Source organism: Camellia sinensis, chromosome 10, assembly GCF_055761805.1.
Source record: "Camellia sinensis isolate YWXY chromosome 10, ASM5576180v1, whole genome shotgun sequence".
In the NCBI taxonomy this organism is placed as follows: Eukaryota; Viridiplantae; Streptophyta; class Magnoliopsida; order Ericales; family Theaceae; genus Camellia; species Camellia sinensis.
In genome coordinates, this window is record NC_138970.1 from 4,328,053 (window position 1) to 4,400,141 (window position 72,089).

Below are 72,089 nucleotides of genomic sequence, written 5' to 3' on the forward strand. Positions count from 1 at the left end.
CTTACTTGACATAAGTTTAAGGTTCAAATCTCATCTGTGGGGATATATTTCTTGGGTACCAACACGTGGCATGACGATGCCGACGTATTTGGCCGAGGTACCACGTGTCATGGAAATTACGCCGAGGTGATCTCGGAGTTGCCGAGGTTTTCTCCAAAGATATCGGAATCCGAGATAAGCAGATAAGGGACAAGAGTCCTAGGACAAAGAGGGACTTAGCCAAGATAAGGATAAAGCTCTTAGGGAGTTTATCTTTATCTCTTGAGAAATCCTAAGTAATCACTAAATTGAAGTCTATAGAAGTCATGCTTCTAGTAGGACTTGGATTGAGTTAACTATAAAAGAGAGGCACTCCCATGGGTCTAAGGTACGTAGTTTTATACTCAAGCATATGAGTTTAGCACTTGATTATCTTTGAGAGATATACTGACTTGATCGTCGGAGTGCCCCCGGGTGGAGGAGCCACCGCCGGAGCCCTTTCTTTCTGTTATAGGTTACTGGAGCCATCTATTCTGCCGGTGTTCTCTAGCTGATTACTAGGCGGGCAGTGTGGTAAGAAAATTGCTCACACAATTTGGCGCCGTCTGTGGGAATCTTAGAAGAATAGATGGCCAGTGACGGACAAGGGGAAAACATTGGGGGCGAAACTCCTGCTGGGAGTGGTAGACCAATCAACCTTGACGTTGAAGGAGACAACCACAGTACAGAGAATCATGACCGGGGCCACGGAGAAAAAGACGTCGGCCAGGAGGACGACGCTACAAAAAGGACAAACCAAAGAAAGTACTACAACGAAGATGACCTTCAGGTCTGAAGGGATAGGTGCTTACGAAGAGATGAGGAAGTAAAAGACTTGGCGAACAAGCTGGCCGACCTACAGTCAGTGGTCAACTTCATGATGCAAAACAATGTTATGCAGCCACCGTATCCGCTGCAAGATACACCGATACCAGCAATTAATACCCAGAAGGGAGGAAGAAAAGCAATCCCCGAAGCCCCTCAGCACACCAGGAGTGCAAGCCACTCTCACCGACATTCCGGGGAAGTCAAACGAGAGGAACCAAGGCAAGAAGAGTCCCGAAGGGCACATCGCATGAAGGATCCAGGGCCCAAAGAACATCGGCATGTTCCAGGGCAAGCGCTCTGCTTTGACACAACCCATGGAGAAAGATCGAAACGTGCCCACTACGAGGCCGAAAGTAGTGTGCCGAAAAGATTGAAGTCTAGAGATAGCCAAGCTCCAGGTAGGAGTAAAGAAGACTTGAGGGACTACTTCAAAAGGAGGCAGCAGAATGTTGAAACCGAGGTGACTTCTAAAGTTAAACCGAGAACGCCATTCTCGGTGGAACTGGATAAATTTGAAGCACCAAAAAGATTCAGCATGCCGAGGTTCCAAATTTATGATGGTAAGTCAGACCCCAACTTTCATGTTGGACTATACCTGAATTCAATGGCATTATACAGTGGGAACGAGCCATTGCTCTGCAAAGTATTTCCATCATCCTTTGGGGAAATTGCATCCGATTGGTTCCATAAGCTGCCAAAGGGAAGCGTAAAGACATGGGAAGGCCTGGCCGAGATGTTTGTAGCCAGGTTTGTGACGAACAAGCTACAGCCCTTAAGGGTCGACGCCCTGATGGCTTTAAGAATCACCAAGGAAGAAGGCCTTAGGGCCTACGCGAAGAGATACAATGAGGTATTCAATCGAATATCCGAATGCAACCAAGAAGTGGCGGTCGTATCTTTCAAGAACGGCCTGAAAGATGACTGCCCACTACGGAAGTCTTTGGCAAAAACACTGCCAAAAAGCATGGAAGAGCTCATGGCAAGAATTGAGAAATATGCCAGAGCCGAGGAAGACACATCAGGAAACAAAGATATAAAGCAGGAGAAAGCAAACGGCTCGCCGAAGCGAAGCCAAGGTAACAGCGGACCACCCAAACAAGAAACAGAATTAAAGGGCAAACAGGCAGTGACAACGGTGTTCCGAATCCCCATCCATAAAGTCCTGGATCAAATACGAAACCAACCCTATTTCAGACCTCCAGCAAGAGCACCAGGGGAATTCATGAGAAGAAACATGGGTAGGCGTTGTGCTTACCACAATGAAGAAGGGCACCCAACCCAGGGTTGCAGAGCCCTAAAAGCACACTTAGAAGAGTTGGTCAGACAAGGTCATCTGAGGGACCTTGTTGATGAGGCCAGAACCAGAGAAGAACAGGCAAGATTGCCTCAAGCACCAGCAGCTACACCACCTCCAGCACAGCAACCACAGGCAGGAGGACCAAGGGTGGTTAATGTGATCCACTCAAGGGTCAACGAGAACGAAGTCAGAGGAGAAACCCAGAGGGTAAGGCATTTACAACATGTCTACCAAATCGGGGAAAAAAGACCTCGGCCTGAAGAAAGCCAAGGACCAATGATAACCTTCACTGAAGCCGACCTAGAGATGGTCCAGCATCCGCATAATGATGCCTTGGTAGTTCCCTCCAGGTTGGGGAATGCCAAGTAAAACTCATCCTAATAGATCAAGGCAGCTCTTGTGACATAATGTATATCAGATGTTATAAGGAGCTAGGCCTTCATCCTGACGACCTGGAAGAATCCAACAACCCTATGGTCGGCTTCAATGGAACGCCGACATGGCCACTGGGCGCAACAAGCGTGGAAGTACAAGCCGGTACTAAGAAGATCAAAACAGAATTTATGGTAATTAACACACCCTCACCATATAACATCATCTTGGGAAGACCATGGTTGCATGCAATGGGGGCAGTTCCCTCAACATTACATCAACTACTACGGTTCCCCACAGAGCATGGAATTGAAGAAATCAGAGGAGATCAACTGCAAGCAAAAAGTTGTTCCATGGCAGCAACAAAGTTCACTTGCAACATTCGAGAGCCAAAAGAGGCAGAGATTGAAGACGAGGACATAGAGGTCCTAGATGATGTCGGCAAGGAGCCAACCGAAAAAAGTGAAGAGACACTAAAGAAAATCCTAGTCCAGGAGGGCAATGAGGAACGTTTCTTTCTTCTCAGTTCAGGTTTAGCCGAAGAAGAAGAAAAAGAACTGGAAGATTTTTTGAGAGCCAACATTGAAGTGTTCGCCTGGACACCTTATGAAATGCCTGGCATTGACCCCGAGGTCACTTGCCACAGACTGAATGTCAACAGGTCGGCCAAACCTGTGATTCAACAAGCCAGAAGACCGACGTTGATGCACGTCAAAGCAGTAGAAGAAGAAGTAGACAAACTTCTGGAGGCCAGGGCCATCCGCGAAGTTCACTATCCGACATGGTTGTCCAACACAGTAGTAGTGAAAAAGAAGAACGGTAAATGGAGAGTCTATGTAGACTTTACCAGCCTCAACAAAGCCTGCCCAAAGACAGCTTTCCTCTGCCCAAGATTGACCAGTTAGTAGATGCAACTTCAGGGCACGAAAGGATGAGTTTTTTGGATGCATACAGGGGATACCACCAGATTGCCATGTACCCTCCAGACAAGGAGAAGACTGCGCTCATCACCCCTAAAGACTTGTACCGTTACAAGGTAATGCCTTTTGGGCTGAAAAACGCAGGAGCAACTTACCAAAGGTTAGTAACAAAAATGTTCAAGCACCTAATTGGCAAAACGGTAGAAGTCTACATCGATGACATGGTCGTGAAGACCAAAGAATCTAAGGGACATCTTGCCGACCTAAAAGAGATTTTTGATATATTCAAAACATACCGGCTCCGACTCAACGCATCAAAATGTGCGTTTGGAGTTGGATCAGGTAAGTTTCTAGGATATCTGGTAACGAGAAAGGGCATAGAGGCCAGCCCAGACCAAATCAAGGCCATCCTAGAGCTGCAGAGCCCGACGTCGGCGAAACAGGTTCAGATGCTTATTGGAAGGGCCGCAGCCCTAAACAGATTCATCAGCAGAAGCTCAGATAAATGCAGACCCTTCTTCAACTTAGTGAAAACAGCCACAAACTTTCTGTGGACAGAAGAATGCGAAACCGCTCTAGCCGACCTAAAGAAGTACTTGTCCACAACTCCGGTTCTTTCCAATCCAGAACCAGGGGAAGAGCTGTTTTTGTACTTGGCTGTTTCAGAACACGGAGTCAGTGCAGTACTCATCCGAGAAGAAAAATGGGAGCAAAAAGCGGTTTATTATGTAAGTAAAACCTTGGCCAGTGCAGAAACAAGGTATCTGCCGCTAGAAAAATTAATGCTGGCCTTAGTAATGGCTTCAAAGAAGTTAAACCATTATTTTCAGGCACACAAGATTGTGGTCCTAACAGAGCACCCACTGAAGTCCTTGTTACAACAAGGAGACTTAACAGGAAGGATAGCAAGATGGGCAGTGGCCCTGGGCCAATATGACCTGGAGTTCAGGCCGAGAATAGCAATAAAAGGCCAAGTTTTGGCCGACTTTGTGGCAGAATTCACCCCAGAAACCATGGAACATCGGGCTCCGTTGAGCTGAGATGAGCAGCATCCAAAAAGCAAGGAGAAGCCCAGCCAAAGGCAAAAGAACAAAGGAAAGAAAAACTCAGACCCTGCAGCATCTACATCAGCGATTCATTCAGACTTTTCGTCGATGGAAGTTCAAACCGTCAAGGAGCAGGGGCAGGAGTACTGCTGATATCTCCTGATGGAGAAATAATAGAACAGTCCATCCGTTTGGGGTTCAAGGCCTCAAATAATGAAGCGGAGTACGAAGCATTAATTGCAGGGCTAAAACTGGCAGCAGCAGCAGCAGAAGCAGATGGGGTAATAGTTTTTTGTGATTCACAACTTATTGTTAACCAGTCAACAGGTGAATTCACAGCTAGGGACGAAAGGATGTCAGGATATGCAAAAGAGGTCATTAGATTAGCAACTCTATTTCAGAACTGCCGACTACTCCATGTTAGCCGAGATGACAACACCCACGCCGACGCGTTGGCTGGCAAGTTCAATTCAGACTGGAAAAACAAGAACAATTATGATCGACTACATGTCGGGCCCGAGCATAGGACCAGAGAGCACAAAGCAGCAAGCAATGTGTGTGGACATGGGGCCAAACTGGATGGATGCAATTATCGCATTCCTGAAAGAAGGAAAATTGCCAGAAGATCGTAAGGAAGCACACAAAATCAGATTGAAATCTGCAAGATTCTGTCTGACAGAAGATGGACATCTTTACAGAAGATCCTTCACTGGACCCCTTTTAAGGTGCGTACACCCTTTGCAGGTCGAAGATTTTCTCTATGAAATCCATGAAGGAATTTGTGGAAGCCACGCTGGGGGCAAATCATTAGCCCACAGGGCCATTACCCAGGAGTATTGGTGGCCCTACATGCAAAAGAATGCTGAAGCCTACGTGAAGAAGTGTGAACAATGCCAAAGGTTTGCACCTTTGATATATCAGCCAGCTGCTGACCTGAACCCAGTATCCAGCCCCTGGCCGTTCGCCCAATGGGGCATAGATCTGATTGGGCAACTTCCCCAGGCAACTGGGCAAAGAAAATACTTGCTGGTAGCAACAGACTACTTTACAAAGTGGATAGAGGCAGAACCTCTCGCCAAAATCCGAGATGTAGACGTCAAGAACTTTATATGGAGAAACATCATCACCAGATTTGGCATTCCAAGAGCAATCGTTGCCGACAACGGAACACAGTTTGACAGCAAACTCATCAAGAACTTCTGTGCCAAATTCAAGATCAAGAACTACTTTTCAACACCAAGCTTTCCCCAAAGTAATGGTCAAGCAGAAGCATCCAACAAAATAATTTTGGATGGAATAAAGAAGAGGCTACAGGCAGCAAAAAGAAAGTGGGTAGACGAGTTGCCCAACGTGTTTTGGGCAGCCGAGAAGATCAACAGGGGAATCTCCCTTTGCCATGGCTTATGGCACAGAAGCTGTCATCCCATTGGAGATTGGCATCCCAGGGATCAGAACCCAGGGAGTGGAGAATGGCACTAACGACATAGTCTTAGCCCGAGATCTGGACCTCTTGAAAGAACGAAGAGAAAAGGTTGCAATTCAGCTAGTAATATACCAGCAACAGCTTGCTAGAACTTACAACAAAAGGGTCAATCCAAGAGATTTTCAAGTCGGCGACCTAGTTTTGAGAAAAGTCGTCGGCAACAAAAAAGATCCCAGAGAAGGCAAGCTTGGCCCAAACTGGGAAGGACCCTCCAGAATTACTTCAGTATTAAGTAATGGAGCTTATCGGCTTGAGGACAATGAGGGCAAAGCATTGCCCAGACCTTGGAATACTTGTAATTTGAAATTTTTTTATCATTAGATGTGTATCATTTTTTGGCCGATATCATCAATAAAGTCTTTTCAAAAATTCTTTCAAACACATATGACTGATAAAATTACAAACTGATGTTTTCTGGAGACATGAATAATGAGAACCCAAGTAGAACTCAGGTTCACATTGGGGGCAGAAAGAAGAAGAATGCGTTTACCACTTGTTGAAATTTGTAGCAATTTACAAGTTGGTTAAACCAAGATAATGTTTAAAAATTAGACCGAGATGATGCTTAACCGAAGTTAAGCTGAGATAATTCCTTGTCTTCACTTGTTAAAATTTGTAGCAATTTACAAGTTGGAGTCAAGCTGATTCCTTGCCTTCACTTGTTGAAATTTGTAGCAATTTACAAGTTGAAGTCAGGCTGATTCCTTAATTCACTTGTTGAAATTTGTAGCAATTTACAAGTTGGAATTAAGCTGATTCCTTGTCTTCACTTGTTGAAATTTGTAGCAATTTACAAGTTGGAGTCAAGCTGATTCCTTGCCTTCACTTGTTGAAATTTGTAGCAATTTACAAGTTGAAGTCAGGCTGATTCCTTAATTCACTTGTTGAAATTTGTAGCAATTTACAAGTTGGAATTAAGCTGATTCCTTGTCTTCACTTGTTGAAATTTGTAGCAATTTACAAGTTGGAGTCAAGCTGATTCCTTGTCTTCACTTGTTAAAATTTGTAGCAATTTACAAGTTGGAGTCAAGCTGATTCCTTATCTTCACTTGTTGAAATTTGTAGCAATTTACAAGTCGAAGTTAAGCCGAGATTACTGCTTCTCTTCACTTGTTGAAATTTGCAGCAATTTACAAGACGAAGTAAAGACGAGGTTATAGTTTGCACACTTATAGCAATCTACATGATGATCCAAACAAAGAAGATGCTTAACACTTGTTGAAATCTATACCAATTTACAAGATAATGTTAAGCCGACATGTGATCATCTGTTTAAATTTGCAGCAATTTACAGATTGAGGTAAAAGCTTAGTATATTGTTTAAACACTTGTTGAAATTCGTAGCAATTTACAAGTAGGTTAAACCGAAATTACTGTTTACGTACTTGTTGAAACTTAAGAGGAAACTTACAGTAAACATTGAATTATATATGTTAAACACTTGTTGGAATTTTTTTTCAAAAGTTTTTCAGGACTGAATCTTGCCGAAATAAAGTTTGATGTTATTATACCCGAGGTATGTAACCCCGAGGAGATTGCACAAAGGTAGCAAAATGCAGAAGCAAATCAAAAAGACATTAAAGGATTGAGGCATCCATAAGAAAAATTGTTCAGAAAAAGGCACATCGGCCATACAAAGAAACCTATATTGCCAAACAAACAAAAAAGTACAAAAAAAAAAAAAAAAAAAAACATGGAAGTTATGATTCTTCTACCTCAGAAGCAATTTGGGTCTGAACCTCGGCAGATTCCTGTGGAACTACTTCAGCGGCCTTCTCTGCTGCCAGCTCGGCATCAATCTCTACAAGCGTTTTGTCAAGACTTCCTTCAGCTAATAGGAGGTCGGACGATAATACCCCTGTAACCGCTTCCTTAGGCGCCTCCCCGACCTCATCAACCTCTTCATCCAAAGTTAAGTCCAGGATGGGCTCAATTCGAGAAGGAGACTTGACCCCAGCATCACCCTTGGGTTTCTTCATCAAGGCCTCAGCATCCTGATCATCTTCACCCTCTGGCTCCGACCCAGATTCTTCTTCGGCTTGGCTTGGTGGAAATGGGAGAGGAATAGCGTCAACATTTCGGAAAGGCGAGTCAGCAGGGAGGTCAAGTCTTTTTAGCAGAGACATCCAACCAAGGGAAAATGCCCTGTTGCATGCTTCCCTGACTTGAAGCTTGTACTCCTCAACGACGTCGGCCATGCCCTGCGCATAAGCCTTTTCATCAGCTTCTTTGATTTCAGCCTTTTTCGTGGCCAAGGCCTCCTGAAGCTCTTTCTCGGCTTGGGTGGCCTTGTCCTCGGCTTCATTTTTCTGCGCTTCGGCAACTTTCTTTATAGCTTCAGCAGCCTCGGCCTTTTCTTCGGCCAAAGTTTGGGCTTTAGTGGCAGCCTCGGCCTGGTCTTCCAATTTCTTCATTTTTGCTTGAAGACCCTTGTTGATCTTCTGGAGTGCGGAATACTCCTTCCGCAAGTCAGTTAACTTCTCCCTGTTCTCAAAAGATTGCATGGAAAAGGAGTGGGCATGCTGAACAGCCTGAAAGAACACAAAAGCAAGAAGTTATTACAGAAAGTTTTATAAACAAATAAGGAAAAGACAGGTCACCAAGTGAAGACACTTACTTGAACACAGTGTTGAAGCATGAAAGCATAATTTTCATACTCACTCATTCCAGCATTCTTTTCCAGATCACCTGGAAGAAGAAGAGCTGTACTAAGGGCAACGCCGACATTAATGTCGTCGGCACTGTCAGTAGCCATGACCGGCTTGTCCTCCAGGGTAATCTCGGGCGTCCAAGGGACGTTTGGCACCTTGGATTTTGAAGTCGTTGCAGAGGAGGACCTCGGCTTCTTTGATTGGGTAGACTCGGAGGGCTGGGTCTCGGCAGACCTTTTCACAGGAGCAGAAGAAGTCTTCGTACTCTCAGCTAGTTTTGAGATAGGCAAACTATCTTCAGCCTCAATAGCCTTGGCCTTAGGCTGGGCCTTCTTGATTCTTTTCGGCTTCAGTGGGGCCATTGATTGGGATGGTACAGCATCAGCATCAGTCGGAAGGTTAGCAAGGAGATTTTGGGCAATTGGCTTTGCACGACCCATTTCGGCAGTTTTGACAAGGCGTCGCCGGCGTTTTCTTTCTGGTATTGGGATCAAGAATGGGGCCGAAGTGGATGGTTGATTGATAGGGTCAGAAGTGGACTCTTGATCTGTTCGGGATGTAGAAGCGGTTATAGTTGTAGCAGTAGGTGGAGAAAGGCTCTTTTTCTTTTTCTTTGGGACGTCGGGCAATGTGGATTTGTATATCGGGATAAAATTTAGTAGCAAGGGAGCCTTGCGCTTGTGGATTGGAAGGTCAAGGAGCTTCTTTAAATCTTTTCCTGGGAAGAACGATTGGCGAAAGTTTTTTGGTGGTTGATGAAGATCTGCAGGACAAGCAAACAGTCATTAGAAACAGACAAGGTTTTGAGGACTTGGAAGAAAATAACTAAGTATTGGCACTGGGCTCTTACCCTTGCCCTCTTTAACTATTCGAGGAAGAGGGTAGAGGTGAACATCTTCGTCTGGGCCAAATTCCTAATTTCCCGAAGCAATGACAAAGTCATCCCCGGCTCTCTTGTTGGAATCCGGGAGGTCGGCTACAATTTTGAACTCGGTAGACCTCGGTTTGAGGTAGTAGACATAACCTCTTTCCTTCAGGTTAAGGGGGCACATGGTATAACGAAATTGGATATCGGCAAGGGTGATCCTAATGTTCTCTTGCCTAGCTAGGGCTATGATACCATTAATCACTCGATAAGAGTTGATGGTAAGTTGCATAGGGTTCAACCTATAGAAGTGGAGAACCTCGCGAAAGAGGGGATTGAGTGGAAGCCGGAGTCCACATTCAGTAAAGGCTACGATAGGAAAGGGCATCGTATGATCTGTGGGCATGATGGAATCATCATCCCCAGCAAGCCTAAGGTGAACATCGGCTGGGATAGAGAACTCCTACCTAAAGTATTCAAGTTTTGTTGGGGAATTTACTCGATGTCTCCATATACCCATAACGTCGGCCTAAGTTCAGAAATCTGTGTTTCAGAAAATAGGTGTTTCAAAAGGGTTGCTAGAACCTCGGATTCAAAACCTGGGAAAGGGCTGGTAAAGTTTGTTTCAGTTTTTCCTAAAAGATTGAAGGTTCTACAGACAAATCCCAAACCTAAAATTATAAAGATGAAGATCGGGGGAACAGATCTGGTAAAAAAAATAAAAAAAACAGAGAACAAAAGCGAAATTTTAGAGACAAGAACAGGGATGGGCTATCAAGAACACGAAGAATACAAAGGGTTAAGGGCCAAGAACAATAGTGAAACAGTGCAAGTGTTCATAAAATCATGAAATAAAACGCATTCAGGTGAAAGATTCACGAATAACACTTAAACAGAATAACAATGGCAAGAAACTTCAGAAACAATCAAGAATTAGAAAAAGAGGGTAAGGGGGCCAGTTGCTTACCGGATAAACTGAAGCCGAAGCAATATTCGCCGAGACCAGACGACAGTTGTAACAGTAGCGAAAGCTTCACGGAAATGGAAGAGTAAGGATGATCACAGAATTTGGGACTTAGAACAATGGTGGATTCGAAGAATGCTAGAGCTTTTAGAGAGAGAGAAAACAAGAAATCAGAATGCAAAAAGTGAAGAAAAGAAAAGGGAAAGAAAAGGTTTGTAAAAAACTTAAAACGGCGGCAAAACAGGGCATTTATTGCGCCTGGAGCACCGGATACGTCAGATGGCGCAGGCGAATAAAAGACAGCTTATTGGCGCGTCACAGACACGGGCCAATAAAGACAAAACACGTGAAAGGAACAGTTAGATGTGCATGATAGCTCATACGCGTGATAGAGTACATTTGAATTCTTATTCTAAGAAGAGAACACATCGGCTTGAAAATAAATTATTTCGGCCAAACAGTTTTTGAGCCACTATGCAGAAAGAAATATCGATGTAGGTTCCATCACCTCAGGATGCCGAGGTAATAGAACCTAGGGGGCAGTTGTGGGGATATATTTCTTAGGTACCAACACGTGGCATGACGATGCCGACGTATTTGGCCGAGGTACCACGTGTCATGGAAATTACGCCGAGGTGATCTCGGAGTTGCCGAGGTTTTCTCCGAAGATATCGGAATCCGAGATAAGCAGATAAAGGACAAAAGTCCTAGGACAAAGAGGGGACTTAGCCAAGATAAGGATAAATCTCTTAGGGAATTTATCTTTATCTCTTGAGAAATCCTAAGTAATCACTAAATTGAAGTCTATAGAAGTCATGCTTCTAGTAGGACTTGGATTGAGTTAACTATAAAAGAGAGACACCCCCATGGGTCTAAGGTACGTAGTTTTATACTCAAGCTTGTGAGTTTAGCACTTGATTATCTTTGAGAGATATACTGACTTGATCGTCGGAGTGCCCCCGGGTGGAGGAGCCACCGCCGGAGCCGTTTCTTTCTGTTACAGGTTACTGGAGCCATCTATTCTGCCGGTGTTCTCCAGCTGATTACTAGGCGGGCAGTGTGGTAAGAAAATTACTCACACATCTATCTAATCTATTTTTTTTTATTTCAAATAAAAAAGTAAACACGTGACAGCATAAGAAACAAAGGTTTTAAGACACCATAAAAGGTGCCCACTTTATAATTGTATGTATAGATAGATAGATAGTTAATCCCCATTATTCCGTAAAGACTAAACTTTGCCATAATTTATGCAAAGGGTCAACCTCAAGTTTAGTATGCCCAGCACTAACTAAACCAGTGATTCGCTATTATAAATAGATGGATATATACATATATACATGTGATGAAATGTCAATGATAACAAAATCATCATCAAACAAACCCTAGCAATAAAGGATGCGAAACCCATAAATATATAAAAAATAAAAAAAAAATACTCAATTTTGAAACACGATTAATGGATCGCAACAGCAAAAAGAAGAAAAAAGAGAAGATATGAACGATTCGAGGGATACCCATTGACTGATTTGTGCATTGCGCTGCTGAAATTTGACAAACTAGAAGCGATCGATGCGAAGAAGCCCACCAGGTTGTTTCTTGTACTATTATAAAGTGAGCATCTCTTATTGTGTCTTGAAGTTTTTATTTTTTATGTTGCCACGTGTCTATTTTTTTATTTGAAATAAAAAAAAAATTAGATTAGATAGATGAGAGGAGGAGAGGGGACTTGAACTTTAGACTTATGTCAAATGAATAAGACTCTTACCACTTAACTAACACACAAAATATGATAAATATTTTATTTTATTTCTATTTATTTGAATTGCACACGCATCGCGTGTGGCAGCCGCTAGTATATATATATGTGCACACGTGTTTTTGTCTTACAAATTGCAGTTGTAAAAAGGAGACTTTGTGAAGATCTGAAAAAGAAATGCAATCAAACTCTAGATTGAAGGTTAAGGGGGGTTAATTGTTGAGGAGATTGAAATGAGATGGCAGAGGAAGAATTGGGAGTAAACATGGAGTGTAATCGTCAAATGGAAGCCATCAAACCCAAATCTCGTATTGTTTCTCTTAAGATAGAGAGAGAGAGAGAGTCGTCATGAGAGAGAAAGTTGTGCTAATATTGAGAGAAGTTTTTGAGATAGAGAGACGAGAATATCTAAGACTGTAATCAATGTAATTGAAGGAAAAAAGAACCTGTAAAATGTAATGAGAGAGAGAGAGAGAAAGAGAGAGAGAGAGAGAGTTGGGGTAGAAGAAAATAGTAAAGAGAGAGAGAGAGAGTTGGGGTAGAAGAAAATAGTAAAGAGAGAGAGAGAGAGAGTATGTAATTAATGTTATAGATATATACCAAACCTATTTTTGTATCAAAGAAACGGTGGTGCTACATACACTAATTAATGTACATATTAGTGTAATAATTAGTGTTATGTCATTATTATTGACTGCACTTATTATACAAATACTCAAAGCCTCTAAAATTATGCTACATCATCTATTAGTATATTAGTTAATACATTAATTAGTACATCTAGTATTATTCTAAAAAAATGAGAGACATAAAGTGATGTAATGTAATCAATTCGAATAATATTAGGGATCATAAAAAAAAAAAATCATGAAATGCATTATGAATTTTTTTTTATCATTTGATTAGTGTGTGGTGTTTTATTATATATGTAATCTAAAGATAAAAAATCTTTCATAATCATTTTCAAAATATGTAATGAAAAGATAGAGTTGGGTAGATGAAATGAAAGATGAGAGAAAGAGTGTGTAAATTAAGGTATTATTTGACATTATTTATATTAACATATATTTTTTTTTATTTTTAAAATTTTTATTTAATATTGTGAGCTTAATTTAATTATCTGTTCTTATTTAAAATATTTTTATTTAGTTTATTTAACTTGTTTGTTTTAATTTGTTAGTTTATTAAATTTATTTAGTTTATTAAATTTATGTGATGCTTCTGTTTCTTTGGTATCAGAGCCAAGTTGTTAGTATGTTGAGTTTCTTATTAAGTTATCTTTTCTGTTTATATTTTTCTTTTTCCCACTCTATTTAAACAATCATCCTATTCTTGTTTAACTTATCTTTGTATTCCACTTTGCCAGTAGCCACCCACCTTTCGTCCCAATCCAGTGTAAGTCCTTAGGTTTAGGCAGTCGAAGGATATAAGGGTTCCTGGAAAGGGTATGAGCGAACACACTGTACGTAAAAACATGATAAGTTACAAAAATGAGTTTTAGAAAGTTGGATTTAATTTCATAGAATTAAAATGAGTCGATTATTCAGAAGTAACTTTTCAGTTAGCTCTAAATCTACAACTCTAGCTCCTATCCCTAGTACAAATATACTAATTAATGAAGAAGAACATGAATATCAAGATTTTAAATTGATTTAAGCTGGAATATTCCTAAAGTAAAAACTAAGGAAATTTATAAAACTAGTTTTTTACAATCTACCTTTAATGTTGATTTATAAGTCAAAACAGTTGAACAAGTTTATACTTTAAGTAAACCATGAGAAACTTGCCAATTATTATCTAAACAGTCAATCAAAAAACATCTCAAAGCTGGTCATAATTTTATTCATTTAGGATTAATCCAAGTAGGAATAAATCCATTAACTCAGCAAGATAAAAATACTTATGTCCTTTTATGTTTAAGAGATGCTCGTTTTATTAACTATCATGCTAGTGTAATGGGAATGATGGAATCTGGCCTTCATAAGGTCCAATACATTTTAATTGTTTTCCTGATTTTACTCTAAGTTTACAGGATCCCCATATATTAAAGGCTTTAACATTAAATATACAATTATCTGGTGAATATACCAATATGTTAGAAAGTGTTCGTAATATTGTATTACTTTATCGAATTTATTACAAATGTATAAAAACTAATTTAAATGTTTAAGCTTTAACTAAAAGTCCCAAAGATAAAACCTTATTAATCTAATGTAGCACTAATGAAACTAACATTTCATTTCCAAAAATGATTTGTTGGCAAAAGATAAATCTTCCGGATGATTGGGTTACGGTAAATGAAAATTATTCCCAAAATCAACAAGCTTCAACTAGTCATGATATTCAGAATATTCAACAATTTAATGATGGTTTTGTTCAAATAGACCTTTTAGTCAATCTTCTCGACATAGTACCTCTAGTTTACCTACTGAAACTGATGAAGATGAAATCTTCAATACCCCATTATTCACTAGAAAAGATAGAAAACTTCATATTTGCGAACCTTTTTCGCAAACCCAACATATACATAGTAAATTAAAAGGAATTGATAATTCCTCTACTTCTCAAATTAGTAAACCAGTTTATTCTGCTCACACACATCTTCAAGAAGAAGATACTATATCTCAAGATTCACCTACTCCAACTGATTTTGAAGTTGTCTCTCCTGTCAACCCACAATTGTTAACTTTGAGTAAACATTTTACTCCAGACCTTAATAAACTTCATGCTGAATTCTAATTTGCTACAAATAAGTCAAAAAGACACATATATCGACATAGTTATGATACAAAACAACAATCTAAAAGTACCAAGAAATGGTATAAATTTATGACATAAATCAATACTGAAGTTAATTTCTTTGATTATTTAGAAAATTATTATCAAAAAGTAAATGTTATCACCAAAACTAAATGGAAAACTTCCCCTACCACTTCTGTTTCATCTAGACACCCTCCTTTAGAAACCATTTTGATTGAACATAAAGGTGCCATTGTTCATGCTTCTCCATTTAAACTCCCTAGTGACGAATCTGAAATTAAAAAGGTCATTGAACAAAATAATTATACCAATCAATGTTTAAAAACTATTGGTAAACAACTAGATAAACTCGAAACTACTTTTGAGGATTACTCCGCTAGTCATACTTCTATAAGTAAACCTTTAGATAAACCTCTTATTAATCTTCTTAGTACTAGAAAATGATTAAGCTTAACTACTTAAGATAATACTTATGTTGAAGCTATTGAAAAATTATTTACTAAAATGTCTACAAGCAAAGGAATTACTGTCCTAACACAACAACCTCCTCTAGAATTTCCTAGTTATTCTGACACATCTACCGATAATGAAATCACTCAGTTGGCAAGACAATTTCAACCTTCTCATCTTAATAGAATCACACAACCTAAAGTTAATCCTACCACTCTTACCAAAAATTGGTACACTAAACTTACACCTTCCAATCTCCAATTTGACGAAACCAATATTAGCAATCAATTTTCCATTTCAGCTAAAAAATTATATGAATGGAATATAGATGGTCTTAGTGAACATCAAATTCTCCAAAAACTCAATCATTTACCCATGGTTGCAAACAGTTACCTTACTAATTATCCTGATTATACTTAACCTGAAATTGTTATTTTAATTATTACCGGATTTACTAGTATGCTCAAATCTTGGTGGGACAAATATCTCACTTCTGATCAACGAGAATCTATTCAACATGCTGTCCAAATGGATGATAATGGTTTTTCTATCTTTGATGAAGAAATAGGTTCTAGTATACCTGATGGTATTAATACCTTAATATATACCATAGTCAAAAATTTTATAGGAACACCGACTAATATTTATTCTCGTATCCATGATCAACTCAGTAATTTAACTTGCCATACTCTAAGTGATTTTAGATGGTATAAAAATGTTTTTACTTCTAGAGTCTTGCTTCGAGATGATTGTATAAGTCATTTTGGAAAGAAAAATTTACCAAGTCTTTTTGCCCATAAAATTCGCGATGTTCTTAGTCAACCCACTGGTATTATAGAATATGATCACTTAACATATGGTGATATAATTAGCACAATTCAAAAGGAAGGACTAAAAATGTGTATCGATTTGAAACTTAGTTAAAAAGCTGCTAAATACAAACATAAAGCTAAATATGAATTAGGTAACTTCTGTGAACAATATGGCTTACCTCCCATAGCACATTCTCGAAGTAAAAATAATAAAAAGAAATCTTCTTATAAATACTCCACTAAGTATAAAAAGAAATATTACCCTTCTAAATCAACTGATAAATATTATACTAAACCCAAAAAGAGAAATTATCATAAGAAATCTAATCAATCTTAAAAGTCAAAACCTAAACCGGATGTTACTTGTTATAATTATGGGGGAAATGGTCATTATTCCAATAAATGCAAAGTAAAAGAAAATCTTAAAACTAAACTTAACCAATTACAGATTACTGATGAAAATCAACAACAAATACTTGACATATTTAAATTAGCCACTACTCCAAATCAAACTCTAGTACCGTCTAGTCATTCATCTAGTGATGATATTCCCTCCAGTGATACTTCTTCCTATTATTCTCTCACTAATAGTACTGACAATGAAATTGAATTAGGATGTAATGATACTTATTGCAAAACAATCAATGTTCTTAGTAAATCTCAACAAGAAGAAACTGCTCTCATTGAATTAATTAGTAGATTAGAAAATCTTGAATTAAAAATACAATATACTAATAAGTTGAAATCCTTATTGACCAATAAAGATAAAAAACCTAAACATGATAAACTAATCATTAGTTTAACTAAAATTTTAGACCGCTTTAAAAAAGAAAAACATAAAGAAGTCACCTTACAAGATTTACAAAATGAAATTCATCATATTAAACTAACTATTCAAGAATTAAAAGCTAAAGATAAGACCTTAGAAGAAGACATTGCTCTATTAAAAACTAACAAAAGTCTTAATGATTTCCAACAATTCAATAAATCATCATCTGAATCAGAATCAGAATCTAGTTCTGAACTTGATCCAAACAAAGTCATCTTTGATAATAGAACAACTCCACATAATAGTGATCATGATAGTAATCACCTTAATCTAATTAATCGAATTAATATTCAGAAATGGCATTCAAAAGTCAAATTAGTTATTAATAATTTTGAAATAGAAGTCAACGCATTAATTGATACTGGCGCTAATTTAAATTGTATTCAAGAAAGATTAATTCCTACCAAATATTATCATAAGTCTACTAAACAATTAAGTTCTGCTAATGGAAGTCAAATGCATATCAAATATAAATTACCAAAGGTACATATTTGTCAAAATAATGTTTGTTTCAAAACATCTTTTGTGTTAGTTCGAAACTTAACTGATAAGGTCATTTTAGGTACACCATTTATCTTTTTATTATATCCTTTCACTACTACTCCTAAAGGAATAACTACACAAGCTTTTGGTCACACTGTTACTTTTAAATTTCTATCTCCACCAGAGATCAAAGAATTAAATCAATTAAAAGAATGTTCAATTTCTCAATCTATTAATCGATTAACCAAACAATTCAAATTTCTTAAAGAAGAAGTAAATTACAAACGAATTGAATCTCAATTAACTAATCCCATTCTTATATCTAAAATTGATGGATTTAAAAACCAATTAACAAATTCCGTTTGTTCTACTTTACCTAGTGCTTTTTGGCATAGGAAAAAACATGTAGTAACACTCCCTTATATTAAAAGTTTTAATGAAAAACAAATTCCTACCAAGTTTAGACCTATCCAAATGAATCATGAATTAATGGAAATGTGCAAAAAAGAGATTAACGAATTATTAAAAAATAATATTATTAGTAAAAGTAAGTCACCTTGGTCTTACCCTGTTTTTTATGTTAATAAAAATGCTGAACTTGAACGAGGTGTTCACCGATTAGTCATTAATTATAAACCGCTAAACAAAGTTTTAGAATGGATCCGATATCCAATCCCTAATAAAAAAGATTTAATTAAAAGACTTAGTCAAATTGTCATTTTTAGTAAATTCGATCTAAAAAGTGGATTTTGGCAAATATAAATTCATCATGATGACGGTTACAAAACTACCTTTACTACCCCTTTTGGTCATTACGAATGGAATGCCATGCCCTTTGGATTAAAAAATCCTCCTAGTGAATTTCAAAATATTATGAATGAGATTTTTAATCCCTTTAGTCATTTTTCCATAGTCTACATCGATGATATCCTCATTTTCTCTAAGTCACTTGATGAACATTGGAAACATCTTAATTCCTTTTTCCATATTATCAAATATAATGGTTTTGTCATCTCTGCTCCTAAAATTAAACTTTTCCAAACTAAAGTTTGATTCTTAGGTTATGATATTCACCAAAGTACTATTCTTCCTATCAGTAGGTCGATTGAATTTGCTTCTAAATTCCCTTACGAAATCTTGGACAAAGCCCAATTACAACGATTTTTAGGTTCCTTAAATTACATTGCTGAATTTTATAAGGACTTTAGGAAAACTTGTCAACCCCTATTTGATCGGTTAAAAGATAATCCTCCACTTTGGTCTTCTACACATACTGCTATTGTTTAACAAGTCAAAAAATATGTCAAGACTTTGCCCGGTCTTGGTATTCTTACTGAAAATTCTTTCAAAATTACTCAAACTGATGCCTCTGATGTTGGTTATGGAGGTATCCTTCTTTACAAAATCACTCCTCAGTCATCTGAACAAATCGTTCGTTTTCATTCTGGTGTCTGGAATAAAGCACAAAAGAATTATAGTACTATTAAATAAGAAATTTTATCTATTGTTTTATGTTTTAGTAAATTTCCAGGTGATATTTTAAACCAAATTTTTTTATTACGTGATGATTGTAAAAGTGCTAAATATGTTTTAGAAAAAGATATTCAAAACATTGTTAGTAAACATATTTTTGCCCGATTGCAATCTATTTTAAGTATTTTTGATTTTGATATTAAGGCCAAGTTTGGGAACTTGTAAAAAAGTCAAAAAGTCAAAAAGTTACTCAAAATGTTAAAAAGTTAACACTATTCACCAAAAGTCAACAATTACGGTTGCGCAACTCCCAATTCGAATTTTTTCCTACAAATCAAATTTTATAATTTTTTATTACACATTTTTCCATAAAATGTCAAAAAGTTAACCCAAACATCCATATTTTCAACCTCAATTTTTTAGTCCAAAAAGACAAAAAGTGCACTTATTTAGACACCCCAAACAACCCCTAAATATATACCTGGTGTTCAAAATTCTATTCCAAATTTCCTTAACCACGAATTTTTATAGGGTGGATAAAGGATGGCCACTCTTTTTATTTCCTACCATAAATTAAAAGTCACCTATTATAGAAAACTTGTTTACTAAACTGCTTACCGTATTGCTTGCCTTAAGACAGCTCGCAAAACAACTCGCCGTGCATAATTCATACAATTTCATCAAATTACCAGTCATCCCAATTTACTTGTTCATTATACTAATTGTCTTCATTTCCATATGAACAAATTAGATATCCTTAGTGGATGCTAATTCTGTTCACCTTATTTGCTTACAGATGTCAAAGCCTTCTAGTAAAGCCATTGTTCCAACTAGTAAATCCATTGATGTTCCTTCTATTGACTTAGTCACCAGACATCATCCTATTGACACTATCAACCGTTACCGAGTTCTTAGTAATATCCCTAAACCTAGTTATACATCCGCTCTTGCTTTAGATCCATTCGCTTCTTCTTCTCAGTCACTCACTCCTTACCCTCTTAACCCAGTCAAATCAATCTGATCTGATTATGTCAAATTTTAATAAACTAATCTCTTTTTCAAAGAACCTATTCACAAGAATACCCATAATGTTCTTGATCTAGTTAAATCCTATTTCCCTCTTCGATGGCATTTTGTTCCACTCCATCCAGAAAAGTCAATTACCTACTACAAAGATATTGTCTTTCATCATCAGTCAATAGTCATTAAACCCATCTATGATCGTACATACACTTGTAAAATTGTTTACCATTCTCTTTACATCCACAATATAGTTTCTCTTGATGAATGGAGTCCTTCATTTCAACTCAAAGATTTACCTGGTCATACAATCCAATATAGTTATTATGACTATATGGATGCTTGGTTTAAAGTTCTCCTGTATCAAAATGAGTCATACAGTCATTCCTGGTTCCTTCAATTTGACCATAAATTCAAGTCAGAATTTCCCACTTGGTTTCTTTGATGGTGGACTCAGCATAGTGCTATTCCTGAAATCTTCTCTTCTGTTTTAATTGAACAAGTAAATTATTTCTCTTATGTTTTTAAACCCAGTCAACAACAAAAACAATTTCCTTGGTTACTTATTTTTATATCCAAATACAAAGTCTCCTGGATATTTAAATGGCAATATGCTATTTCTGATAACCTGGTTATTCACCAACACTTAGTTAAATAGTGGGATAATTTTAAACCCCAACGCATAATTGATCAAGTTCAAGAAGAATTCCCAGTCAATCTCCATGCACCAACACCTGCAATGGTCAAAGCTCAGCAGAACCCAACCGCTTCAGTCATCCAAGGAACTCAAGAAAGCCCAATTCCACCAGTCAGACTTGGAAGCCCAACAGCCAACTCTTCCAAGCCCAAATCATCCAAATCCAAGTCAGCTCAGTCAAAGCTCAAAGCTAAGACCAAGTTATCCAGTGATGAATTAATCCAGATGGCCAAGCTATTGATGGCCCAAGCCAAGTCATAGGTTGGAGATGAAACCTTTGAAGAATCTAGTTCTTCTGAGGCTTCAATCAATAATGATCCTTATGAGCCCCAGTTTCAAGATGCTCAGGATCTATATGCTTAAACAGTCAGCCATTGGATTCTATATATGTATAAATTAGCTTCAGTCACTACTCTTACTTTGAGAAAAGCTGCTGATATATATATATATATATATATATATATATATATTGATTCCCCATTAATCAACTGTGCAGTCACGTTCCCTCACTGCAAGTAAAAAAAAAAAAAGTAAAAAAGTTCTTGGTCACAGAAAGATGCTCTCTGCACCTATGTACCTTTTATTTTCAAGCTTTTCAGAAGTCACAAGGCTCATAGCATTTTCCAACTTTTGAAGCCACAAGCCTCACAGCTCCAATCACGGACCTCACAGTTCCAAGTTTCACAAGCTCAACTGTTATCCACTTTGCTTATAAAAGAGGCTTCGCAGTCAAGACCAAAGCAGAGCGAAAAAAGAAAGGAGTTCACAATTTTCTTTCAGTCTCTGTAAAATTTTAAGCTTGTTTTAAAATTCAGTTTTTAAGGATGCAAGTAGGAGCTGTATTTCCCAGTTACTTTCAGTAAACAATTCTATATTTTCTAGTAACCGATTATAAGTTAATATTGTGAGCTTAATTTATTTATCTGTTCTTCTTTAAAATATTTTATTTAGTTTATTTAATATGTTTGTTTTAATTTTTAAGCTGTTTGTTTTAATTTTATAAAAAATTTAAAAATATATTTATTTAGATAATCACAGATATCCTCTAATATTATAGAGATTGATGTAAAACTCATTTATTATATGGTAAATTGCAAATACACGCCCTGAGATTGATTAAAATACGAATCACCCCTTGCGGTTTTGAAAATTACATTCCACCTTTTGAGGTTTCTAATTTCATAACAAATCGCCCATTTTATTAATTCAATTAACAGTTTTTTAATGATGTTAAAAATATGTTTCAATCAATAATTTAGGTAATTTTATTATTATATAGGTGGGCAATTATGAATTTCTTTTTTTTTAGTTAATTCTGTTAAATAAAAACTTATAATAAAGGGATATTTGTAATTTTTCAAATCACAATGAATAATCTGTATTTTAAGCAAACCTCAAGGGGTGTATTTGTAATTTATCCTTTATTATAAAAAAAAAAAAAGAGAGAGAAATGTATTTTGGGAAGTGGGTCTAGCTTGTAACTCACTTTCTCTCTAACCAAAAAAAAAAAGTCAAAAAGTTAAAAAATCAACTTTTTACTATCTTCTCAAAACATCCTAAAGTGATATGAGTAGAGAGAGTATAATTAAATTTATAAATAAATATAAAACCTATTTCTTGAAAACAAGGAGAGAGAATGTCAGATTTAGTTTTCCAAAAATGGGCTTAATGACCCAGTGTGTAGAGAATTAAGAAGGGAGATTAAGGAGAGGATCTTGATTCACGCATGAATGTGTGCTCTAAAAAATTAATAAAAAAGCAACACAAGATGAAACTAAATATTTATGTGCTATATCGATCGGTTTAGATTTTTTTGATTTTGATTGAGTTATCCCAGTTATCAACAAGCAAATCACCAAATCTACCTAGTGACACCCGCAGCTGACCCAAACAACATTTAGTCCGGACGAGTTTGTGGGGGGTTATAATGGATTTGTGCACACTCCGTTTGTTTTGGGAGATAGAGGGAGAAATGAGATTAAAATGGAGCTGAGATTCACTAATATTGTTTTGAAAGATGAAAAGGGGATTTATAATTCTCTCCGGATTAGGATAGGCCTTGGGGAGGGGATTAGGACGGAGGCTCAGGACTTGCTATTAGAAAATAGTCCGCCAGACTAATTTTTTATATTTTTTATGTTAGGCATTTTTTTTAATATTAATGTTTAATTTTTTATATTTTATATAAAATAATTTAACAATTTATGTTTAATAATTATTATTAAAATAAAAACAATTTTATTTAATTCTTTTACTCACAACCTTTTTACTATTAATGATTTTACTCTGAATTCTTTCCATTTTAACTCTTAAAATAAATGTGTCAGAACACATATTGGCTCTTTGAAGTGATGTTGGTCCCAGTATTGACAAGATGGCTCTGAAATTGATAAAAATTATGATAAATCCAAATCAATGGAACGGAATAATGCTTGATTCCAATTACAAGTCCATGAGTCCTTATTTGGATTGTAGTTTAGGTCATCATGCGATACATGTAGGCGTTAAAGACATTTTAGTGAGGGAAAATTTTAGATTCCTAATCAATAGAATTACTTGCTGTAATAGTTTAATTTTATTAATATACTAATTCCTACTAAAAAAAAAAAAAATCAAATTAGTTAGGCACATGACATTCTCGCATCCTTACAAGACTTTGTCATTTGATCCTGCAAAGTTAACAAAAAAATCTGTTTATTCATGCTCCACCCCCACAAAATTTAAAAGGGAAAAATTCAAAGAAGTCATTTTTATTTCAATTACATAATGAAAATATGCATCGAAGCATGTTGCCTAATTCCTCAAAAAAATTATTATATTTACATAATAAAAATGAATAATGCTTCTGACCCCCTTTTGAGGGTCACCCCCTCACCCCCCTTTTGCCACGTGGCAGGTGGTGATTGGAGGAGCAGGAAAAAAAAGAAAAAGAAAAAGAAAATGTAACCAATGAGAGAGAGAGGGGGTCAAAGGGGTGGGGGGAAAAGGGGGGATGAATCATTGTTGAATAAAAATACGTCTAAGATTATCAGATGAGGTGTTATCTTAAATTAAGATTTGGATTGCTTACTGTGCAACTACGCATAACAAGTATGACTGTGAACCAAAACGACGACGTATATTTTTTTTTTAGAATTTTGGAGTTATTGCTTGCAACCAAAATTGCTGCATTTCTTTTTGAACCCTCCGCAAAGCCAAAAGTTATATACACTATAAGCAAAAGGGCTTTATAACACGGAAGCATTTAGGACGGCATCATTTACCGTCGCAAAAAGTGATTTTTTGGGACGACACCCCTTGCCGTCTCCAATAAATGGGTTTTTAGCGACGACACCCCTTCCTGTCACAAAAAAGCAACTTTTTGCGACGGTAACAGCTGTCATCACAAATAATGCGATTTTTTGCGACGGTAACCTATGTTGTCACAAATAAAGTTGTTTTTTGCGACGGTAATAGGTGCCGTCTCAAAAAAAGAAAAAAGAAAAAATGAGACTGTTTTGATGAGACAACATTAGGAGTAAATTGCCGTCGCAAAAAACTGAAATTTTTGCAAGTAGGATTTGGTAACTTTTACGTTTTTTATTTATGTTTACAAAAATTTTATAAATTGATTTTTGTTTATTTTTAGAAAAAAATATAAACTACAAACACGTTTGATTTGAACAAAATGTTTGAAAATTTTTTAAAGCATAAACTAAAAAATTTGTTTGTTCAGGCCTAAAATATTTATATTTATTTTTTTATTATTTATGATAATGGGATCCTACACATTATAATTGGAAAAAAAATAATTAAAAAAATTAATTGAAAAAAAATTACTTGAAAAAAAATTACTGAAAAAAAAGTAATTGAAAAAAAAAATTAATTGAAAAAAATTATTCGAAGAAAAAAGTAATTGGAAAAAAAATTGTTAGTCAAATTTTTAAATTTCTGTTTAAAAACCAACGTAAACTCATTTTTCTCTTTTCTCTTTCTCTTTCTCTCTCTCTCTCACTCATCACTCTTTGTCTGTATGTCTGTGTGTGTGTGTATCTCTCTCTCTCTCCCACACTATGCTCGCGTTGCTCACTCTCTCCCTACTCTCTTCTCAATTTACCGATCTCTTTTCTTTCTTTTTTTCTCTCTTTCTCTCTTCTTTCAATCGTTCATCTCTCATTTCTCTTAATCACTTGCCGAAAGAGAAAAAAGTCAAAAAATGAAATGGACCTCTCTCTCGCTCTGTCTCTCGCTCATCTTTCTTCTCTCTCTCTCTCTCTCACTCATCACTCTTCTCTCTGGTTCTTTCATCTCTCTCCGCTCTCTATCTCTCTTGCTCATCTTTCTTCTCTCTCTCTCTCTCTATATCTCTTGTTCATCTCTTTTTGCTATCTCTCTCTCTCTCTCTTTGTCTATCTCTCGCTCATCTTGTTTCTCTCTCTTTTTTTTTCTCTCTCTCTCTCTTTGTGTGTGTGTGTGTCTCTCTCTCTCTTTCACTCATCACTCTTCTCTCTGGCTCTCTCATCTCACTTCGCTCTCTATCTCTCTTGCTCATCTTTCTTCTCTCTCTCTCTCTCTATATATATATATATATCTTGTTCATCTTTTTTTATTGCTTTTTCTTTCTTTCTTCTCTCTGTCTATGTCTCGCTCATCTTATTTCTCTCTATTTTTTTTCTCTGTGTGTGTGTGTGTGTCTCTCTCTCTCACTCATCTCTTTTCTCTCTCAATTGTTTATTTCTCTCAATCACACTCATCTCTTTCTCTGAGCCCATTGTGTTGAAAGAGGAAAAAGTCAAAAAATGAAATGGGTCTCTCTCTGTGTCTCTCGCTCATCTTTCTTTTCTATCTCACTCATCTCTCTTCTCTTTTTTTTTTTTCTCTCTCTCTCTCTCTATATATATATATCTCATTCATCTCTTTCTCTCTCTCTCTCTGTCTCGCTAATCATCTCTTGTTTCTCACTCATTTCTGTTTCTCTCTCTTCCTAGCTTTCATTGCGCATCAAACTGGACATGGAGGTTTTTGGCAAAAAAATGAGTTTATTTTTATTTATTTATTTATTTATTTTGCGATGGCAACCTTCCCCTGTTGCAAATATAGGTTAACGGCAACGGCCATGGATTCATTTGGTAACCATTTCATTTTTAGTTTTCAGTTTATATTTACAAAAATTTACAAAACTATCATAAAAACTTATTTGATAATTTTTTTGGTTTATAAATAATTGTCTCAGTTTAAAAATTTGAGGAAAAATTGTAAACTCAAAAAATGAGTTTACGTTGGTTTTTAAACAGAAATTTTAAAATTTGACTAACAAATTTTATTTAATTAATTTTTTTTTTCAAATAATTTTTTTTCTCAAATATTTTTTTTTCAATTATTTTTTTTCCAAAAAAAAAAAAACCCAAAATCTCATTCTTGCTCGTTTTTCCCCCCTCAGCTAAAAATCCCCAAATCTCAAATCCCTAATCTTTGGAACCAAAAATCCCCATCTCTCTCTCTCTCGTAACTGTGAGCAGGGTAGACGACGGCGTCGAGCGACTGCGAGCAGTGGCAAACAACGGCGTTGAGCCACGACAGTGACAACGCGAGAGTTGATGAGGAATCTAGGTTTTTAGCTTCTTCTCATAGATCGAGCTGTCTTTGCGATCTTGGCCTCAACTCTTCTTTGCCTTTTTTTGGTGATTTCTCGGTTACTACATGTCTCTGGTAATGCCGAAGGTGCGTATTGATTTTTGTTACCCTTGATTTCTATTACCCTTGATTTCTGGTGATTGCTGTTACCCTCGGTTACTACATGTCTTTGGTGATTTTTGGTGTTTGATCCGTTGAAGTTTCTTCTACACTTCAAGTTCATCTTCTTTAATAGTTAGGAAAGGCTCATTTTTGTATATTTTTTCTCTCATAATTGATCTCATGCACATAGTTGTTACCTTTTCTTTCTTTCTTTCTTTCTTTTTTAATTGCTAAAATTAATTATTAGTTGTTAGATTAGCTAATAGACATATGTGATACTTTACGTCTCTCTCTTCAACTCTTTTTATCCTTCACTAGATCATACTTTCTTGGTTGATAGAAACTTCCCAAAACAAATAATATCTCCAATGGACAAATTGAATACTTCAAAACAAGAATCAAATTAATGGTGACACAATATATTAGGTTTAGTTCTATCGTCTCTTTTAAAACCACCACATTAACATGTCTATGCTATTTGAAACATATTTCTAATTGTATTGAAAATCTTTTTGGATAATCCACGACAACTTATCATCATATTAAACATTCTTCAAATGCAAAAAGATTAGACATTCAGTAACTAAAAATGGACATGTGAAATGTGTACATGATCTATTTTCTTGTTCCAAGTACTCTTTTTTATTATAGTTTTAAAATAATTAAATTTCTAAAGTTTTGTCACATAGTATATATGTGACAGAGTAATGCTACAATGATTATCTATTTCTATGATATGATGTGCCAATTTAGTAATTGTTTGCATTACATTAAAATTGTATATGAATGGTGAGACACATTACACTAGTATTGTATGGAAATAAGCACAAAATAAAACAAAAATGTGATAAACTTATCATTATTGTATGTGACATGGGTGTTAGTCAAATTCACCCCCTTATAGATTACACACATACAAAGACGTTGTATGGGCATATATGGTAAAATCCCGAATTAAAGCATTGTACAGTTTATGTATATAAATGATTGAATAAACATGTAGGTAATGACCAATCACCTTGTACCCTCATCAACCTTCCTTCACCAGACATACTTGTTGTATGCACAGGAAACATTTCATTTTTATTCCACAAGCCATTCCCTTCCCTCCATGTCCCCCACACTTCACAAAACATGATGTCACCAAACATGATGTCCCCAACACCATCGTCGATTTTTCATTTTAAACAAAATTGGTTATTGTGTTTGAATCTGGCAATATAGGTATGTGAAATATGGTTTTGCTTGTTTTATTAGATCTTTAAATTTTGCATTTGTTTCGTAATTCTGTTGCTAAATAACTGGTTTGTGTACAACATACAGTTTACCTTTGCTCTCTGTTACTAATGTTGCTATACTTCACGTACATTATAATGAAGAAAATAGTTTTCATGTTTCATATGTTCTAACATAGTAGCATGAAACTTGGCACACATGACTGCCTAGGCACGAGAGACTTATGAGAGAAGACGAGACTCGAATTGGATTCCCGGTTTGGGAGTTAGAGCCGGATTTCACTCTTAAGAAATAAACTAATTTCTTAAGAAACTTAGAATTTAAGGTGTTAATACCCCAAAATCACCAAACGGCGTCGGAGTAGCATGAAACTTGACACACACGACCGCCTAGGCACAAGAGACTTGTGGGAGAAGACGGGACTCGAATCGGATTTCCGGTTTGAGAGTTAGAGCTTGATTTCACTCTTAAGAAACAAACTAGTTTCTTAAGAAACTTAGAATTTGAGGTGTTAATGCCCCAAAATTACCAAACGGCGTCAAAGTTGCACGAAACTTGGCACACACAACTGCCTAGGCACAAGAAACTTGTGGGAGAAGACGGGACTTAAATCAGGTTCTTGGTTTGGGAGTTAGGCCCGGATTTCACTGTAGGCAAACTAGTTTCTTAAGAAACTTAGAATTCGAGTTGTTAACGTCCCAAAATCACCAAACGGTGTCCGAGTAGCACAAAACTTGGCACAGATGACCGCCTAGGCACGAGAGACTTGTGGGAGAAGTCGGGACTCAAATCAGGTACCCAGTTTGGGAGTTGGAGCTGGATTTCACTCTTAAGAAACAAACTAGTTTCTTAAGAAACTTAGAATTTGAGGTGTTAATGTCCCAAAATCACCAAACGGTGTCGGAGTAGCACGAAACTTGGCACACACGACCGCCTAGGCACGAGAGACTTGTGGGAGAAGACGAGACTCGAATTGGGTTTCCGGTTTGGGAGTTAGGGCTGGATTTCACTATAGGCAAACTAATTTCTTAAGAAATTTAGAATTCAAGTTGTTAATGTCCCAAAATCACCAAACGGTGTCGGAGTAGCACAAAACTTGGCACACACAACGGTCTAGGCATGAGAGACTTGTGGGAGAAGACGAGACTTAAATCAGGTTTCCGGTTTGGGAGTTAGAGCCGGATTTCACTCTTAAGAAACAAACTAGTTTCCTAAGAAACTTAAAATTTGAGGTGTTAATGCCCCAAAATCACCAAACAACGTCGGAGTAGCACGAAACCTGGCACACACGACCGCCTAGGCACGAGATACTTGTGGGAGAAGACGGGACTCGAATCGGGTTCCCGATTTGGGAGTTAGGACCGGATTTCACTGCAAACAAACTAGTTTCTTAAGAAACTTAGAATTCGAGGTGTCAACGCCCAAAATCACCAAACGGCGTCGAAGTAGCACGAAAATTGGCACACACGACCGCCTAGGCACGATAGACTTCTGGGAGAAGACGGGACTCAAATCAGGTTCCCGGTTTGGGAGTTAGAGCCGGATTTCACTCTTAAGAAATAAACTAGTTTCTTAAGAAACTTAGATTTCGAGATGTTAACGCCACAAAATCACCAAACGGCGTCGAAGTAGCACGAAACTTGGCACACACGACCGCCTAGGCACGAGAGACTTGTGAGAGAAGACGAGACTCGAATCCGGTTCCCAATTTGGGAGTTAGAGCCGGATTTCAATTTAGGCAAAATTATTTACTTAACTATCTTTGTAATTGTATAATAGTTAAATTTTTATGTTTTTTTTTTCTAATTAACATATTAACACATAATTATATTGTCATTAATTATATTTATTTTTTGTTTTCAGATATTTCCCGAGTAGTAGTTTGTTTCTTGTGGAATGCATGTCTGTGAAGAATGTGACTAATTTTTATTTTTTTCACCCACGGAGAATGATGAGCAAAAATTGTAATTTTGGTTTATGTTATTTTGAATTATGAACAACATTATGTACTTAAATATTATATATGTATTATAGAACATTATGTAGTGGGGTAATTTTGTTGATGTATAGTTATGAATGCAAAAATATTTTTATTATGGAGAAATTATTTTTTCTATCAAAAATGCTAGAAGCCCCAAAAATTCTACCAAAAGTTTTACCAAATGTCTCACATGGGTGTGGGACCCACATGGGACCCACATTGTGTGGGTCCCATACCCATGTGAGACATTTGGTAAGACTTTTGGTAGAATATTTGGGGTCTCTAGCATTACTCTTTTTCTATACAGGAATTTTTATATGATTATGCAATTATTAGTTTCTTTTTCAATTATTTTTCATTTAATATAGGTAATTTTAATAATTTTATTGTAGATTTTTTTTTTGCGGTGGCACCATACCGTCGCAAAAAATATTAAAACCATTGGCGCCAGTGTGCATGCTGTTGCAAAAAAACAAAACCATTCGCGATAGCATTTTATGCAGTCTCAAATAAAACTTTTAGCGACGGTAAAATGGTGTTGTCGCAAAAGGTCTAACTTATTTACATATTATATGTGACAGTAAATTGCCGTCGCAAAAGGTAACAATTGCCGTCGGTAACAATTGCCGTCGCTAAAAAAAGGCGACGGCATGCCGTCGCTAAAAGATTTTTGCAACGCCTTCTATTGTGACCCTCCATTTGCCGTCGTGAAAACTTTTTTGAGACGGCATTAAGAGTATTAGAGATGGCACCGTGCCGTCGCAAAAAATCAAAATTTTTGTAGTGATATAGCTTAGTGATGTTATATACTATTTTCTTATAACTAAACATAAAATTAAGTTTGATTATGATGAAATGGTGAAAAGTGATAGAAATGGCATAAATAAATATATATATATATATATAATTTTGAATTTATTTAGTATGAAAGTGGTGAAAGTTACAACTCATGATAGTATAATAATTAAGTTTCTAGTTTCTTATAATAAAAAAATAAAAGAAAATTTAAATTTATTATAAAAATAATTACTTATAAGTTATAATTAGAATTTCCATTTTCTTGCAGAATTTTCATTCTAATCAAATTCATACCAAAAAAAAAAAAAAAAAAAAATTCTTTTCCTTTTCTCTTCTTTTGCTTCTCTTTTTACTATTTTCAATTTTTATAATATATCTCCGTTTAATCAAAAGGAGCCTAAGGAATTTTGGGATCATATTAATAAAGGAAAATATTTGTGACCCCTAATAAAATTTCCACAATTTCACCAATGATGTGGAAGGATAGGTTTCAACTTTTGATTTATCAATACTCATTTATATGGGGCTCTACTTACTTGCCACATCATTGTGGGTGTATTTGGAGGTCTTAAATGTGAGTTGGCTGTCACACGTGATGTATACATAATTCAAATAAGTAAGAATAAAATATTTACTATATGTTGACCACAATAATAAATACCGGTGGTTGTCACACATGTGTAATTTAAATAAGTAAAAAAAAGCAAAATATTAGTATATATTATTGGTATGAGTTTCTTTACTAAATTCATGTCTTAGATTTAAGTCCTACTCTATTCTCTATTTTTTTAAAAATAGAGAATTGGACACTAGACATAAGAAAATTATTATAATATTTTTAAAGAAAATATTATTTATAAATAATTTTTTTATTATATTTTTTAATCGCCAGACACAATAATTATTCTTGGTTATATTTATTGATAATGCAGTTTGGTCGGCCGAGTATGGATCGGACTAATCCAAGCACTCCACTGGTTAGTTGTCTTTTGTCTTCCTGATCACACTTGCAACAAGTCCAGTAGGAAGGTTTCTAAATAGGGATAGTTCTTTCCTACGGACCTTTCGATGATCAAATTAGATGAAGATGATGGCGAGAGTAAGAATTTAGAGAAATTTAAGCATAGAGAAATGAAGAGAGAGAGAGAGAGTCAGTTACTTGTTACCAAGCATTCATCAGAAGCTTCCTTATATATCTTGTTAATCATTTTCTTATCCATTCACACTGTCCCCATTGGCCGAAAGTTTGCCACCTACTTGCCATCGGCATGCTACAGAGTAAGAAGTCTTATCGCATTTAATGTCTTGGCACTCTTATTTAATGCTTGGCGCATGTGTTCAATAATTTTGAAGAATCTTTGTCTGTTAAGTGGCTAGACTCTTGCTTGGCACGTGTCCAGCTGATACATGGGCTTGACTATTGTGGGTTCTCTATTAAGCTTGGTGTTGGGCTTGTTTTGGACTTTATGATGATAACTAATTAAATATTATTTGAGGAACCCATAACAACCATGAGTTGGGCCTTCTTGGGCCATGCCCATCATTTATTATCATGGTTACAAAATTTCTTAATATTCAATTATAAGAAAAATAAGTATATACCATCACTTAAAACTATAAACATAGTTTTGGCAAACATATTGTTTAGAAACATAGCTGTTTTGATGCAAGTAACAGCTTCACGTTCTACTCACCCAAAAAAAACAACTTCACATTCCTAAAGAAAAGCATGTGTTGCTGTTTTAATTCACAGCAGGCACGGCTGTGTAAAATATCACACAATCTATTAAAATTGCACTGATCTGTATCAATTTGCACCGCTCTAATCACTAACCGCGATTTAAATTTTAAAATTTATAATCCGCCAGGGCCGGCCCTGAGTTTTCGGAAGCCTAAGGCGAAATAATTTTTCGGGGCCTTTTAGATATTCATAAAAATAAAAATAAAAATCACCCTATTTGGTTTAGAATTTTGAAAAATAATTATTTGAGTTTGCAATTCTTATTTTTTTATTATTTTTGTATTTGGCAACTTTTTTATTTTTATTTTTTAAAAAAACACAAATACTATAGTTTTTAAGTGTATCTAAATTAGATGTATCTATAAAATAAATAAATAAATAAAATTGCGTAAAATATTTAAAAACGACTAAAAAACACATAATTGGGCCAAAAAGAGAAGAAAGAAAAATAGGCCCCACAGACATATACATATATTTTATATTTTATTTTTTTAATTGGGCTAATAACTAACACTTGTAAATATTTTTTAATTGGGTCTTTTATCAATTGGGCCAAATAGAACTTTTGAGGCATTTTAAAATGGCCTAAATTAGTTAAACAAATTTGTGCCATTTTGAATTTTTGATATAGTATAAGATAATGAATTTGGGAGCCTTTTTTTGAGCCCAATTTTTTGGGCCCTAGGCACAGGCCTCAATAGCCTTAGCCCAGGGCCGGTCCTGTCCGCCAACCGAATCGCTCCGCTCCGATATAGTTAATACATATATATTTTTTAAACTTCCAATGAAATATCAATGTAAAAATGAGTGTGAGAGAGATTTAAGATATGGAATTTATTACAAATTAGTGGTTATATATATGAAACATATTATGTAAAATTACTTTGTGTTATATAAATAAAAAATATTATATAAATTAGTGTTATATATTATGCAAATGTATGATAATTAGTTAGAATATTCTTCAATCTGCCAATCTGCCAAAAATCGCCCAAACCGCAATTTGTCAATCTGCTAATCCGCTAACCCGCCATTCGATTTCTAATTTTACTCTCAAACCACCTGAATCGCACTGTGCACACCCCTAGCAGGCACACCAAATCTCTAAAAGTAAGAGGGAGATTGAAGACTTTTTGATTTTCAAATATAAACTCTACTCTCTTCTATTTTAACTACTCTACATTACAAAAAATCTATTTATTAATATATCTCACCATGTTCAAAAAAAATAAAATAGAAATTTTTTTATTACAATTACATAACAATGAAATTATGTCTAAGTCTTTGTAAGTATATGGGGCTGTTAAATTCAACTCCCATGAGATGCTATTAATTTGAACTATACTTGTGGGTTGTGTTCAAGATTTACTTAATCTATGTGAAAGGAGTACTTTGCGTAAGTCTAAAAATTAATCAATGTGTACATAAACTAGTTTGAACATCTATTCATAAAAAAGTATATAGATTGCCACATGTTTAGTAGGTGTCCAGTTAATTTGTGATGGGAACGTGAGATAAAATTTGTGGAAAACTATTTTGTATAGTTGTAATTTTAGTGCAGTTTGGATTCCCTCAGCATGCATGGAGGCTCCAATTAATGAAAAATTATTTAATATTTTTGGAGCGTCACGTATTTATGTTTCAGAATTAATTATTATATATTATGTTTCATTATAGTTCTCAATTACTTGACATAAAATTATAGGCTTTACTTTCTCCACCAATCACAACATCTTAAAACACTATGTAACAATGCTTCATGAGCCCCCAATAACCATTCTCAATTAATGTCTCTTTTGAAAATTATATGTATTGGAAAGGAGTTATTATCTGAATTGGAGGTGTTGTTTGGGTTTATGAGATTTATTGCGGATCCCGTTGCAATAATTTGAATCATTTATTTTTTAGGACTTTTAATATATATTATTCACACAAAAATTTAGGTTTATCTACTAATCGTAGCATCTTAATTTTATCGAATTTGTCATTAAAAAAATAAACAACAAATTTATTTTAGAAATAAACTATTTATTTTTTAGTGACAAATGTGATAAAATGAAAATATTATGATTATCGGATCGATTTGATTTTTTTTATTTTTATAAATGATATACATGAAGAATACTAAAAAATAAACAGTTTGAATTATCGTAACGAAGCTTATAGTGAGACTCAGGAGCCCGAACAATAATACACCTCCAATCCAGACGAGGACCGGAGAGAAACCCTAATTTAAAACAAGAATGCTACTGATTAAGGCCAAATTGTGCAACATTGAGGCCGTTAATTAGGATCTCTTGAACTTACTTGCTTGTCAAACTGTATACTTTATGTGTGTTTAATGTCAATCAGGTTGTACATAGTCGGAGCATAAAATGGGCAAAAAGATAGAACTTGGAGCGAAAACAGATTCCCGCACATGCGTTGACTTTTCTGGGAAAACGTGCTCGATGTTTTAAACCTGTTTGGAAGAAAGCAAAAGCATAAATAAGCAAGAAAAAGATTGGATTAGGGTTCTGAAACTGTTTTAGCAAGGAAAGAGAGGCTAGGTTTCCAGGAGGTTATTTTCTCCAAAAAGCTTGAAGGACACTTCCATGGGGTCTTCTTCCTCATCTTCTTCCTCTTCCCACTCCTCCATGAGTGGCTAGTCGTCTTTTCTAGGGTTTTGATGAAACCCTAGCCATGTAATTAGTTTTTCTTTTTGATTTTCAATTGTGTAAAGGTTTGAACAATTGTATGGTGTTTTACAAGTTTTATATATTTAATTTCCATTATTTCTTCAAGTATTCAGCTTTTTGTGATTGCTGAATGTCTTCCATACAAGAGTTTTCTATTCTTTCACATTCAAGGTATGAAACGAGCCATACTACGAGGGACGAGTCGTGTCACTACCCTTGTTTAGAGTGAACGATTCGTACTACTTGAGATGGTTTGTGCTCGTACATTGAACGTGATGATTTTCTTGTTAAATGCTTTGAACTAGTAGTTGCAAAGCATTATTGCGTTCGAATCATAATATAATTGATTTCAATTGGAAACCCTATTTAAGTGACTAGTGGTGGACTCTTTGCCCTAGGTTTTTCCCCAAATCAGTAAATCCAATTTTATTTATAATTGATAATTTAATTACTTAGTTTAATTTATTTGTTATTAAATTAGGTTATGAACAATCAATCTTTTCATCAAAATTAATTTAGGAATTTAATAATTAAATTAGTTTAATTTCACAATTGCCCCTGTGGATTGATACCTGGACTTACCATTATTCTAAAAGAATTTGGTGTAGTTTTGTGTTTAATTTTGGTGTGTGTAACGACCCATCAAATTTTGGCGCCGTTGCTGGGGACTTCTGGCAGAATTAATTAATTTAAAGTTATATTCTTATTTTAATTTTTAGTTTAGGATTTTATGCTTTCGTGTTGCTAAGTGTGTAGAGTGTTTGAAATTGGAAACTATCACCGAAGTGCAAGCGGAGCGCAACCGAGCTTAAAAGAAAAAAAAAGAACCCACAGCACTAAAGTGCTTAAACAGAAGCAAACACTCGCAAGCAAAGCACCAAAGTGCTAAAAAGAAAGACAAAGCTCATTTAGAGGTTGGAGACAACGTCTACACGTCAAGCACCCGCAAGACGAGTGAAGCGTTTTCGTTAAACCGCTGTGAGTATTTCTCCCTTTGTTATTTTGTTTTCGTAACTTAGTGCACAGAGTCGGAACTTTTGTGTGTGTGTGGGTAGTGTATGCACGGGCGTCGTTCTTGTCGCCCTAAATTGTGGAGTTTGGACCTTGAACTAGAAAGGACTCTTAGGAGAGTTAGAGCCGTTGCCCGTGTTCCTAGGCTTGAATATTCATATTCATACATTGAGCCATTAGAGATGGAAGATCCAAATGTCCCGAATGTGCCCAACCGGACCCTTAAGGATTATTTCACACCCACTGCATATACATCACCATCATGCATCCAATTACCCAACACCACTGCTGCTCATTATGAGATTAAGTCTGGCACCATACGAATGCTCCCATCATTCCATGGACTAGCTCATGATGATCCTTACAAACGTTTGAATGAATTTCTGGAAATTTGCTCGACAGTGAGGATTCAAAATTTCACAAATGAGGCCTTAATGTTGCGATTGTTTCCATTCTCATTAAAGGATAAAGCCAAACACTGGCTGAATTCCTTACCTGCTAATTCAATCACAACTTGGGACCAATTACAGCAATGGTTCTTGGAGAAGTACTTTCCCATAGCTAAAACCAACCAACTTAGGCGAGTCATCACCAATTTCGCTCAAATTGATGGCGAGCAATTTCATGAGACGTGGGAAATACTTCGAGATCTTCTTCAACAGTGTCCCCACCACCAAGTGCCTGATTGGCAACTTGTTCAAACATTTTATTATGGCTTAACTGAGCCGCACCGCCAAATGGTGGATTTATCTTGTGGTGGGACATTCATGTCCAAAAATGATGCTTAGGCATAGCAATTGTTTGAGAACCTAAGTGATAATTCCCTTCGCCATGCCTCCGCAGCCTGGCAAGTCTGGCAACCAGTAGTTGGAGCCCCGAAGAGACGAGGCATTTATGAGATCGGGCAAAACCTAGAGTTAGCCCAACAAGTAGAGGCATTGTCCCGCAAAATAGACCAATTATTAGCTGCGGGACATGCCCCTAGACAGCAAGATCAGCCTCAATTTCACGAGGCATGTGCTATATGTGCGAGCCCTGCTCATGACTTGGGTGAGTGCCCTTCGGCATCACAATTTCTGGAGTTAGTCCAAGAGTATGTGAATGCGGCTCAAGGATTCTCCAACCTGGGTAATGACCCATATTCCAATACCTATAAACTCGGATGGAGAAATCACCCCAAATTTTCATGGAGACCTCCTTCACAAGGCACTTCTTACAATCCTCTACCACCAAGGCAGAATTTTAATAATTTTGCCAACTAATCATCCTACCGACCACCGTTACCTTATTGACCCCCACAACCATACCTGCACCACAACCCCTGCCTGTTCCTCAAGGCAACTCGGCCTTTGAGACTCAGGTATTAGAAGTTCTCTCAGAACTTAAGGGGTTAGCACCAGTAATTCACTCCCATACTCACTCTATTGCCAAGCTAGAGAACCAATTGGGTCAAATGGCTAACAACATGAATAGGAGAGAGGAGGGAAAATTACCAAGTCAAACTGTGGCCAACCCTAAGGGACAATACGGGGCAGAGAGTTCGGGTGGGGATGAAAGCACCATGAGCAGGTGCAAGCGGTGATTAATTTGAGAAGTGGGAGGGAGTTAGAGCCTCAGTCAGTTGCGTCTGATGCAGCTAGAGCTAAGAAGGGTGACCACGGTGGTATATCCAATGAGAGCAAGGGTGAGGAAGAAACACTTAAGAGGGATGACTTAGTCCCTAGCATTTCATTTGAGCCCAAGGCACCATATGTGCCTAAGGCACCCTTTCCCCAATGCCTTGATATACCGTCCCTTTTTAATAAGAAGACGACATCCATGGAAGCAATGATGGAGGTTTTTAAATAAGTAAAAATCAACCTCCACTTGTTGGAGGCGATTAAGCAAGTACCTTCATATGCTAAATTTCTGAAGGACCTTCGTACGCAAAAGCATAAATTTAGGACACACATGTCCCAAAAGGTCATACTCACGGAGCAAGTAAGCTCCATCTTGTTGAATGACACACCTCCTAAACTTAAGGACCTAGGTGCCCCAACCATTGCATGCATTATAGGGGACCATTTCATTGATAGGGCTTTACTAGATTTAGGGGTTAGTGTCAATTTATTACCGTACTCTGTGTACGAGGAATTTGGGCTTGGCGAGTAGAAGCCCACTACTGTTACTCTCCAGTTGGCTAACCGGTCCCTCAAGGTGCCACATGGCATGATTGAGGATATGCTAGTAAAGGTTGATAGGTTTTACTTCCCTGTTGACTTTTTGGTGTTGGATATGGAACCGGTAGCCAATTCTAGGAAACAAATCCCGGTAATCTTAGGTCGACCTTTCTTGGCTACGGCCAATGCATGCATAAATTGTCGTACCGGGGTTATGGAAGTTTCATTTGAGAACATACAAGTGAAACTTAATGTTTTCCAAGCATCTCAACAACCCTATGAGAGAGAGGAGTGCTTATTTGTGGATGTTGTGGATAGTGTTGTGGAGGAAGCTTTGCCCTCCATTCTTGTAGAGGACCCTGCAGAGGCTTGTCTAGCTCATTTTGGATTTGAAAATTTTGATATTGACGGATCGGTTGAGGAGGTGAATGCCTTGCTTAATGCTTCTTCTACACCGAATTTTTCTTCGTGGAAAGCCCGATTTCAGCCACTTCCCCCTTTGTCGAGAGAGCTCGCCATACCATCTTTGGTCACACCACCTACACTTGAGTTGAAGCCACTCCCAGCCACACTCAAGTATGCATTTTAGGGCCATAGGATACTTTACCAGTCATCATTGCATCTGACTTGACTGCAGAGCAGGAGAGTCAGTTAATGAGCGTTCTCGTGGCACATTAGAGTGCTATATGGTGGTCAGTGGCTGATTTGAAAGGGATAGATCCCTTCGTGTGCATGCATTATATACATCTAGAGGAGGACACCAAACCTTCTCGTGAAATGCAATGGAGACTTAATTCTAATATGAAAGAAGTGGTGAAAAGGGAGGTATTGAAATTGTTACATGCGTGTATTATATACCCCATATCGGATAACAAGTGGGTGAGTCCCACACAAGTGGTGCCCAAGAAATCGGGCATCACTGTTGTTGAGAATGAGAGATGAGAGTTAGTCCCCACACGAGCCACTACTGGGTGGCGAGAGTGCATTGATTATAGGAGACTGAATTTCTCGACTAGGAATGATCATTTTCCCTTAACTTTTATTGATCAGATCCTAGAGCGGTTAGCGGGGCAGGGTTTCTACTATTTTCTTGATGGTTACTTAGGGTATAATCAAGTCCCGGTGTACCCTACTGACTAAGAATAGACCACATTCACTTGCCCTTTTGGCACTTTTGCTTATAGGTGCATGTCTTTTGGGCTACGTAATGCACCGGCGACTTTTCAACGGTGTATGATGGCCATTTTCTCCGATATGGTTGAGAAATTCTTAGAGGTTTTCATGGTTGATTTTTCGGTGTTTGGACTGTCTTTTGAGGAATGCCTTAGGAACTTGACTAGAGTGTTGGAACGATGTACTGAGGCAAACCCAATCTTGAGTTAGGAAAAGAGCCATTTTATGGTTTGTGAGGGTATAGTGTCGGGACACATTGTGTCCCCTCGAGGTATAAAGGTAGACAAGGCTAAGGTTGACTTCATTGCATGCCTTCCTCCACCCAATTCCATACGTCAAATTAGGTCTTTCCTAAGGCATGCATGTTTTTACCGTAGGTTCATCAAAGACTTTAGTAAAATATCACGTCCTTTGTGAAGTTTACTTGTTAAGGACGCGCCTTTTATCTTTGATGAGCCATGCTTGAAGGTGTTTGAAATACTAAGAATGGCCCTGACCACTGCCCCAATCATGAAATCACCAGATTGGTCGCTTCCTTTTGAAATTATGTGTGATGCCTCCGATTATGCTGTCGGGGCTGTGTTCGGCCAAAGGGTCAACAAGGAACCATTTGCTATATACTATGCTAGTCGCACTCTCTCGGATGCACAATTGAACTATACTACCACCGAGAAAGAGTTGCTAGCCGTGGTCTTTGCCTTAGATAAATTCCGGTCCTATCTCCTAGGTTCCAAGGTCATAGTCTTCACTGATCATGTCGCTTTGCGGTATTTACTATCAAAGAAAAAGACCAAACCTAGGTTAATTAGATGGATTTTGTTGCTTCAGGAATTTGACCTAGAGATCCGAGATAAGAAAGGGTCTGAGAATGTGGTGGCGGATCACCTCTCCTGAATCCTCGTTGAGTATACTAGTGACTCTCTTATTTTGCATGATTCGTTTCTGGATGAACAACTCCTTGAGTTGTCACGAGCGAGCCCCTCGTGGTTTGCACATATTGTGAATTACTTGGCCATTGGGTAAATTCTGCAAAATTGGTCTAAGCAAGACAAAGGTCAATTCTTTTCGCAGGTCAGGTATTATTTTTGGGAGGATCTGGAGTTGTTTAAATATTGCTGCGACCAAGTGATCCGACAGTGTGTGCCGGAGAGTGAGGTGCATAGCATTCTTACATTTTTGTCATTCTTCTGCATGTAGTGGTCATTTTAGTGGGTATAAAACGGCCGCCAAGATTTTACAGAGCGGGTTTTATTGGCCCACAATTTTTAAAGATGCCCATTAATTTTGTAGAACTTGTTTGTGCTGTCAGCAAATGGTTTGATATCTCGGCATGACATGATGCCAATGTCCCTTATTCTTGTGGTAGAGATATTTGATGTTTGGGGGATTGATTTTATGGGACCTTTCCCATCATCGTTCGGGTTTGGGTATATTCTCTTGGCAGTAGATTATATGTCTAAGTGGGTGGAGGCGATAGCTACCCGAAGAAACGATCATAGAGTGGTAATCAAATTTTTGCATGAAAACATCTTTAGTCGTTTTGGGTTTCCTAGAGCCATAATAAGTGATCATGGTACGTATTTTTGCAACCGGTTCTTTGAGTCAGTAGTCAAGAAATACTCTATCATTCATAAAGTTGGCACTCTATACCACCCTCAAACTAGTGGCCAAGTGGAAGTCTCAAATAGGGAGGTAAAACACATAATAGAGAAAACGATGAGGCTAGATAGGAAAGATTGGTCACAACGGTTGATTGATGCATTATGGGCCTACCGCACTGCTTATAAGACACCCATTGGGATGTCACCATATAGGGCGATGTTTGGCAAAGCTTGCCATCTCCTGGTTGAACTTGAGCACCGAGCATTGTGGACCATCAAGAAGTTTAACTTCAATATGGCCGCAGCTGGGCTCAATCGGAAATTGCAACTCAATGAGTTAGAGGAAATTCAGAATGATGCATATGAGAGTTCGAGAATTTTTAAAGCTCGGACTAAAGAATTCCATGACAAGCACATTAATAGAAAATCTTTTGAACCCGGCCAAAAAGTGTGGCTTTTTAACTCAAAAATTGAGACTTTTTCCGGGTAAGCTTAGATCAAGATGGGATGGTCCCTTTGTGGTTGTTGAGGCATTTATTCATGGTGCCGTTGAGGTGCAAGATCCAAAGACTAGCTACACTTTCAAAGTGAATGTCCAAAGACTGAAGTCATATATAGAGGGGATTAGGAATGGGGACATAATTGAGTCCATTGCTTTGATGGACCCTTTTTACCATGATTGATAGATTGATTTCTTGTTCTTTTTTCTTTCCCTTCTATTCTATTATGTTTTTCTTTGTTCTCGTTGTGCTTTATTTATATCTAGGAGACTTTAAATCCTCTAAAGGTGTAATTTCTTTGGTGTTAGTCGTGCCCGAATGGCATCTGACGGTCTGGTATAGCCACCTAACCGTGTTTGTAGTGAGTTCCTAGGAGACCAACTGAGACGGTAGAAACTAGAGTTCGAATGGCAAAGCCTAGAACACAAAGGTTTGGAATTTCCGAAACTAGAGACTGGTTTAAATACCCAGGGGTGTAAAGATTGCTTCACAACTACCCCGGCTTGAACTCTGTATGGCAGCCCCACAGGTTGAGGTAGCTTTATGCGCCTCGATTCTGGATACCGAATAACCTAGTCTATCACCCTGTTGGAGAATAGGGAAAGTTACAAACACAATTAGGGAGAAAAGTAGTACCCGTGGTTTTCACGTGAAGATTATACATTTATTGAACCATTTATTTATGTTCATAAATTTTCTTATTTTGATTGTAATTTAAGGTACAAGTTGGGTTAAAAAAACAAAATTTAATGGGTCGTTACACACACCAAAATTAAACACAAAACTATACCAAATTCTTTTAAAATAATAGTAAGTCTAGGTATCGATCCACAGAGACAATTGTGAAATTAAACTAATTTAATTATTAAATTCCTAAATTAATTTTGATAAAAAAATTGATTGTTCATAACCTAATTTTAATAACAAATAAATTAAACTAAGTAATTAAATTATCGATTATAAATAAAATTAGATTTACTGATTTGGGGAAAAACCTAGGGCGAAGAGTCCACCACTAGTCACTTAAATAGGGTTTCCAATTGAAATCAATTATGTTATGGTTCGAACGAAATAATGCTTCGCAATTACAAGTTCAAAGCATTTAACAAGAAAATCATCATGTTCAATGTATAAGCACGAACCATCTCAAGTAGTACGAATTGTTCACTCTAAACTAGGGTAGTCACACGGCTTGTCCCTTGTAGTATGGTTTGTCTCATACCTTGAATGTGAAAGAATAGAAAACTCTTGTATGGAAGACATTCAACAATCACAAAAAGTTGAATACTTGAAGAAATAATGGAAATTAAATATATGAAACTTCTAAAACACCATACAATTGTTCAAACCTTTACACAATTAAAAATCAAAAAGAAAAACTAATTACATGGCTGGGGTTTCATCAAAACCCTAGAAAAGACGACTAGCCACTCATGGAGGAGTGGGAAAAGGAAGAAGACCCCATGGAAGTGTCCTTCAAGTTTTTTGGAGAAAATCACCTCCTGGAACCCTAGCCTTTCTTTCCTTGCTAAAACAATTTCAGAACCCTAATCCAGCCTTTTTCTTACCTATTTATGCTTCTGCTCTCTTCCAAACAGGTTTAAAACATTGGGCACGTTTTCCCAAAAAAGTCAACGCACGTGCGGGAATTTGTTTTCGCTCCAAATTCTGTCTTTTTGCCTATTTTATACTCCGACTATGTACAACCTGATTGACATTAAACACACATAAAGTATACAGTTTGACAAGCAAGTAAAGTTCAAGAGATCCTAATTAACGGCCTCAATGTTGCACAATTCGGCCTTAATCACATCCCCTAACTTACAACTTGCTAGTCCTCAAGCAAGTAATAAAAATAAAATAAAACAAAATAAAATCTAGTTATTTCCTCTTTCGTGGGAAAACGGTTGCATTTAGCATATGCAACAAGCCTTTAAACTACAAAATTTCCCCAAGTGGACGAGTAAAGTCTCGTGAGGGTTTCCAGAAATAATACCCACAAACATTAACATATTCATATATACTCAACAACAATTGACCATACTACTCCACCTAACAATCAACTTATGTGTCAGTACAGTGTGATATTGAGACATAATGAGTCATTAAAGGCACAGTGGACAAGCATGAAGGAACTTATTGAGTCAAAACCACAATTGAGTTAATACAAAAGTAAAGTCCCCTATACTTGTGCATGCTAGTAGACAAATCATGAGTACCCTCGGTGTAAAGTGCAATCTCCATATTAGTTAACTGTCCACTATAATAGCCCAGTATAACTCATAATAATACCCAACATATACAGAAAAACTAAACTGTTACAGCCAAGATTCTCAAAAGTTTTTTTTTTTGTTTTTTTTTTTAATGACTGTGCAATGTCCTGATCCATTAAGCTTTCTAATCAACCCATGTAGCAAGCATTGGGCCAATGACTCCTAAACCAGATGGTTTTGGGGCACTAGGTGTGAAGACACCCCTACGGGCTTAATAACTCGAGTTGAAAAGGCTACGAATCCGAACAAGTCATTCTTCTTATTTTTTTTCTGAACTGTGCAATGTCTAAGACCCTTAAGCTTTCTAATTAACCCATATAGCAAGTATTGGGCCAATGACTCCCAAACCAGACGGTTTTAGGGCACTAGGTGTAGAGATACCCCTACGGGCTTAATAACTCGAGTTAAAAAGGTTACGAATCCAAACAAGTCAAGGCTTTTTTTATTTATTTTTTTTCTTCGTTTAAGAATCTTGGCTCCTCATTTATTCTTTTCTGCAACTCTAGCCATTATCAATGATGTACACCAGGGATTATAATAAAAAGATCACCGCTATGATAGTGTGTTCATGTGAATTAAGGCATACTTATGACAAGTGTACTAATACCACAAACACAAACAACTCTCTTCGTGCAAACATCGCATGCAAGTATCGAACCAATAAACCCTTTTCATACAAGTCTACTATGCTCTCCAATTAACATATGCAAATATCATCATCCTACTAGCAACAAGTCGCATCAAGTGAAGTAATGCAATCCAGTGACACATGTATAAGTATGAATTATGAGCCAAATAGAAATGCACAAAAGAAAATACAACTCTCATCCTCCAACTTGAATATGACATTGTCCTCAATGGAAAAGTAAAGAGAAATGAGAGAAGATTACCAGAGATTATAGGTGCACATCCACGTAGGCATATAGTAACACACTCACACGCTTCACAAATTAAATTTTTTTTTTCGAAAAGAAGAAATAACTAAAAAGAAAAATAAAAAGAAAAGAAAAGAAAAGAAAAAGCAGAATATAGGCTGGGACTAGAGAGAATCTGGTGGCGGTGGTGGTGGGAAATGCGGGCAAACAAGGCGTTCATCAAAGATCGCGTCTCAAAGGCTTCATCCTGAACCTGTTGGCCAAGCTGATCGACACGCTGCTGGCTCGACTTTCGATATGTATAAAAGTCAGTTTGCAGTGATGCAACTGACTGCTGAATGTCGAGCTGGCAGGCATGTAGCTGGTCGAAGGCCGCTTGAGAATAGTCTTGATACTCCTGAAAATCCGTGCGCAACCCCATGAGACTTTGTTGATGATCACGAAGAGTGTTGTGGACCTGATCCACAGAGTGCTGAAGCTGTAGGTACTCCTCGCGAGTCATGTAGAATGGGTCCCCTTGGGGAGGCATAGGGGGGGTAGGATGAGACGGGTGGTTGGGGACGAGGTCTTGGGTCTCATCATCTGGGGCACCAACCTGCTGCGAAAAGTGAGATATGCTATGCTACCATTCCCGCTACCTGAAAGTCGGATAAGCTTGATCAATCTCCTCAGTCGAAGCAATGAGGAGACCGTTCAGCTTAAAGACAAGTGTTAACAAATTGGCAAATGGCACTGGCCAAGTCAGGTTCTACATAGGTTGAGGACGAACTGGCTCTCATAAAAATTTTCACACATGCATCCAGATGATATGCTCAAGCGACACCTGATAGCCATGCTGATAACCGTGTAAGACCCGAACAAACTCCAAACAATGCTCAGCTTTATGCCCAAGTGGAAGGGCATTCTTATAGACCACGGAATCAATGAATAGCAAGCGGCCAGGCAGCTTGCTGTGCCGCAAGCATGAGAAACTGGCGTCACCGTGGGCCCCCGGGAAGTGCTGTTGAATGAGACTATGTATGGATTGTTGGTCCTCAACTTCCGGGAAGGGCTAGTAGTTTGGCTTGGAGAAGAACCCTAACGCGTTAGCAATTATGGGTTCGGTGATGCTGACGAGATGGGCATCAATGGTGGAAATTAGCCTGGGCTCGATGAGTGACTCATACAAGTTCTGGTAGAAAAGCTGTACCAGACGCGGATAAGTTAGCGCTGTCACATTGCAAAGGCCCAACTGTTGCCAGAGTTCGAGCTGTTTAACGGCCCAAGAAGTGGCCGGGTCACATGAAAAATATGAAATATTGAACTGCGTGAGCTTGTGAAGCGGGAGTGAAGCCCACTCCGGCTATGGCAAGTCACCCGATGGTGGTGGTGAGGACAGTGGTGACGGTGGCAACGGTGGCGCCGAGGAAGTAGAACCTCTGGCTTTTTTGGAGGCTCGGGTGGATATTCATCTACTCATATCCTGCACACACTAATAGCAAATAGACACAGACCGCTGCTGTACATGCGGCGTACACTCTTGCACGTGCTGCGACTTTCTAAAAAAAAAAAAATTAGGCAGATTTTGTTATATTTATTTATTATTATTTTTAATATATTAAAAAAAGTAAATAAATAAATAAATAAATAAATTTTAAATAAAAATAAATAAATATACTAGTTTATTTCTTTATTTATTTTTATTTTCAAAAAAAAAATTGCAATTTTTATTTATTTATTTATTCTATTTTCGTGTTTGAAAAAAAAAATCAAAAAAAAAAAAAAATATTAATATTTTATATCTAGACCCACTTTTCAACCTAACCCACTTCACAGATTTTTTTTTTCTCTCTCTCTCTGCCTCTCTCTGTCTACCTCTCATCATTTATCTCTATCTATCTTTCTCTCTCTCTCTCAACCCTATAACCCACAAACTTCTACACCCCCACCATCACCATCTTCTTCTTTCTTCTTTTTCCTTCTCAACACTCCTTCCTTCTTCCTCACCACAATCTCACCGCCGACATCACTATTTCCTCTTCGTCCGTCAAATTTTCGACGACCACCATTTTTTCCGGTGAATCGTCCTTCTTTCTCCCTCTTTTTCCACTCTTTTAAGGTAACTATTCCTTTTTGTATAGATTTGTGGGCGTAAGAATAAATTTGTAGATTTTTTGTTTTTGTTTGTTGTTGATCTATGGTTCATACTTCACCAAAAAAAAAAAAAAAACTGCGTAGCAAGGAGATGACAGCCGCACGTTTAGCCTAATCCGGCGCACGTGCGGTACCTTTGCATTAAAAAAAAAAGAAAAAAAAAGAGGGTTTAGTTTAGTTTAGTTTATTCTATAGTTTAGTTTATTTCATAGTTTAGTTATTTTATAGTTTAATTTAGTTTATTTTATTTTATAGTTTAGTTTAGTTTATTTTGTTTTATAGTTTAGTTTATCTTATTTTTTTGTTATTTTATTTTCTTACTTCATTTTTTTTACTTGATAGTTTAGGTTATTTAATCAGTTTAGGTCTGTTAGTTTAATTATTTAGTCATTAGTTACTTCCAAAAAAAAAAAAATTTTTGTACTGTTGTTTAGTAGTTAATTTTTTTTAATGTCATTTTTATTTATTTATTTCTTTTAGTTTATATATATATATATATATATAATACAAAAAAAAAAAAACTAATACTTAGTTTTTTTCTAATTTATTATATTTTCCATCTATTTAGTTGCGTAGATATATTCTATTATTTTAGGTTAATTTTTTTTTTTAAAAAAAAAAAAAACATTACCAGAATTTTTCCCCAGAAAAAAAACATTAACATGTGGTCTAGGTTTATTCACGTCATGAGCCACAATGTAATAAAATCTAAACTACAAAATTTTCTTCTGGACAGATTTTGGGTCTGGTTCGTAGCTTTTTTCAATTCAAGGTATGCAAAATTTGAAAAGTCGGAGGCCAAACTGCAGCACTGTGATTCTTCTGAGTTTGTGAGAGAGAGAGAGGAGAGGAGAAGGGTGAGCGGTGATGAAGAAGACGTTGAGTAAGCATTTCTTACACGAGCATACATTGGAACTCAATGATAAGGCAGAGGAGAAGTGTAAAGGTAAGTGCAGGGTATGCCGAGAACCAATCACTGATTGGCAATACTATCGTTGTAGTAAGTGCCCTGATATACGCATCCACACCCATTCCTGTTCTCAAATTCCACTCCAATTCGATCACCACCCCTTTCAACCCCACCCTCACCACACCCTTTACCTTTCCGATAAACTCCTTCCATCCCACTTTTGCTACGCTTGTGGTGGCAATTGTTACGGAAGAGACTTCTTCATCTACAGATGTCTCGCCTCTGATTTTGCCCTCCATGTCAAGTGCGCTCTCCTCACCCCAACCCCCACCGCAATCGCCACCAAAAACAACCACCACAACAAGAAGATTCAATTTCAATTTCAGCACCAGAAGGACCAACCCAATCACCCACATCCCTTTATATTGTGTCATAAGGATCAGAATTTGATTTATAAGTGCACTTGCTGTGACTTGGTTATTAATGAAGATTGTGTCTATGTATGTTTACAGTGTAAGGGTTTGTTGCACAATTCATGCTTAGAGTTGCCATGGGAAATTAAACACCCATTTCACTCCTCGCATCCTCTCGTCCTCCGCTCTCGGCCTGGCTCATATGACCGAGAGTTCATCTGCAGCGTCTGTTGCCAGAGGCGGCACGGTTTCGCCTACCATTGTTTTAAGTGCAAGTTTGTGGTAGATGTTCATTGTGCTTGTTTGATACCTGAACATGGTCATACTCATATTGAACAATTCAAGCACTCCCATCCCTTGTTTTTGTGCCACAATAATAATAAAAATGAGAATCTTATTCATTCTTATACCTGCTATGCTTGTTGGCGGCCCTTGAACGATTCTATTTATTTTTGCCCTGAATGCTGTGCCCTGCTTCACGAGTCGTGTGCTAATTTGCCCCCAGAAATCGAGCACCTCCTTCATCCTCACCACACTCTCACCCTCCACTACCATCATCGACATAGTCAAGTAAATACACGCAACCTGAAATGTGGGGTATGTTTGAGCGATTGTCATGGTTTTTTCTACGAATGTTCCCACTGCGAATGGTACATGGATGTTAGATGTGCTTTTTTGTCAAAGCCCACTATTATGAGCAGGTCTAAAATTCACCACCACCCTCTTGCTTTGATCTTCGCGGAAACTGCTCGAGTGGGTTGCAAGACCTGCGCAAAGTTCTGCCCCCATAGCCCTTTATTCCGTTGTGTGTGGTGCAATTTCAGTCACCATGTCCATTGTATTTCAGCATTACCGCCTACCCTCAAATACAATAATCATATCCATCGCCTTACCTTCACCAATTCTCCAATTAAAGACCATCAGGATGAAGATGATGAGGCAGAGCTTTACTGTGATGCTTGCGAAAAAAGAAGGGATCTACCACAAGCAACTTATTATTGTGAAAAGTGCCACTACGTTGCTCATCCTCATTGCGTGGTATCTGAGGTATGTCTGCATTCAGTTTTATATATCAAATTAAAAATGATGAAACAGTGATTGGGTTGACTAAACGGATTTGTCCTATTAAGATAAGATGTCATGAATAGATTGGTCATTACTAAATAAGATCTCGTGATTTTCTTTTGATTTAAAACAGGAATTTTTAGCTATTGAAATTCAAGTCATATATCAAAGATCCAATGTAAGACCAATATAGAACAAATCAAAAAGTAGGATTAATTATTGAAGTAAATGATCATCATACATTAGTTGGCAGCCATCCTCAATAAGATATAGCCACCCATTTCATAGAGGTTAGTAATTCCCTAATTCACCACAGTATGAGCAGCCTGATTTCTAAAGTGGCAAACGCTCTCAAATCTCAGTTACTTAACTGGATAATGTGAGTTGGTATAAGTGTGAAAGTAGTGTAGTCCAAAGTGTCAAAAGCTCTTCTAGAAAGATGTTTTTGACATTTCCTGCCTTTTACATTTAACGAATATGAGGACGTTTAAAAAAGAATTATGGACAATGTAGAGAAGTAATTCTGTTTTAATAATTGAATTCCATTTTTTCATTGTTTGCCCCCATTTATTCAGTTGTTTATTCAGTTTCTCTAACTTTACTTTGTGTTGACAATTAGATCATACATATTCTTGAAGAAAAGTGGTCAAAGCACGAAAATGTTGAGGTAAAAATTGCTTCTGTTGATATCAACCTTAAAGCATTCTATCTGCAAATATCTTTCTTCTGCAATCTTCAAGCTCTTCTTTTTTTATTTTTTTATTTTTATGTCCCATTTTTCTTTTCTTTGAACTTGTGCTTCTACTATTGCTTAATTCTCTAAAAAGTCAGCATCTGGATTTTGTGTCTTCTGTAATTTACAGGAGCCACCTGCACTGACATTGAAAGAATTTCTAGACTCATTTTCAGAGGATGAGAACAAAGAAGTGAAAGGTGTTTTTGAAGCATACAGAAGGGATGTCCGAGGAAAAACTGGCATCTTTAAAAACATCGAGAATTCTGAGCTTAGGCGCTCCGCACATTTAGACAAGGTCTCTGCACGAGTCATGAAAAAGCTTATTTTTGAAGTTGATGTTGCAATGCCTTGGGAAAATTGGGATTCCACATCAAAGGTTATTAAGGATGGAAACTACATGATTTTGGAGAACCAGGTGTCCATCCTAAAAGTCTTGTTTTCAAAATATGGGGACTTTAGTAATAGATCAAGACTTAGTACGAAGGCAATTATGTTATTCATAATGACAGTATGTGAAGCCGTATACAACATGTGCAACACCAAGGTCGTGGACATAACTACAAGTCTACTTTTGACTTGGTTTCACTCCTTTGCTCTTGCTCAATATGCAAACTTTGAAATTATGTTTGTCATTGCCCGTTTGACCAAACTGGTGCGTGCTCACTTTGGCCTCCAAGCTGATCATGATGTTCCTGTAGACCTTAACCTTGCTGGACTGAGTGTCCAGATCGCAAAGCAACTTGCAGTCATAGATTCCAAAGCACTGGCCATTGTTAAACAAGATGGAGAAACTGATGATCTCCGGAAGAAGGTAGATTCGATGCAGCTAACCATTAGCAAACTGGATGAAGCTATTCAAGAGCTTGAAAATAATAAACAAGCAATTGAAAAGAAGAAACAGGCACTTGGAAAGAAGAAACAGAAACATGCACTTGAAAAGGAGAAAGAGGCACTTGAAAAGAACAAGAAGGCACTTTTGAAGACGCTCGAAGAGAAGTGCGTAAGAAAGGAGTGCTTGATTGATGCTCTAGAACTCGAGGGACAGATGGCAGGCACAAGCCTGTTGTGATGTGCAGCAAAGGCTCTACTATTACTAGCAGCAACCATTGTTGCAACAGGTTTGTCCTCCTTTACTCTTGCTTTGATTTGACTTTGTGATTTGAATCATTATGTATTTTGAGATAATGTCAGTTGTGAGAATTGACTCATGTTTGTGTGATTCTTTTTCTCTGTACCACTGTTAAGAAATTGCCCCTTTTTTCAATGTCTGATTGCTTAAGAATATTCATCTTTTAGTTTTCATCTGTAATGTTTATTTTAATTAATAAAATGTTACTACATTAAAAAAAAAAAAAAAAAAAAAAAAAAAAACCGAATGTTCCAATCCAATTTCATGTAAAATTGCATGAACATATTGCATTAGTTTATGACACTCTAGTTCAGGACACATTTTGCCTTTCGAGTGTTTAACGTGTTTGTGGTCAAGATGCAGTTAAAAAATTAACTCCAGATATACAGTTTCTATGAAACTTCTTGTGAATGTTCAAAGACAAAAGATTTATGGACAATGTGGAGAAGTAATTCTTTTTTAATAATTTAATTTAATTTTTCATTTTTTGCCCTTTACTATTCAGTTGTTTATTGAGTTGTTCTAACTTTACTTTATCTTGATAATTAGATCATACACATTCTACAAGAAGAGTGGTCAAAGCATGAAAATGTTGAGGTAAAAATTGGTTCTGTTGATATTGCTCTTAGAAGGGTTTTATCTGCTCTTTGAAGTGATATGGCTCTTCAAGCTCTTTTTAAAATTTTAAATATTTATATTTTACATCCCCATTTCCTTTTTCTTTTATTTTCTTTGAACTTGTGCTTTTGATGGGACTTAAGGCTTGGTTTGGTTTGGTTGGTTGTGCTTTTGCTATTACTTAACTCATTCAAAAAGTCAGCATCTTGAATATTTGTTTTCAGTGCTTTTCAGGGGCCACTTGTAGTGACTTTAAAAGAAATTTTAGATTCATTTACAGAGAATGAGAATGAAGAAGTGCAAGGTCTTTTCGAATCTTACAGAAGGGATGTTCGAGAAGGTGCCATCCTCCCAAAAATCTTTCTATCTTTATACGAGGATGCGGATGAGGACAAGAACAAAAAAATATGTATGGCCGTGGCCATGGAAAAGTTTTTTTCTGAAGTTGAAGTTGCAATGCCTTGGGAAAATTGGGATTCCACATCAAAGGTTATTAAGGATGGAAACTACATGATTCTTAAGAACCAAGTGTCTACCCTGAAAGACTTGTTTTCAAAATATGGGGACTTCAGTAATAGATTGAAACTTAGTACGAAGGCAAATACATTATTCATGATGGTATCCTAAGCTATATACAGCATGTGCAGCACCAAGGTTGTGGACATAACTACAAGTCTACTTTTGACCTGGTTTCACTTTTTTGCTCTTGCTAAATCTGCAGAATTGAAAATTATGTTTGTCATTGCAAAAAGAACCATCAACAATGTAGAGAAGTAATTCTATTTTAATAATTTAATCTCAATTTTCACTATTTGCTCTTTTTTATTCCGTTATTCTGACCTCACTTTGTCTTGGTAATTTGATCATACATATTCTAGAAGAAGAGTGGTCAATGCATGGAAAAGTTGAGGTAAAAATTGCTTTTGTTGATATTGCCCTTAAAACTGTTCTATCTACAAATATCTTAGATCTACTTGAGCCTTCTAGTGAAAGTGCCTACGTTCTTCAGGCTCTTCTTCTTCTTCTTCATTTTCCTTTTGTTTATGTCCACATTTTTCTTTTCATTCAAAAAGTCAACATCTTGATTTTGTGTTTTCTGTAATTTTCAGGAGGTACGTGCACTATTGTCGAAAGAATTTTTAGATTCATTTACAGAGGATGAGAACAAAGAAGTGTAAGGTCTTTTTGAAGAAGCCTACAAAGGGAGTGTTCAAGGAGAAAAAGGCAAGATTTTGCTATGTTTATACGAGGACAGGGATAGGATGAGTATGACAAAATAGATATGATCAAGGTCTTGATGAAAAAGTTTGTTTCTGAAGTTGAAGTCACATTGCCTTGGGAAAATTGGGATTCCACATCAAAGGTTATTGAGGATGGAAACTACATGATTTTGGAGAATCGGGTGTCCATCCTAGAAGCCTTGCTTTCCAAATACGGGGACTTAAGTAAGAGTTCAAGACTTGGCACAAAGGCAACCATGTCATTCACAATGACAGTATGTGAAGCTGCACACGACATGTGCAGCACCAAGATCAGGGACATAACTACTAGTCAATTTTTGATCTGGCTTCTCTCCTTCACACTTGCTCAATATGCAGGCTTTGAAATTCAGTTTGTCATTGCTTGTTTGACAAAACTGGTGCGTACTCACTTTGGTCTCCAAGCTGATGATGACATTCGTATAGAACTTGAGCTTGCCAAAATGGGTGTCCCGATTGCAACACAACTTTCAGTCGTAGATTCTAAAGAGCTCACCAATATTGAACAAGATGGAGAAACTGATGATGATCTCTGGAAGAAGGTATCTTTGCAGCTAACCATTATGAAACTAGATGATGCCATTGAAGATCTTAAAAAGAAGAAACAGGCACTTTTGAAGTTGCAAGAGGATAGGTGCTTAAGAAAGGAGTTCTTGATTAATGTTCTAGAACTAGAGAGACAGATGGCAGGCGCAAGCCTATTGTGAAAGGGTCTACTACTAGTGGCAACTACCATTGTTGCAGTAGGTTTGTGGTCCTTGACTCTTGTGTTGATTTGATTATGTGTCATTTCATAGGAATCATTATGTACACATAACCAACCACGTAAACTAGAGGCGGAACACTCCATTGATCACAATTATTCTTCACTTTGATTCCTATTGTTTTAAATTAAACTATTTGGTCCGTAAAAAAAGTTTTCCATTACAAATTATTTTTCACCCAAACAAATGGAGCGTACTCCCAAAAAATCTCAATTGCTCTACAATTAATAATGTTGCTGAAATTTTTTGTGAGACAATGCTAATTACATCAAGACTCATTTAAATTAAATAGTTGAAATAAAAATAAATAGTTTTTTGAGAGCAACACATACATAAAATAAAACCCTCCCATACTGAAGGAATAAAGATTGAGAGCTCTAATTTTGGAGCTCTAGTGATGTGGAAGAAGTGAGGCCCACATGATGTAATATGTGTGTCTATGTTTTTGTTTTGTTTTGTTTTATTTATTTATTTATTTCTCTTGCCACATCTTAGAATTCTCTTTAGAGTTCTAAAATTAGAGCTCTCTAATATTGTTGATACTGGAGTTATATCCCACTTTCTCATTTACGACCTAAAAATTAGGCACAACGGGGGCAATATTTTACAGGGCCAATTTGGTCATATGCATGGACAACTAGAGATGTGTTGTAGATAGCCTTCACCAGATATCCTTGGCACCTAGCCAAAACAGTTTTTTTAATATATATATATATATATATATATATATATATATATATATATATATATATGTTGAAAATGAAATATTAATTGAAAATGTAATTGGATTTTTTTTGTGATGTAATTGCCAACAAAATTAAATAAATATAGAGCGAAAAATAAATATTGGGTAGAAACAATTAGCACAAGAAGACACCAAAATTTACATAATTTAACAAACTCTGTTTACATTTACAAATATTTTTCTCATCCATTATGTTGAATAACATGTTTGTAAAATATCCACTATCACTAAAATAATACTGGCTACACCGCATCTCAAAATTAATAGATACATAATGCAAACTGAGACTTAGTAATTTCGTTTTTTTTAAGAAGATTCAAAGCCATTATAGTTGAGAAAACTTTTTCAGCTAGAGCAGCAGATCATCACATTTTAATTTTTCTCCTCCATAATACAATAGATTGATTGATAATCATATTGACTCAAACCAATTATGCACAAGTTGGTGAGTTCAAAGTTTCATAACAAAATATCTTTATAAATTATTTAATTTAATTTTTTATTTTTTTATTTTTATTTTTATTTATTTTTTTTGCATAAAAACACAATACACACTGATAATTCACAACTCTTCTTTGTGCCCACAACCAAAGGGTTAGGTTTTTTAATTTTTATTTTTTATAGTAAATTTATAAGGCATTTATATTAAAATAAAATAAAAAAGTAAGCATCATACCAAAGAGCTAGGTTGTAATAAATTATTTAGATATACACTGAAACAAATGAAGCAATGAATTAAATAATTAATCCAACATAACCTTTGGTCGTTAGAGGGGATTGTTGTACAGTGCCCACTTATATCCCATGTGACCAAGCCAGGTTGATCATCCAAATTAGGAACCTGGTGGTTAGACAATTAGAAATGTATAGTCAATGCTCTCTCTCTCTCTCTCTCTCTCTCCTGCGTTCATCCATCCACCTTCACCAGATAGCCTTGGCACCTAGTGAGAACAGAGAAAAATAATGCATACAGATAATGAAATATGTAACCTACAAAAAAAAAAAATTTTAATTGGTACTATTTTTCATGTTTTTTATTTGAAAAATACCATGTTTTTGGTTGAATATTCTTGCTTCTCGATGCCTTTGCTTCCTAAATTTAAACTTAAATTTAAAATTGCATGCATTGCTGTCCACTTTGCCAGTGATTTAAAACTTAACTTATTCATTGTTGTTAGTTGGAGAGTTTTTGAGTTGAAATTGTGTTCACATTTACCTAATAAAACAACATTGCTCTGCGCGTATTCAACGTCCCCACATTGGTTGTGCTCAATTAGCATAGACCATTAGACACGCATTCCACCAACATTCATTTTTTAATTTACAATCTTATGTTTAATTTTTGTCTAATTTTTTATCAAACATCAACTTAATTGATACAATATAAAAATTTGAAGGAAAAAATTGATACAATTAGAATGGTAAAGACCAAATTGACATAGAAAATAGATTATAAGAATCACATAGGTAACTTTCCTTTAAAATTATACACATTGTCACATGTCCACGTCAAAATTAGGTCATGTGTCGTGCAATGAATTTTCTTTTTTTGTTAATCTCTATGATGGATATGGAGGGGGAGAATATTGGTACTTGACTAAAGATGTATTGAGTTTGGGATTATTTGGCACAATTTATTTGAACTGTTTATAAAATTTTTTATTCTTGAAGTTTGTGATAGAGTATTTGGTGTAACATGCTTATGAGACATAGGTAGTTTAAATAAGTTGCGAAAAAATAATTATTTAAAAGCTGTAGAAGGAATTTAGCTTCTGATTTATGATTACCAACTTTAACTTATAAAAAATTGCACCAAACAGGCTCTTTAATTGCTAGAATTGAAAGGTGAGGGATCAATTGAGGTGCAAATTGTAATTTAACCTAAAATGAAAAGTCAAACGTGCGAAATATGCATATAAATTGAAAACTCTGAGGGCCGCGCCACAGCATTGTGGTTCTCATCGGATACCTTCGAGTCTTGACTTGAGAGAGAGAGAGAGAGAGAGAGAGAGAGAGAGAGAAACGGCGACGATGAGGAAGACGAAGTTAATGTCAAAGCATTTCTTACACATGCATGAACTGGAGCTGAATGATAAAGGCGAGGACTGTAAAGACAATTGCAGCATCTGCAAACAACCAATCTCTGAATCCAACTTTTATCATTGCAATCTCTGCCCTGAAAAAATGCGCATCCATGAGTATTCCTGCTCTGAAATTCCACTCCAATTGGATCACCATCCCATTCACCCTCTCCACATATTTTTCCTTTCTGAAAAAGTCCGTCGAACCGACTTTTGCCATGCTTGTGGCGGCAATTGTTATGGAGGCTTCGCCTACAAGTGTGTGGACTCTGCTTTTATCCTCGATGTCAACTGCGCTCTCCTTACTAAAAACAACAACAACAAACAACAGTACCACCAGCAGAAGAAGAAGATTCAGTTTCAATTTCAGCAGCCGCAGTTTCCCAATCACCCTCATCCCTTGATATTGTGCTATAAGGATAAGAATTTGACTTATAAATGCACTTGCTGCAGCTTGACTATTGATGGAGATTGGCTCTATGTATGCCTACAGTGCAAGGGTTTGCTCCACCATTCTTGCGCCGAGTTATTGTCACGCCCCAAGCTCTGTGACAACGCCGCACACTCATATAAGTGAGCATGCAAGGCTAAGAATCCAATCACATAACCCATAAAATAAAATACTCAAATTAAATCCTTAATTGTCATAATGCCAGAATCCATAAAAATAAATAGTTCTCATATGAAAATGCCCACCAAATCCACTAATTTAATCCACTAACAAAACAATACTCCAAGTACTTAAATCATGGTCCTACTCTCGGCACTCCCACATGTAAAAAAAAAGATCCCGCGCAGCTCTACTCTTCAGAATCTGAAAAAAAATAAGGGTAAGCTAGATAGCCCAGTAAATAACCAACCATCACTGCTAGCTGGATCAAGTATACAAAAATAAATAAATAAATCGATAACCAATAAATATAATTTTTTTTCTATAGTTCAATAAATGAACAATTATTTGTAAGGTGGTTTTATAGCTAAAAATAAACAATGTACAATACATTTTAAATGAAAAGCCAACAAGATAATTCAAAGTAATTCGTTGTTCAAATCGATGGTTCGATATTCAGATGGTTCAATGATTTGATTCACAAAACCCAAGTCTTATTGACTACGGTCACATAGCCCGTGACAAGGCCCAGAACCACACATAGGCCGGTGGTAAAGCCCCAAAAGAAACTAGTTTCTGTGCCAATAAATAACCCCCATTGGCTAGGGTCCAAATCATAGTCAGACTAGAGTGATGTTCAAAATTCAAACAATACACAACTTTTAAATAAAACATTCGATATTTTTAGAATAAACGTTTAGTACAATTTTCAGAATAGTTTCACCAAATATTCAAATAATTTTCATAATAATATTCGATGTTGTTTTATACTTGACCCATATTTTATTTTAAGAGAACACGAAGGCTATAAATAAATATTTATAATTTTAAACGATTCGATAGGAATAAAAATGAACCAACAGTGATAGAGGGTTACTTACCTTCAAACAGCTAAAATAATATTTTCCAAGCTAATCTCAATTTACCAAGATCCACCTCAATCTCACAAACCTAATAAAACATTACACCGCATAAACAATTATTATGTGCATCCATCCATCTCTTCTTGTAACAACAATAGAATAAATTAACCCAATAGTCTATTAGGAACTCCCACAATTTAGCATCAAAACAAAGCCATTACGGTTTCGGAAATTCTCAACCCATATTATTCTATTGTTGTTTATATACACGTAACAATTTGTAATTGCTTGTAGTCAATCGTGTATCCCACAAATACACCACCATTAAACTTAACCCATCACATATCAATCTCAAAATATGAACCACCCAAATGGGATGCAAAATACACTCTAAAATTGAGCAAAATTGAGACTCCCAACATAGACTATATCAATATATCTATTTAATCATATATGCCCATAAAATCATCTATCGATATATTAACACTAAAATCATAGATAGGAATACAATAAAATAAATCTTACCTAAGTGATGAATAAAGCAAAACCACCACTCTTATGAATCCTCCCTCTTCCTTGGTTTGGGTTTCTTTTCTTTAATTTTAAACTTTTCCAAACCCTTGCTTGCTGCCTTCACCTTCAACTTCAACTCTTCCAAACCCTTTCTGCAGCACAAGCCTCTCTTCTCTTTTTCTTTTCTTTTTTCTTTTACCTTCTCAAACCCTAGCCGCCTATGGAGCAATTCACAGCCTCTGTTTTGTTTGTTCTCCAAGACTTAAAGCCACAATAGGTGGGCTTATTAACCTAATTTCGCAAAGTTACAAAATTACCCATCTAAGTAATAGGAAATATAATGTCATCTCATAACTAATTCTTTGATATTAATAAATGACCCATATAAATTAATTTAATTACTAATCTATCCAATAAAATAATCATATTTAAATAAAATAATCATATTTAAAACTTGAGTATTACAGTTGCCCTCGAAAATCGAGACCCATTTCACTCCTCTCATCCTCTTTTGCTCCAATCTCGATCAGGCTTTTATGACCGAGAGTTCATCTGCAGCCTCTGTTGCCAGAGGCGGGACGATTTCGCCTACCATTGTCATAAGTGCAAGTTTGTTGTAGACGTTCATTGTGCTTGTTTGAAACCGGCACGTCAGACTCAGATTCAACAATTCACCCATTCCCATCCCCTAGTTCTCTGCCACAATAAGGACAACCTTCCTTATACCTGCTATGCGTGTTCGCTTCCCTTGGAGGATTCCATCTATTTTTGCCCTGAATGCTGTGTCTTGCTTCATAAAAAGTGTGCTAATTTGCCTCAGGAAATCATCAAACACCTCCTTCACCCTCAGCACACTCTTTCCCTCCACTACCATCGACAAAGTCATGTATACACACGCAACCTGGAATGTGGTGTATGTTTAAATTATTGTTATGATTTTTACTACGAATGTTTCCATTGTCAATGGTACATGGACGTTAGATGTGCTTTCTTGTCAAGGCCCACGATTGTGCGCAGGACTAAATTTCACCGCCACCTGCTTGTTTTAATCTCCGATGTGTCACATTATAAAATGACCTGCAGTACTTGTAGTAAGAACTCCCGTTTCCCTTTATTCCGTTGTGTGTGGTGCAATGTCAATCACCAGGGCCATTGTATTTCAGCATTACCGCCTACCCTCAAATACAAAAGTCATGTCCATACCCTTACCTTCACAAATCATCCAAGGAAAGATCGCCCGGAGGATGGTGATGATGGAGAGTTTTTCTGTGACGCTTGCGAAAAAAAGAAGGGATCTAGCGCTACCAACTTATTATTGTACGGATAGATGCCAGTACATTGCTCATCCTCATTGCGTGGTATCTGAGGTATGTCTGCATTGAGTTTTACATATCAAATTAAAATTGATTAAAATGACCCATAAAGAAAAAGGACTCAGTATAAGATCCCGTAGTTTTCTTTTGATTTAAAACAGGGATTCCATTGATCTTACTAAATGCCATGCCCAATTTTGTCATTGAACATAAGACATTTCATTCTCAAAAAGTGATTTCGTCCTTAAATTTTTGTCTCTAAAACCTTAATTTGTTGAAGCGATTGACAGGGTTCTAGATAAGTCATTCGGTAGGCAATGTAGTTCTTGTGTTGGCTAAGGACTCTACGATTAATTTGGACAGTGTTTTGTTTTTTTTTATTTTATTTAAGATTTAGATGGATGAACTTTTAGGCTATTGATGTGCTTCATAAGGGTGGAGAGAGGCCATTAATGTGGTTGGTGCTTTTTTGGAGTAGTTTTTTGTTGAAGGTTTTCGCATCTGAGTGGTTTGTTTCGTAACACTTAATTGGTTTTGCTTCGATTTTCAATTTCTGCATTGGGATTTCTTTTTTTTTTTTTTGGTTTTCAATGTTGATCTGTGTAGCCTGTTTTGATGAGCAAGGATGATGCTCTGTTTAGTGGGTTCAATGAGTTTGTCGGTAGTTGGCACCTTACCAACCTCCTTCTCTGTTTTGCTGGTTTGCATATTTGAGCAGTTCAGTGAGTTTTTTCGATGTCTTATTGCTTAAGAATATGTCATCTTTAATGTTTATTTTAATTAATAAAATGTTACTACATTAAAAAGAAAAAAAAACCCGAATGCTCCAATCCAATTTTATGTAAAATTGCATGAACATATTGCATTAGTTTATGACACTCTAGTTGAGGATACATTTCACCTTTCAAAGTATTTAACGTGTTTGGGGTCAAGATGCAGTTAAAAAATTAACTCCTGATAACTTCTTGTGAATGTTCAAAGTGTCAAAAGAATTATGGACAATGTGGAGAAGTAATTCTGTTTTAATAATTTAATTCCACTTTTCATTTTTTGCCCTTTACTATTCAGTTGTTTATTGAGTTGTTCTAACTTTATTTTATCTTGATAATTAGATCATACACATTCTAGAAGAAGAGTGGTCAAAGCATGAAAATGTTAAGGTAAAAATTGCTTCCATTGATATTGCTCTTAAAAATGTTCTATCGGCAAATACCTTATTTCTACTTAGATCGTTTGGGTGAAAGTGCCTACGCTCTTCAAGCTCTTTTACAATTTTATTTTTTACGTCCCCATTTTCTTTTTCTTTTATTTTCTTTGAACTTGTGCTTTTACTATTACTTAACTCATTCAAAAAGTCAGCATCTTGAATATGAGTTTTCGGTGTTTTTCAGGAGCCACTTGCAGTGACTTTAAAAGAATTTTTAGATTCATATACAGAGAATGAGAACAAAGAAATGCACGGTCTTTTCGAATCTTACGGAAGGGATGTTCAAGAAGGTGCCATCCTTCCAAAAATCTTTCTATCTTTATACGAGGACGTGGATGAGGACAGGAACAAAATACGTATGCCTGCGACCTTGATGGAAAAGTTTGTTTTTGAAGTTGAAGTTGCAAGGCCTTGGGAAAATTGGGATTCCACATCAAAAATTATTAAGGATGGAAACTACATGATTTTTGTAAAATATATTGATAGAGATAAATTGTATGTATTATTGATTGATATATTGATTGATTGAATTGTGTATATTACGAGGATTTATATAGGAGAGGATTTGGGAGTAGGTAAAGGTGGTAGTGGAGGTGGTAGGTGGAGTGGGAGTGAAGGTGGTAGTGGAGGTGGTAGGTGGAGTGGGAGTGGTAATTTACTTTTACAATTTACATTAACAGCCCCCCTCAAACTCAAGGAGGATAGGCACTAGCCAACTTGAGTTTGGAGAGAGTCACAAAACAGAAAAATAAACTGATAAATAAAACAGGATAGGAGACACGGTATGGTCGTGTCAGACCGATGTAGCAGACAGTTTATGGGGTCATGTCGGACCGTTGTGGCAGACAGTTTACGGGGTCATGTCGGACCGTTGTAGCAGACACTGTGTGGTCGTGTCAGACCGATGTAGAAGACAGTTTATGGGGTCATGTCGGACCGATGTAGCAGGACAGTTTACGGGGTCATGTCGGACCGGTGTAGAAGACAGTTTACGGGGTCATGTCGGACCGTTGTAGCAGACAGTTTACGGGGTCATGTCGGACCGATGTAGCAGGACAGTTTACGGGGTCATGTCGGACCGTTGTAGAAGACAGTTTACGGGGTCATGTCGGACCGATGTAGAAGCTAACCGGAATCAATGTCGGGACAGTTTATGGGGTCATGTCGGACCGTTGTAGCAGACACTGTGTGGTCGTGTCAGACCGTTGTTGAAGACAGTTTATGGGGTCATGTTGGACCGTTGTAGAAGCTTGTGGTGGTGCACCAAGGGGGCGACTTAGGGAGTGCGCCATGAGTGACTTATACATGATACTGTGTATAACCCCCCCTCAAACTCAAATAGGTGTGAAGATAGAAACCTATTTGAGGTTGAAACAAAGGGATTGATAAAGCTGGCTGGTGTAGAAGACACTGTATGAGTGTGTATATAGGCTGCCCAAAAGATATACATGGATGTAGATATCGAGCCCTCAAAAGTCGTGCCCTCAAAAGGTGTGTCATCAAAAGGCGTGTCATCAAAAGACGTGCCCGAGTCATGAAAAGGTGTGCCATAAAAAGGCGTGCCAGGTTGTCGGTGTCAAAAGGCGCGCGATGCGCGTGGCTGTCTCTGGGTCATGGTCGTTATAAACCGAAGCGGAGGAGGCAGAAACTGAGACAGAAAAATTGAGAGAAACCTCTGAAAAATTCTTCATTTTGCTGAGAAAGAGAGGTCGTTTTGCTGAGAGAGATAGTCTGTAACACTCTGTTTGTGAGAGATATTCTGTAACACTCTGTTGCGAGAGAAAATGGCTTCGTCGTCCCGTGGTCTGCTGACTCTCTTTCCCGACCTGAACGAGTCCACAGGAGAGAGAACGGGTGCGGTGTCCCGTGAACCTCAACCAAACACCACTGGGTTTGCTCCGTTGAACTTTCCGATGCAGTCGGTGGAGCAAAAAATGGCAGTGCAAACGGATGTGGAGGCTAATCAGTATACATTGAAGGCATGTGTGGAATCCATGACGGCGGTCACAAATCTGTCGCACCGGCTGCAGAGTAGGACAAATGAGGTGCAGCAATTAAACTCCCAGCTGGCTCTGCTCCAACGCATGTATAAGGATGCGCGAGCAGAGATAAGCGTGCTAAGGGCAGAAAACAAGGAGCTGAAGCGGAAGGCCACCGTGATGTTCCGATTTGGAGGACCGCCATATGCTGCAGTGGAGGAGCAAGGGGTAGTGATCATGCCCAGTGGAGTGGGAAACACGGAGGCAACACCGTCAAGGGCCGCTCAGGACGGAGGCAAGAAGAAAAGACCTGCAGTAGAGTAGAGAAGGGAAAAGAAAAATCCCTCCTGGGGATGTAGTTGTTTGGTTGGTGGTTGTTTGTTTGTTTGTTTGTTTGTTTGTTTTTTTTTTTTTTTTTTTTTTTTTTTTTTTTAATGTGGAAAATTGTCATCGGGTTTGATCCCGGCAAGAAGAAAGGATAGATTTGTTTGTTTTGTTTTGTTTTGTTTTTTTTTTTTTTTTTTTTTTTTTTTTTTTGTGGTAACTCTCTGGTGGGAACGTGATGGAAGTAGAGTCCGGAGATGAATAAAACAAGGTTTGGTGTGCAAATCTAGATGGGATGAATGAAATTGGAAAAAGATTAAAAAATAATGTGAAAGAAAAATAAAGAAAGAAAGAATAAGTTTTGTTTCGTTTTTTTTTTTTTTTTTTTTTTTTTTTTTTTTTTTTTTCGGAATAATAATAATAATAATATATGAATGTAGAAAGTATATGCGCTTAGAAAGAAAAGAATGGGGTAGAATATGATGAGGGGAAAAATGATGATGATAAAATATGAGGAAGAGGTTAAAATAAAATAAAATAAGATAAAATAAGGCTTTGATGGGCGATGCAAAGTGGGGCGGAGCCGACCACTAAAGGAAAAGTAAGTAAAAGATATATGGAAGGAAAAGTAAACAAAAGATATATATGTATATGTAGGTTGTGGATTCGGAGTGGGTGCATAAGAATAAGAAAAGGAATGAGTGGAGAGAGGGTGTGATGTGGAAATAAAAGAAGAGTGGTGGGTGAGACATGGTGGGAACAAAGAGAATAAAAAAAAAATAGTATAATAAACATATTAAAAGAAAAGAAAGTGCCCTGAATTATTATAATAAACATATTATAGGCTGCCAGGAGAGTCTGCCTCATGCTTTTGAAGCTGATACAGGAATCGAAACAGACCTTCCAGCTTCAAGATCCGTTATTGCACGCTGGTCCGGCTACGATGATGTGGGTCTATGAAGAGAGAGTGTGAGATCATGTTGTGGCTCTGGAGAAGTGGTGGAGAGAGAGAACGTTGGAGGCAGAGAGGAGATCGTTGCCGACGAGGAGGTAGAGTACGCCTTCGACGAAGCAACCGTTCTTGCCGAGGACTGCGAGGGCGAAGCGGCGGCACTAGAACAGAGGTGTTTGGTTGATCGGAAAACCCAGAAACAGACCAAGGAGAGGAAGGAGAAGAAGAAGGGTTCATGTGAAACCCATTGTTGGGAATGAGGATTCTTGGCGAAGATTGAAGAAATGGGTTGGGTCTGTTGTTGTTGTTGGGGTTAGACATGGGATTGAAGGGAGAAGGAGAGGAGGGTGTTGAGGGTGTAGACGAAGTGTTCGACGAAAGTCCCAACCGAGGTTTGGCTTGGCTGATGAGGGATAACAAGAGGGTCTCAGGTCCACAGGCTAAGCCAATCATCTCCTTCTCAATATCGGAAAACCCATGATCTTTGAAGCGTTTTCTGGACCTAAACTCCGGCAACAACTACCACCACTGCCGCTGGAGAGAGGGAAGCTATTGGTGAGTGGTGAAGAAGAGTGAAGGTATGTGTTGAAAAAACTCCCGCGGGCAGCGAAGGCAAGGTTGCCGGCCGGCTGCCCGCCGGAAAGAAAGGAGTATAGGCCTAAATCTTATAGCTCTGATACCATGTAAAATATATTGATAGAGATAAATTGTATGTATTATTGATTGATATATTGATTGATTGAATTGTGTATATTACAAGGATTTATATAGGAGAGGATTTGGGAGTAGGTAAAGGTGGTAGTGGAGGTGGTAGGTGGAGTGGGAGTGAAGGTGGTAGTGGAGGTGGTAGGTGGAGTGGGAGTGGTAATTTACTTTTACAATTTACATTAACAATTTTTAAGAACCAAGTGTCTATCCTTAAAGACTTATTATTCAAAGATGAGGATTTTAGTAATAGATCGAGACTAAAAGTAAGAAGGTAAATACATTATTCATAATGATATGTGAAGCTATACATAGCATGCGCAACACCAAGGTTGTGAACATAACTACAAGTTTACTTTTGACTTGGTTTCACTCCTTCGCTCTTGCTCAATATGCAGACTTCAAAATTAAGTTTGCCATTGCCCGTTTGGCGAAATTGGTTCGTGCTCACTTTGGTCTCCAAGCTGATCTTGACGTTCTTGTAGACCTTAATCTTGCTGGACTGGTGGTCCCATTTGCGAAGCAACTTGTAGTCAAAGATTCTAAAGAGCTTGCCATTATTGAAAAAAATGGAGAAACTAATAGTACCCAGAAGAAGGTAGATAAGTTGCAGCAAACCATCACCAAACTGGATGAAACTATTAAAGAGCTTGAAAAGAAGAAACATGCACTTGACAACAAGAAACAGAAAAATGCACTTGTAAAGAAGAAACAGGCACTAGAAAAGAAGAGATAGGAACAGTGAGGAGAGGTACATAATAAAGGAGTGCTTGAGTGATGCTCTAGATCTCAAGGGAGAGATGGCAGGCACACACTTTGCTATGATGTGCAACAAAGGGTCTACTACTACTAGTAGCTACCATTGTTGTAGCAGGTTTGAGGTCTTTGGCTCTTGCATTGATTTGGCTATCATTCAATAGGAATCATTATGTATTTTGAGACAATGTTAGTTGTAAGAAGTGACTGCCTTTTTTCAAATGGCTCTCTTTTTGGTAGTTGAGCCAGTCACAGTGAAGGGGGATACTTAACAGAAGTTGGAAATGAGAGGTATTGGCAAAATTAACATTTTCCCAATGCTATTGGGACATGGGAATGGGATCCCAATGTATTTTTTGAAAATTTAATTGAAGAACAAACACTCTGTTTTTTATTTCCGAAATAAATTTGGATACATGTAGTATCTCTTTTACAATTTGAATTGATTTATTTACAACAACCTGGATCATCTATTTATAGATTTCCATTCAGGTATGAATACTTGATGGCTATGAGCTATAACCAGCTCAATTCCCAAGTTTTTCATATTTACTTCATGGTGAAGCTTTTGACGGTCACCAATAGAGGGCTTCCATGAAGCTTCTCCTACCTTCTTCAATCTTTATTCCTCTTTCTCAATTCTTCTTCTTTCTTCTTTAGACTTTTGGATCTTTGTTGTTGAGTTGGGTTTGTATTTTCCAACATCCCGCTTCAAACCCAATTCACAGGGTTTTTATTTTATTTATTTATTTATTTATTTATTTATTTATTTATTTATTATTCCAAGCAGTATCTTTAGTCTTTTGAATAGTTCATGTGTCAATGGCTTTGTGAAGATAACTGTTATTTGGTCTTGAGACTTGCAAGGGATGAAATTCACTTTTTTATTCTTCACTTGCTCTCAGATGTAGTGATAGCTCATATCAATGTGTTTGTTTCATTCGTGAAACACTATATTCTTCGCTAGTGCTATTGCTGATTGATTATCAACATGAATAACACATGGAAGCTTACAGCGCTTTCAAAAGGACACAAACCAATTGGTGTAAAATAGATTTACAAAACAAAGAGAAATGCCAAAAGAGAAGTCGAGAAGTATAAAGCAAGACTTGTAGTCAAGGGCTACAAACAAAAGTATGGAATTGATTATGAAGAAGTTTTCGCTCCAGTTGCTTGAATGGAGACAATCCGACTTTTGATCTCCTTAGCCGCACAACAAAGGTGGCCAATTTATCAGATGGATGTGAAATCAACATTTCTAAATGGCTATCTAGATGAAGAACCGTCAAAAGCTTCACCATGAAGCAAATATGAAAAGCATGGGAATTGAGTTGGTTATAGCTCATAGCCATAAGGTATTCACACCTGAATGGAAACCTATAAATAGATGATTTAGGTTGTTTTAAATAAATCAATTCAATTTGTAAAAGAGATACTACATGTATCCAAATTCATTTCAGAAATAAAAAACAGAGTGTTTGTTCTTCAATTAAATTCTCAAAGAATACACTGGGATCCCATTCCCATATCCCATCAGTGGTATCAGAGCCATAAGAGCCAAGGTAGCCTAAAATTTTAGAATTTCTGCAAAGGAGAAGAAGAACTGAGCAATTTTTAGAATTGCCCAGAAATCAAAATTGTTGAAATCAACTTTTGATCATACTAATATGTAGGTCTCGTCGAGACAATCACAAAGAAAAAAATCGTGTAAAAAACTGAGCTTCAGGGAGCCCACACACTCCTTCGCATGCTTTGACGCCATTTCCATGCGCCAGCCACTCTCAGAGTTCAGAAGATTTTATCCAATGCTTCGCGAACAAGATTCGAAGCAGATCCGAACCGTGCAATTTATTTCAGCTAAAACTAAGTCATCCAGAGTTCAATCACAACTATCCAATGGTGGTTTCCAGCTATTTGGAGCATTTCGAACACATCCGTATAGTCAGATTTTTTAAATTCATTTCCAAAAAAATTCAGATTCCTATTGAAGATTAAAAAGGCACCATGGTGAATTCAAATTCAGATTCCTCAATCCCGATACTCACCAAAGAAAACTATGACAATTAGTGTATCAGAATGAAGGCTATTTTATGAGCCAAATGAGTATATGAATTCATAGAAGAAGGCTATACAACGCTTTTGTCAAAAGAAGATGAAGACGATCTGACAATTGTTGAAAAAAAACCTCCTTAAAAATTTAAGGAAAAATGATGATATTGCAGTACAAGCGATCCATGGAGGATTGGTCGAATCAATGTTCAAGATCATTGTAGGAGCACATACAGCAAAAGAAATTCGGAACCTCCTCTGCTAAACCTTTCAAGGTGCAGAAAAATGAGTTTGAATTAATTCAAATGAAGCCCTCCGAGTCGATTTTTGATTACCATACTAGACTTATGGTAATTGTACATCAACTTAGATGGAATAGAGAGACACTTACTGAAGTTCGTGTCATGGAGAAAATGTTAAGGTCCCTCGACCCAAAGTTCGACTATATTGTCGTCGTCGTTGAAGAATCCAAAGACTTGGAAGAAATGACAATTGAAGAGTTTGTGGGTTCCCTGCAAGCCTATGAACAAAAATTGGCAAGACAAGATGAACAGAAGGCACTCAACCAAGTTCTCTAAACAAAGTTGAATTTTAAATCAAAAGCATCCAACCAATGTCGATTTTAACTAAGTCGTGGACGAGGAAGATTTTAGCAAAATAATCAACACCAACGCCAAAACAACAAAAAGGATCTTGGCAGAACTCCTAAAAAGTCGAGGAAAAGGAAGATTCACCCGACCAAATTAACAATCTGGAAGACCTCAAGTATAGTACCAAATATGTGAAATTTTGGACACTCCGCAAAGGATTGTTGGCATCGAAATACTAACATTGAAGAAAAGAAAGCCCATTTTATCAAAGAAGGGGACAGGGGATCCATCAGTTTGCTTGCATACAAAGACCACGAGGCACAACAAGACAACTTATGGTATCTCGACTCTAGAGGAAGCAACTGTTGAGGAATTTTCAAATTGGATCTTCAAAATTTATTATTTAGTTTGAGTGTTTTCAAAACCTTCCATGTTTTCTTTGGAAAGCTTGAAATAAGCTTGGGAACTTTGTACCATATCAGAAAGAGAGGAAAATATAGAGCACTTAATAAAGCGCTTCATGGAATATTCCTTTGAATATAGAATTGTAGGATGAATGCTAGTGTACATGCACTCACACTAGAAGGGTGATGCTTCACCATCCGCACAAGGCGTTTGATGGCGTTTGATGGTGCACTTTGCACTTAGCACGGACACATCAGCGCAAGGCGCCATGAGGGCACTTTTTTATTTGCATCGGACAGGGTAGAGCGATGACGTGGATCCAATGTAACATGGGTGATATGGAATGCAGTCAGCTCCACGTGGTAATTATGCGGCATTCGTTGGCAATGAGTCAACTAACCAAACGAACGGTTGTGTGTCTGATCTGGAGTGGTTTGATCATAGCCGTTGATTAGAGATGCGCGCGATCGTGCGGATGAGAATGATCGTGATCAGATATGATCAACCAAGGCATCTATTCGGCGTGAAAATAATCTACACCATAGATCGTTGATCCAACAATTAGATCTGATCGAATACGATCAAGGGACATGACCATTCGATCAGACATCAAGGCCTATAAATAGGCTACGAAATCAACAATTTCAATCCATCCAAAATTCAGAAAGCATTCCTACAATTCTCTCTCTCTCTCTCTCTCTCTCTCTCTCTCTCTTGATTTAGTGTTTTTGATCAAGAGTTTGTTAAGCAATTTTCTGCTTTTCTTACTGGTAATCAAATTCTACAAACTTGATTATTGGTGTCTTGGTTTTCTTGATTATATCAAGAGTATTCTGATCTACTGTCGTCAGTGCATACGCCGACAGACTTGATCTTTAGATCAGGCTTCATTGTATCATGGAGGCGAATTTGCTATAACCCCCTGCATACCTTTTGATGGGTGCAAATATTGTCTTTAGGAAAGTGACTAAGTAATGCGACTTAAAGCACCAAATTTTTATTCTATATAGACAAGATCATCGCCAAGTTTGAAGACCCGAAGATCACCAACTGAAGAATTCAAGATGAATTGTTCCAACAGTAACCATATCAGCGGAAGAAAAGAGTTGATCGTATAACTAGATGAAAATTACAAAGGAAGTGTTACCTTTGGATATTCCACAAAGCGACCCGTAAAAGGCAAATGAAAGATTGGCATTAAATTAAGCAATGGAGAATATCATTTGATCTCCAATGTTTATTATGTGCCTGACATGAAGAGCAATATTTTAAGCATGGGTTAATTGATTGAGAAAGGTTTCTCAATTCAGATGAAAGATTGAAGCCTCTCACTATGGAATCAGTATAACAAATTAGTCACAAATGTCAACATTATAAGAAATCACATGTTTCCATTAATTTTCCAAGGAAATCAACATGTCCATTCTAGACTCCTTAAAGCAAAAATTGAAGATAATTTAACTTTATGGCACTTTAGATTTGGACATTTGAATTTTCAAGGATTACAGAACATGTCAAAAGGAAATAATGTGACAGGAACACCACGGCTAAAGCCCTCCAAGGAAGTTTGCGAAGGATGCCTCACTGGCAAACAACACAGAAAAAGCTTCAAAGGCAAGCCAACAAGAAGATCAACTCAGCTGCTACAACTAATCCATTCGGAGGTTTGTGGCCCAATTGTTCCTATTTCTGTTGGAGAGAACAAATACTTTCTTATTTTCACAAATGATTACAACAATAAGACATGGGTCTACATTATTAAAGAGAAAAATGAAGTCTTTCAGAAGTTCAGGGAGTTCAAGAATCTCGTCGAAAAACAAAGTGGTTATTTCATCAAGGCAATCCGATCAGATTGTGGAGGATAACACTCTTCCAAAGAATTTTATGAGTTTCCAAAGCTGATGGAACAGTTCATCAATATACTATTCCTTATACTCTCCAGCAGAATGGTGTTTCTGAACGTAAAACCAAAACCATCCTGAATCTAGTTCGGTGAATGCTCAAAGAGATAAATATGTCCCCAGAATTTTGGAGTGAAGTAGTTTCTATTGTAGTATACCCGCTCAACAAATTTCCACCACAAAGATTGTTCAACAAGACACCAGAAAAAGCCTGGAGCAACAGCAAACCAAAGGTCAACCATTTGTGGATTTTTGGTTGCATTGCATATGCCAAAGTGCCAGAAGCTAGACGAACAAAGCTTGAAGACAAAGGAGAGAAACGTGTCTTTGTAAGCTATGGTGGAGCGGGATATAAACTATGTAATCCTGATACAAAGAAAAATTTATTCTCAAGAGATATTGAGTTTGACGAAGAATCACGATGGGATTAGCAACAAAATGCTCAAGCAACAGCCTGTTGTTAGACGACAATCAAGAAAATAAGTCACTAGACATGGAGACCACAATGGCCCCACACTCACCGTAAGGGGGGACAAGCAACATTTCAAGTGAAGAATCATCACCACGAAATGTTAAGACAAGGCCAATCGAAAATATCTATGATGTAACCAGACACATAGATGAAGACTTTGAATTATTCTGCTTCTTCACAGGTAGTGATCCAATCAAATTTGAAGAAGCTTAACAATGGAGGGCTTCCATGAAGCTTCTCCTACCTTTTTTAATCTTCATGTCTCTTTCTCAATTCTTCTTTTTTTTCTTCAGACTTCTAGATCTTTGTTGTGGAGTTGGATTTGTATTTTCCAACACTATTTTCACCTAGACATAGTTAAACTTCGATTCTTTAGCCACTTTGAGATAGATAGAACTCTTTTTTTATTTACAATGACGACATAGATACCATGCTATAACCAGAAAAGAATCAAATTCCTGAGCCCACACCGGAAATTAGAAAAGACCCATTACAAGAGTTTAGTGGTTCTATGATAGGGTTTGGTTGGGCAGAGCTCTGGACGCCGACCTGCCCCACACACTGTCGATAGGAGAGTGGATGAAAGATAAGTGAAACTGGTGTTAAGAGAAGAAAAACGAATATTCTAATCTTTATGGTATGGTGCGAAAAGTGGGAGAGGATCCAACTTTAAAGGATAGGGAGGGCCCTATCAGCAGGCATGCTACGAACAATTTCAAGAACTACTTCTTCAGTGAGAAGCATCATTAGCATAGCATTATACTCTACTGTGATTCACCGTGGTATGAAACTTAGAAAACCTTCATCTCTTGATGTTGGACCGGCCAAAAAAATCCTTATTCCATGCAAATCATCATGAGCTTGACGAATCCTTATGTGAGTGATAACGGATTGTTTTGAGAAGTAGGTTAAAAACTAGTTTTTGAGTCTTTTTTTTTTTTTTTTGAAAAAACATATAAAAAAAAATAGAGAAGTGATATGATCCAAAAGAGGTTAAAAGCCAAAAAAGTTACTTTAACCTCTTGCCAAAAGAGGCCAACATATAGGTCATGTTTGTTTCAACGGACTAGATAAGGGGGAATGTAATCTACTAGACTGTAAATCCCGAGATATATTGTCCTTGGACTAT

At 37.0% G+C, this 72,089-nt stretch overlaps 1 protein-coding gene across 23 annotated transcripts; it reads left to right on the forward strand.

The window, feature by feature from the left end:
* Positions 1–46,264: 46,264 nt before the first annotated feature.
* LOC114260454 (uncharacterized) lies at positions 46,265–53,647 on the forward strand. Of its 23 annotated transcripts, none has more exons than XR_014341564.1 (9): positions 46,265–46,566; positions 47,338–48,971; positions 49,609–49,656; positions 49,853–50,843; positions 51,218–51,302; positions 51,404–51,451; positions 51,697–52,245; positions 52,351–52,382; positions 52,582–53,647. XR_014341564.1 is itself a non-coding variant. In XM_082890755.1 (6 exons), the coding sequence occupies exons 2-5, from the start codon at positions 47,521–47,523 to the stop codon at positions 50,792–50,794; spliced, it is 1,965 nt and encodes a 654-aa protein (XP_082746881.1). In that variant the 5' UTR covers positions 46,270–46,566; positions 47,338–47,520; the 3' UTR covers positions 50,795–50,843; positions 51,707–53,647. The 23 variants fall into 23 exon arrangements, 2 of the variants coding, with proteins under 2 accessions (XP_082746880.1, XP_082746881.1); XR_014341571.1 differs by lacking the exon at positions 51,218–51,302 and having other exon boundaries at positions 46,270–46,566; positions 47,338–47,547; positions 48,024–48,971; XR_014341573.1 differs by lacking the exon at positions 51,218–51,302 and having other exon boundaries at positions 46,270–46,566; positions 47,338–47,547; positions 48,024–48,971; positions 51,707–52,245.
* Positions 53,648–72,089: the final 18,442 nt, after the last annotated feature.

Coding starts and splice junctions, on each gene's coding strand:
- LOC114260454 (XM_082890754.1), top strand. CDS start 47,469: ATGAAGAAGACGTTGAGTAAGCATTTCTTACACGAGCATACATTGGAA. Junction 48,972..49,608: donor CTCATTGCGTGGTATCTGAG/GTATGTCTGCAT, acceptor GTTGACAATTAG/ATCATACATATTCTTGAAGA. Junction 49,657..49,852: donor CAAAGCACGAAAATGTTGAG/GTAAAAATTGCT, acceptor TGTAATTTACAG/GAGCCACCTGCACTGACATT.